Source organism: Somniosus microcephalus, unplaced genomic scaffold (genome assembly GCF_052327205.1).
Source record: "Somniosus microcephalus isolate GS21.2 unplaced genomic scaffold, FLI_Smic_1.0 scaffold33, whole genome shotgun sequence".
Taxonomy (NCBI): Eukaryota; Metazoa; Chordata; class Chondrichthyes; order Squaliformes; family Somniosidae; genus Somniosus; species Somniosus microcephalus.
Window position 1 is genome coordinate 706,333 of NW_028225220.1, and position 67,369 is coordinate 773,701.

General features: G+C 43.7%; 1 protein-coding gene across 1 annotated transcript; it reads left to right on the top strand.

Annotated features, from left to right (window-relative positions):
* The first annotated feature begins 1,703 nt into the window (after positions 1 to 1,703).
* On the top strand, positions 1,704 to 45,132 carry LOC147083873 (scavenger receptor cysteine-rich domain-containing protein DMBT1-like). Its single transcript, XM_085980081.1, has 16 exons — positions 1,704 to 1,749; positions 8,997 to 9,029; positions 9,817 to 10,131; positions 16,744 to 17,058; positions 19,530 to 19,844; positions 21,009 to 21,323; positions 22,914 to 23,228; positions 34,683 to 35,000; positions 35,084 to 35,161; positions 35,250 to 35,567; positions 35,701 to 35,740; positions 35,934 to 36,052; positions 37,022 to 37,129; positions 41,540 to 41,650; positions 44,390 to 44,521; positions 44,972 to 45,132. Exons 1-16 carry the CDS (start codon positions 1,704 to 1,706, stop codon positions 45,130 to 45,132), a joined length of 3,039 nt encoding a protein of 1,012 aa, XP_085836207.1.
* The last annotated feature ends 22,237 nt before the right edge of the window (positions 45,133 to 67,369 follow it).

The window sequence follows — 67,369 nt, forward strand, 5'->3', positions numbered from 1 at the left end:
CGAGCTTGCTAAGGGAAGCTAGGATAGAGATAACAGATGCTCTGACCACAAGCTTGCAATCTCCATGGATATTGGAGTGGTGCCAGAGGGCTGGAGGATTGTAACTGTCACACACCTGTTCAAAAATGCGGAGAGGGAAAAACCAGGAAACTACAGGCCAGTCAGTCTAACGTCAGTGGCGGTTGGATAAAACTACTAGAGGCCATTGTCAAGCACAAAATTAATTCTCACTTGGAGAAGCATAGGTTAATAACGGAGAGCCAGCATGTATTATTTAAAGGTAATTCGTTTCTGACTAAACTGATTGAGTTCTCTGATGAAGTAACAGAGATGACTGATGAAGGTACTGCAGTACATGTTGTATCAATGGACTTTCAAAAGCCATTTAATAAAGTATCTCACAGAAGACTAATCCGAAAATAGACGCTCATTATATTAAAGGGATGATGGTAACTTGTGCAGTACATTGGCTAAGGAATAGGAGGCAGAGAGTAGTGGTGAAGGAATTTTTATCTGACTGGATAGAATTATGAAGTGGGGTCCCCCAGGTGTCGGTATTAGGACCATTGCTTTTCTTGCAATCTATAAATGACCTGGACTTATGTGCATGGAATACAATTTCAAATATTGCAGATGATATACATTGATGCAACGTATTATATAGTGAGTTTTATAAATGTCATAATTCATCAAGAAACTTCTCGTGAAATAATGCTGGATGGCCAGCTGATGGCGCCGTCCAAGGAGTATAAGTACTCGGGCATCGGCCCCAGCCTACCAGGGACATTTTGTAAGACAAGGAACTAGTGAAGTACAACTAGACCTCCATGTTCTGAAACAGGTTGATTAAAGCCTTGCTTTATGCACAAACCAATTGTGTAGTGAGTTTTATTATGTCAGTGAACATTATAGCAGCAGAATTCAGAAAGACATAGACATACCGGTGAAATGGGCAGACGCATAGAACATGCAATTTAACGTGGATAAGTGTGAAATGCTGCACTTTGAGAGGAATAATATGGAGAGACAGTATAATCTAAATGGTACTATTTTGAGGGGTGCAAGAACAGAGGGAACTGACAAATATTTGTAGATGACTGGGGAAGTTGAGAGGGTGGTAAAGAATGCGTATGGGATAGTTGGCTTTGTAAATATGGGTATTGAATATAAAAAACTAGTCAATAATGCTAAAACTTTACAAATCTCTGGTTTTGCCTCAGCTGGAGTATTGGATACAATTCTGCGCACCAGACTTAAGAAAGGAGTTTCGGGTTATAGGCAAACAGCTGGGGATGTGGAACTAAATTGAACAGCTCTTTCTAAGAGCCGGCACAAGCAGAACGGGCCGAATGGCCTCCTTCTGTTCTGTATGATTCTGTGATCCGGATGCGGGGTCGGTGATTCATTTTGTTTATCAGACTCACGCAGATCAACCGCAGTGGATGGAACCTGGGCTCTTTGCATCCATTAATGAGCAGGTTCCTTCTCATTGGTGTATTTTACCAGGCTGCAATTCACGGTTAACACATTTCAAAATCTATTGGTTATTTTGAAAGAAACATTGGTTTCTGTACAAACAGTAATCCACGAATTAAGTTCCAGCTCAGTCGGGGTGTCGGAAGGTGCTGGAGGGCCCGCTCGGTAACTGGGAAGAACATTCGGTTAATGTTCATGTCCTGTCGCTGTAACCGGCTCCGGGGACGATGCTGCGGTCTTTCCTGACCATCTTTTTACTGCAGCTTCTCAACTGTGAGTCATCGCTGATTATTAATATTATAATCTGCGCCTCATTAATACAATTATTGCTCTTTACTACTGAACATATTGAGGTGATGTGGAAAGCAAATGTTGTTTTCTTGAATTGTAATAACGTCATCTAGAGCTTAATGGGATATCGGGGCTGGTTTCTCAATCGCCTTCACATGCTGCTCCTGTACAGACAGAGCAGACTGGAGTTCAAAATCTAATCGGACGATTTAAACTGAACCTGTTCGAAGTAGAGCGCGTTCACTGATATAAAGGAGTGTATCGGGGTCTGGGTCCATTTACAGAAAACTGGTATATTTTATTCAAGTTTGCAATTGATTGGGATCGTATGAGGTGAATATTGAAATGGTTTATTTAATTTGTAGAAGTTTCATTTAATACATATTTTGGGCAGTTTGTTTGATTTTAAGTTCCATCAACTTCAAATAGGGAATCAATTCTCCATTTCTGTCGGTGACAATGAGCGGGTTTAGAATACTCTTCAACTGATTAACACCGATTTTAAATTGCCACTCGAGATTTGTGTCAAACTTAGATTTAAAACAGAAATCGGTCACAAATACCGCGGCAGTTTTGTTTTGTTTTGTCCCCTGCGGCTCTTGTACAGACAGAACAGACTGGAGTTGAAATTCTAATCGAATTATTTAAACCGAGCCTGCTAGAAGCAGAGCGCGGTCACTGTTAGAATAGAGTGTATCGGTGTCTGGGGTGTAAGTGAAGTCACTGAGTGTAGAACACCAGTCAAAGCTGCACCTACTGCCGACTGAACCCACACACATTTCTGTGACTGATATTTCTCAGCAGAAATGCTGTCTGACCCCAGTGTTTTGCCGAGACTGGAACTAACACACAGTTTGTCCAGCGTTAGAGTGTTGTACCAGGTCTATAATATTGTATAATAAAATATTAACTAGCGGTGCAATCAATATTGTTTCAATTAGCATTAATTCTTAGTATTTTTTAGTACTTTATCCCAAAAGAAGATGTCACTGAAACTTCTTGAATCTCTGGGGAGTTTGCTGTGAGTGTTGTTGTTTAGTTTATCTATGTATACGCTTTTTATTACCACGATAATATAATTATTGGTCTTTACTACGGAAGACATTGAGGTGATGTGGAATTTTAAGGTTGTTTCCTTGAATTTTAATAGTGTCCTGTAGAGTTTAATGAGATATCGGACTGATTTCGCATTCGCCTTCCACCTGTGCCTTTTGTACAGACAGAGCGGACTAGAGTGGAAAATATAATCGGATTATTTAAGCTGAGCCTGTTAGATGTAGAGCGCATTCACTGATAGAATAGAGTGTATCGGAGTCTGGGGTGTAAGTGAAATCTCTGAGTGTAGAACACCAGTCAAAGCTGCACCTACTGCCGACTGAACTCACACACACATTTCTGTGACAGATATTTCTCAGTAGAAGTGCTGTCTGACCCCCGTGTGATAGAGTGAACTGAAATATTTTAAAAAGTTTTTCAGTATTAGAATGTTGGATGAGTTTATAAATATTTTCTAATAAAATATTAACTAGTGGTGGAACCAATATTGTAAAAATTTACGTTAATCATTAGTACAATTATAATTAAATACACTCTCCAACTATTGATGTTAATATAATTTCCTAAATGTTTGGAGAATTTTCTGTGTGTGTTGTCGCTTAGTTAGTGATTACCTTCTAAGTTTTGAACTTTTAATATTAAATTATTGTTCCAGATCGAACAATTACCTGTACAGAGTCATGTAATAATTAAGCTTTCTCAGTCTGTGTCCACGTGCCCCATACTTTTCACACAGAGTCATGTAGAATTTAATGAGCTATTGAGATTGTTTCTAAATCTCCTTCCACATTCTCCATACTTTTTATAAAGTGTCATGTAGGGTTTATTCATATTTCGGGACTTGTTCCTCAGTCTCCTTCCACTTGCTCGATATTTTTTGCTGAGGTTTTTGGTCGGTGACTCCATTCAGTTTCTCTCTGTTTCCAGCGTGTGTTTGGTTATATTTATTAACCTCTATCAATAACAAATGCTGGTTTACTGACAGGGAAACGTTATCGTACTGCTATCAGACACTTTGTGAGTTTAAAGAGATAGACTTCTGTGGTTAAATTTATTTTATTTTAAAAAACCTATTGAATACTAAAATCCTGTTTTGTAGATAATTTAAAGAACATTTTCTGCAAATCATAGAACGGAGAAAAAGCATGAAATGTCTATCACTCCCTGAATCATTGTCTCAAGTCGCCTGCTGATCAAATTCAATTTGAAGAAAACGGGCATCTTCTCTTCAAATTTGTCATTCATTGGGATCGCATGAAGTGAATATTGAAATGCTTTACGCCTTTTGAAGAATTCTCTTTTAAAACATATTTTGGGTTGGTTGTTTCATTTTAAATTGCATCAACTACAAATAGGGAAACTTTACCCATTTCTGTCGATGTCATTCTATTCAGATATAAGAATATTTTACATCCGAATAGCAATTATTTTAAATTCCCAGGTGAGCCTTGAGTGAAATTTAGTTTTAAAACCGAAATCTAAGTCACTACCGCAGCAGTTTGTTTTATTTTGTCCCCTGCAGCTCCTGAACAGACAGAGCAGACTGGAGTTGAAATTCTAATCCAATTATTTAAACCGAGCCTGCTAGAAGCAGTGCGCACTCACTGTTAGAATAGAGTGTGTCGGAGTCTGGGGTGTAAGTGAACTCACTGAGTGTGTTAAGATAAATACTACTTAGACGTGGAACCAATATTGTTCAATTTGCATTCATTATCAGTACAATCATTGTTAAGGTTACTCTCCAAACAAATATGTTCCTGAAATTTCCACACTGTCCGGGAGTGTGCGTATTGTTGTTTAGTCAGTGATGACCTTCAAAATTATGAACTTTTTATCTGAAATTAATCCTTCTATTTCATACATTTATATTAACAGTGTCACGTAATAATTAACGTACCTCAGTCTCCTTCCACATACCCATGTTTTTTATACAATATCAGGTAGTGTTTAATAAGATATCCCGACTGGTTTCTCAATCTCCTTCCAACTGCTCGATAATCTTTGCTGAGTTTGTCGGTCGATGACTTCATTCAGTTTCTCTCAGTTTCCAGTGTGTGTTTGGTTATATTCATTAATCTCGATCATTAACAAAGCCTGGTTTACTGACAGGGTAACATTATCGCACTGTTATCAGATGCATTGTACATTTAACGAAATATGTTACCGTGATTTATTTGATGTTATAAAACTGATTGGAAACTAAAATCCTGTTTTATAGATAGCTTAAAGAACATTTTCTGCAAATTATAGAACGGAGAAAAATCATGAAATGTATCCCACTCCCTGAATCATTTTCACAAATCGCGTGTTGATGAAAATCAATTTACAGATAATGGGCATATTTCATTCAAATATGTCATTCATTGGGATCGTATGAAATGAAGTGAAGTGAAGTGAATATTGAAATGTTTTTGTTAATTTGTAGAATTTTAATTTAATACATATTTGGGTTGTTTGTTTGATTTTAAAATTCCATCAACTTCAAATTGGAAACAATTGTTCAATTCTGTCGGTGACAGTAAATATGTGTATTATATATTGCATCTGATCAAAACTTACTTTAATTTTCAGAGGATCTTTGTGTCAAATTTAGATTTTAAACCGAAATCGAGCACAAACTCCGCACCAGTTATTGTTATTTTGTTCCCTGCGGCTCTCGTACAGACAGAGCAGACTGGAGATGATATTCCAGTCGGTGTTTCAAACAGAGCCTGTTGGAAGTAGAGCGCGGTCACTGTTAGAATAGAGTGTATCGGAGTCTGGGGTGTAAGTGAACTCACTGAGTGTAGAACCAGTCAAAGCTGCACCTACTGCCGAATGAACCCACATAGAGATTTCGGTCCCAGATATTTCTCAGTGAAGCGCTGTCTGACACCATGTGATGCAGAGAATTGACCTATTTTTAAAAATGTGTTCAGCGTTGGAGCATTTGACAAGGACTATAAATATTGTAAAAGTTAAATATTAACTAGAGGTGGAACCAATATTGCCTCAATTAGTAATCATTATTTATGGAGTTGTTATCAAGTACACTCATCATAACTGATGGTATTGAAAGATCCTAAATCACACCGGGTTTTGCTGTATGCTATTTTTGTTTAATTTGTGAGGATCGTCAAAACTATGAGCTTTTTATGTTAAATTAAGCTTTCTATTTCATACATTTATACGAACAGTGTCATGTAACAATTAATGTTTCTCAGTCTCTTTCCACATGGCCCATACTTTTTCTACAGAATCATGTAGTGTTTAATGAGATAACGGGACATGTTTCTCAATCTCTTGCCACATGTCCCATACTTTATATACATTGTCATGTCGTGTTTCTTAATATCCTACCAATTACTCCATAGTTTTAGATAGCATTTAGTGAGATAGCGGGACATGTTTCTCAATCTCCTTCCACATGTCCCATGCTCTGGTAGTTTTGTGTAACAAATCCTGATTTTGTTTGTATATTTAACTTCGGCAGATAGCGATCAGAGCACTTTTTCCTGTTCTTGTCAATATTCGATGCGTGTTTGCTGATTTTCTAACCATTGTAACGTTTATCCAAGCACTAGTTAAGGGCTATGGAGATATTTTGTTTGAAATTACTCTTTGCGCTGTTAACGCGCAGAGTCTGGATTGTTTGGTGTGAGCTCCCTCTGGTGTTTTACTGGAGGTTTTAACCTACAATTAAAGATTTTCTATTCATTTGCTTCTTAAACATAACAGGAACTCATTTAATTGTGAAAGCTGTTCAAGTCGGACTTGAAATCATTTAATATAAAATAATTATTTGGATTCTTGACAGACCTGATAGTCTGACATGAGAACAATTTTCTTATAAACACTCTCTAGTGACTCTATTTTGTAATCTCAAAATGACCAATTCTAACAGAAGCGTTGAGTTTTTAACGTTTTTGAGTAAATACTGAAAGAATTTTCCCACTAGTCTGTCAATGGTTAACAATAAAGATGAATTTGCAGGACAGCAGAGTGTTGGGAAGGACTGCAGAGGCTCTCCTGGAGTGGAAGTTTGTAACGCTCTGTCAACATTACAGAGCCCGGGCCAAAACGAGACCAGAGAGATTCTGTTTGGAAACTGCTCTCATTCAAGTATTCTTGACAAACGCAGCTGATGACAGGAATGGTGTCACGTTGTCTGTAATATATAGCCGGGAGAATAGAAAGAGACCTGGAGATCTGTGGGACACAATACCATCAGGGGGGTTGGAAGCAGGTCAACAAACTGGCTGCATTTCAAAAAGCAGCAAAGCTTAAGCAGTGAATGAGAGGACCATCAACCGAACATCATTAACAGGTAAAATGATGGACCAATCGGCGAGGACAGTTTACAAGAGAATTCGCTCAGCAGGAACTTAATGAGGAACACCCAGCACGGATATAGGAGGTGGGAACCCGCCTGACAAACGGCTCATTTTGTTTTGTTTGGTGAACTTAGAAATAAAATGAGTAGCAGAAACTTCCAGTTACAACTTTATTGAAACTTTGAAATTTCCACGTGGAAAACATTGGTTTAAAATAAAAGAGATGAAATGCATCACACAATAAGATTATCTGTAACATAATTTCAATCATATTTATGTTCCATCATGAACTTTGCATGGGAATCCTTTACCTCGCTACCTAATATCACTGTGAGAGAGCCCTCAAATTCGGCTGCCCTCAAAAGTTGTCACCATCCTCTGGCTGCTTCACGACAATATGCCATCCGTGTTCCAGACCAATGGATCCACCACAAACCCAATTCACGTATGGACCGTGGTCAAGCAAGGTTGTGTTATCGCAGCAACGCTCTTCTCAATCTTCCTTGCTGCAATGCTCCATCTCATCCTCAGTAAGCTCCTCGCTGGAGTGGAGCTAATCTACAGAACAAACAAGAACTGTTCAACCTCCATCACCTCAAGTCCAGGTCCAAGGTCGTCCCATCCTCTCTCATCAAATTACATTAAGCAGACAATGCTTGCTTCTGCACACACTCTGAGGTCGAACTCCAAACCATCGTCAACACCTTCACTGAAGCGTACGTGAGCATGGGCCTTACCCTAAACATCCGTAAGGCAAAGGTCCTCTATCAACCTGCACCCGCCACACAATACTGCTCCCCGATTATCAAAATCCATGACGACACCTTGGACAACACGGGCCACTTTCCGTACCTCGGGAGCCTACTGTCAACAAGGGCAGACATCGATGACAAAGTCCAACACCGCCAGTGCAGCCTTCGGTCGCCTGAGGAAGTGAGTGTTTGAAGACCAGGACCTCAAACCCAGCACCAATCTCACAGTCAAAAGAGCAGTAGTGATACCCGCCCTCCTGTATGCTTCAGAGGCATGGGCCTTCACACAAACGCACACTGACCCCTGGGCGCACTCTCTCCTTGTGGTGACGGTGCTCGGGCCCCATTTATTACCAGTGTGTCGGTGCCCAGAGATGGCGGTGGTGATGGACCTGCTTCTCCCACCTAAAAGCACTGGAGAATTACCACGAATGCTGCCTCCGCAACATCCTGCAAATCCATTGGCAGGATAAAGGCACCAACGTCAGTATTCTCGCTCAGGCCATCATGTCCAGCATCGAAACTTTGTCCACGCTCTATCAGATCCGATCGACGAGCCAGGACATCCGCATGCCCAATACGAGACTCCCAAAGCAAGCGCTCTACTCGGAGCTCCAACACGGCAAGAGAACCCCAGGTGGGCAGAGGAAACACTTCAAGGACACCCGCAAAGTCTCCTTGAATAAGTGCAACAACCCCACCGACACCTGGGAATCCCTGGCCCAAGACCGCACAACGTTGAGGAGAAGCATTCGGGAGGAGCAGGTCCATCACCACCGCCATCTCTGGGCACCGACACACTGGTAATAAATGGGGCCCGAGCACCGTCACCACAAGGAGAGAGTGCGCCCAGGGATCAGTGTGTGTTTGTGTGAAAATCATTCTCGATAAACTGTAGGCACTTTACAAATGTCAGGTTGCTGCATAGATTGTATTTGCGGTTTTATAAGGAATGAAGAACAGATGAAATCACAGACCCCGGTATCAGTTCTTTCGCAAATTGATGGGAAATTTTACCGCACAGTTCTTTGTATTTGTGACTTTTTTTTCTGACAGTTTTATCCATTTCTTGCCCAAGCGAACTCTAATTCTCAATGTCTCATTTCAGGCAGACCCGGGAACAGTCAAGCTCACCCGTCAGGTAATCGCCTTTTATTTTCACGTTATCTGGTATCTCTCTGCTCTGATCCATCCCATTGAATATTAAGGCTGGGTGACAATCTCAGGGCCTTTTTGATCACCGATTAACCCGCTCCTCGTGTGTTCCTCGGACAACAAGAGTGTTTCCCGGGGACTGTTACTAAAGATCTTTAATTCCAGCTGAGAGGCGGCTGCTGCCTTCATGCAGAGGGACAATAAACGGGGTCCCTGAAGGGCAGAGTGTGAAGGACCGGCTCCACTGACACTGCTGCCGGTCCCACAGCAGCTCTCACTTTCCACCTCACCAATCAGTGCTGACATTAGGATCACATGACCATCCAGCCCCGCCTCTTCCTCTATTGTCTCCGGGGATTGGGGGGAATTTCTTCCAATCCTGACTGGGGCTGTGCTCTCACTACGTTCGGCCAATCGGTGCTGACCATGATGGACAGCTGACCATTGTAGCCACGCCCATCCTCCGACCTCTGGAGGCTGGAATATATTCTGAGCCAATCGCCACCCGGCCCCGTGGGAGCCGCTCTGGCGCTGGGAACTTCCCGCTGACTCCCGGTTCCCTGCTCGTTCACACCGTTTATTAATATTTCCCTCTCCCTTTTGCCATGTTTAATATTTACTCCGGGTTTTATTCGGGGTCTGGGCACAGTCTGATGTTCCCATTGATTCCTCACATGGTCCTTCTGGCCTGGGGAATGGGGGCGGTCCGTGCGCTGGTAGACTGCGGGTTTAATGCACTCTAACCGCTTGATGTTATTTCTGATATTTTACAGAGACGGTGAAGCTGAGACTGGTGAATGGGGGCAGTCCGTGCGCTGGGAGACTGGAGATTCACTACAGGGGACAGTGGGGGACTGTGGACCATGATCTCTGGGACCTGCCGGACGCCGCTGTTGTGTGCCGGGAGCTGGGCTGCGGGGCCGCGCTGTCAGCACCGGGCGGGGCTCACTTTGGGGAAGGGTCCGGACCCATTGTGACGTATGATGTTCAGTGCGGCGGGACCGAGGCCGCTCTGCGGGAGTGTGATTCAGATCAATGGGGTCACTCTTCACTGTCACACTCCTATGATGCCGGCGTCATCTGTGCAGGTAAACATCTTTCTTCTGTCTCTCATCTCCCGCCGCCTCTGATTGTTTCCGGAATAAAGCGGAAGTAAAATTATCAGCGGGTGTCCGTCCCCGGAAAGCGAGAGATTATAATTCCAGTATTCCCCGGTTATTTTTAATGTTATATTATTAATATTAGGATTAATGTTTGTGTTATTATAATATTACTGTTATTTTATACGATAAACACCCCCCCCCCCCCACCGGGAGCAGTAAATAGCTGACACTGGGCCCATTTACAATGCAGACAGAACAAGTTTCCATTGAGATTTGCCCCAAAGCCGCAGTGAATGAGCTGACCCGCTGGAAATGTCACAATCTCAATCCAACTCTCCATTCTCAACCCAACAGCCGCTACCGGGCATGCGCCGTGAGCCCGGCTCTGCGCCTGCGCTCATCGCTTGTTGTGAGATCTGATATTTTCCACAGACTGTGAATCTGAGACTGGGGAGGGAGGTTTCTCAGCCTCGGGGAGCCTGGGCAATGGGTCCGCGGTTACTGTGGGCAGCACGGGAGGAAATACACAGTAAGATCCCACAGCTGCCTGTATATTCCCATTTATTTCGAGTTTTGAACGAGACGAAAAATAGGATATAATCTCAGAGAAATGACTCCAATAGGGAATTCAGGAGCAACAAATTTACCCAGAGAGTGGTTCATTTGTGACCCGCTTATATTTATGGCTCCAAGTTTTGCTCACCCCACAAGTGGAAACCTTCTCTATTCTACCCTATCAAATGCTGTCATATTCTTAAATATCACTACTAATTCAGCCCCTCAGCCGTCTTTTTTCTAGCTTGTTCAGTCTTTCCTGATAGGTATTGCCTCTCAGTTCCAGAATCACCGTTGTAAATCTTTATTTTCTCAGTGCCTCTTTATCCGTTTTATAAATTGGAAATCCGAACTGTGCACAGGATCGGACAAAGTCAACATACATTTCCAAAGGGTAAATCATGCTTGACTAATCTACTGGAATTTTTGGAGGATGTAACTGATAAAATAGATAAGGGAGAACCAGTGGATGTGGTGTATTTGGACTTTCAGAAGGCTTTCGATAAGGTCCCGCATAAGAGATTAGTGTGTAAAGTTAAGGTACATGGGATTGGGGGCAAGGTACTGACTTGGATAGAGAACTGGTTGGCAGACAGAAAGCAAAGAGTTGGAATAAACAGGTCTTTTTCAAAGTGGCAGGCAGTGACTAGTGGGGTACCACAGGGATCGGTCCTTGGACCCCAGCTATTCACAATATATATTAATGATCGAGACAAGGGAACTAGATGTAATATCTCCAAATTTGCAGACGACACAAAGCTGGGTGGGCGTGTGTGCTGTGAGGAGGATGCCGAGAAACTCCAGGATGATTTGGACAGGTTGGGTGATTGGGTAGAAGCATGGAAGATGCAATATAACGTGGATTAATGTGAGGTTATCCATTTTGGTAGCAAAAACAGGAAGGCAGATTATTATCTGAATGGCAATAGATTGGGAGAAGGGGAAGTGCAAAGAGACCTGGGTGTCCTTGTGCACCAGTCGCTGAAGGTGCGCATGCAGGTGCAGCAGGCGGTTAAGAAGGCTAATGCTATGTTGGCCTTCATAGCGAAAGGGTTTGAGTACAGCAATAAGGATGTCTTGCTGCATTTGTACAGGGCCTTGGTGAGAGCACATCTTGAGTATTGGGTGCAGTTTTGGTCGCCTTATCTGAGGAAGGATGTTCTTGCCATGGAAGGAGTTCAGCGAAAATTCACCAGACTGATACTTGGGATGGCAGGAATGACGTATGAGGAGAGATTGGATCGATTGGGCTTGTACTCGCTGGAGTTTAGAAGAATGAGAGGGGATCTCCTCGAAACTTATAAAATTCTAACAGGACTAGACAGACTAGATGCTGGAAGGATGTTCCCGATGGCCGGGGAGTCCAGGACCAGGGGTCACAGTCTAAGGATAAGGGGTAAGCCATTTAGGACAGAAATTAGGAGGAATTTCTTCACCCAGAGAGTGGTGAACCTGTGGAATTTTCTACCACAGAAGGCAGTAGAGGCCAATTCATTAAATATATTCAAGAAGGATTTGGATATATTTCTCAAGGCGAAAGGGATCAAGGGGTATGGGGAGAAAGCAGGGACCGGGTACAGAATTTGGATGATCAGCCATGATCGCATTGAATGGCGGAGCAGGCTCGAGGGGCTCCTATCTTCTATGTTTCTATGTTAATCTAAGTATGGTTCAACCAAGGTTCTATACAAGTCAAACATAACTATTCTCCTTTTCAATTCTGTCCCTCTAGAAACAAACCCCAGGGCTTTGTGTGCTTTTTCTATGGCTTTATTAACTTGCGTCACTACTTTTAATGATTTGTGTATCTGTACCTCTAGATCCCATTGCTACTCTACCCAATTTAGGCACTTACTTTCCAAGAAAAATGACTTATTGTGTTGTTTACTATCCATTCTGCTACTACCCGAACTCATACATCAAATTCCCGGAATTTCACTCTAAAACAAAAGCAAAATACTCCAGCTGCTGGAAATCTGAACTAAAATCCGATAATGCTGGAAGCACTCCGCTGGCCAGGGAGCATCTGTGGAAAGATAGAGTTAACGTTTCAGGTCGATGACATTTCATCATTACGAAAGCAAGAGGGAATATTCGGGGGCAGCTGCTGTTATTGGGGGAACAATCCCTGTACAGAGATGGTAGCCATTATCAAATGGAGTGGTCTGGGTCCCGCTTATCAAAGGGAACGGTCTGTGACCCGGTTATCAAAGGGAGCGTGTAGAGGTTCTGGGTCGTTGCCAATTAACCCTTTCACTCTCAAGTTCCAAAAGATTCGACTTGACCCGTATTGGTGACAGTTATTATATTTTGTTCAGTTTAAGTGAGATTTGATACATTACAGCATCTGAGCGGTAGTGAAACAAGGTGCAATCAAGATTTATATTTCCCGTTATGCCCTGGGTAGAAGACGCGATATCCGGGGTTCAACTCCAATCGGCCCTGGCCTCGAGGCTCGCCCGGCCGCCTGGTGTGACGCGTGTGGGTCCTCCAACAACCCGAATCCCTCCTCGGCTGGTCTGGAGGATGTTCCCAAGCTCTTTGCTGACTGTCTCTACAATCTATGTGTTTGAGAAACTCCCTTCTTATACTTCATCCCAGCAAAGCCTCTGGTGAGCAGTTAACCCAATCACTGACTTACACCTGAAAGCCCCTGTGCAATTACAGTGATGCCCCGAACCTAATGATCCCGCCTGCCCCCGTCAGGCCCTCATCCCGTAACACCCTGACATCATCTGTTTTTGACCATCAAGACTCCTATCTGGGGTAGTTCTGGCAACACAAACGGAACATGTCTCCATAGGCTGAGATGTGGTGTCCTTGCTGTTTGACTATGTTTTTAATTCACTGCAGATATCAGAACATTCCACAAAGTGGCAGCCACACAGGACCTTGCTAGTTCTGTTCCCACAGATACGCTGTCTGTTCTTATTATTCTGTTTGCTGAGAGGCACTTTTAAAAAGTTAATCAAGGGAGGCCCAGCGCCTCGGTTTATTCCATTTTAAAATCTAAACAGGTCTACCCATGGCATATTACATCAGGGTTTCCAAGTATGGTTATAATCAGGGTTTACAAGTATGGTTATAAATGAAGCAATACACAATGAAATCTTTAAACTAGAATGCATAATATAATCATTGATTTAGTTCATTTCAGTAAGAGAAAATAAAAATGCGGATTTCCCAGGATTATCACAATCTGTCTGGGACCCGGTTATCAAAGGGAGCGGTCTGGGTCCCGGTTATGAAAGGGAGCGGTCTGGGTCCGGTTATCAAAGGGAGTGGTCTGGGTCCGGTTATGAAAGGGAGTGGTCTGGGTCCGGTTATCAAAGGGAGCGGTCTGGGTCCCGGTTATCACAGGGAGTGGTCTGGGTCCGGTTATCAAATGGAGCGGTCTGGGTCCAGGTTCTCAAAGGGAGCGGTCTGGGTCCGGTTATCAAAGGGAGTGGCCTGGGTCCGGTTATGAAAGGGAGCGGTCTGGGTCCGGTTATGAAAGGGAGCGGTCTGGGTCTGGTTATCAAAGGGAGTGGTCTGGGTCCAGTTATGAAAGGGAGTGGTCTGGGTCCGGTTATGAATGGGAGCGATCTGGGTCCGGTTATGAAAGGGAGTGGTCTGGGTCCGGTTATGAAAGGGAGCGGGCTGGATCTGGTTATCAAAGGGAGCGGTCTGGGTCCGGTTATGAAAGGGAGTGGCCTGGGTCCCGGTTATCAAAGGGAGCGGTCTGGATTCGGTTATGAAAGGGAGCGGTCTGGGTCCGGTTATGAAAGGGAGCGGTCTGGGTCCGGTTATGAAAGGGAGTGGTCTGGGTCCGGTTATCAAAGGGATCGGTCTGGGTCCCGGTTATCAAAGGGAACGTCCTGGATCCGGTCGTATAAGTGTTGGTCGGAGTTAAGAGATCCTGTTTACTGAGAGTTGTGGTGACTATTGATTTGCGTTCCCCGAAATTAATCCGGGTAATTCGGGGTATGTGCTGAACGGTTACTCGCTGTTAGTGGCGGAGGTCGATGAGGGAGGATTGGGATCACTGCGGCTCCCTTCACATCGACACTCTCTGTCTCAGTTAAACAGGAGCGAGTGGGGAAGAGAGAGAACATGGCTGGAAATCTGCACTCCGGCCCGTGTTTCTCATCAATCATGGTCACTATAGTCGTCGTCTTCTGAGGAGATTTGCTGAACTGTTTGATTAAATGAATAAGTGGTTATGGGAATTTCACTGTAAAACTTTGAATCTGATGTTAGAGATCGGCCCCTATATGGCGATTTAATGTTATTAATTGAGCTTGCATCTACTGCTTTTTGTGGGAAGGAGTTCCACACTTTTACCAACCTTAATGTGAAGAATTGTTCCTGAACTCTATTGAATGGCCTGGCTCTGATTTAAAGGTTCTGTCCCCTGGTCCCAGACTCCCCGCCAGTGGAAGAAGTTTCTCTCTATCAGTCCTACCAGTTCCTTTCAAAATTCTATAAACACAATTTAAATTTCCCCTTAACCTTCTAAACTTCAGTTAATACAAGCCTCGTTCATGTCATCCATCCTCATAATTTAACGCTTGGAGCACTGGCAGTGTTCTGGTGAATTTGCGCTGCACTCCTTCCAAGGCCAATATCTTCGTTCTGTGGTGCGGTGCCCAGAACTGTACCCAGCTCTCCAGATGTGGTCTAACCAGGGCGCTGTATAGCTGTAGGAAAACCTCCTCCCGTTTAAATTTTAGCCCTCTAGATATAAAGGCTAACATTCCATTAGCATGTTATATTATGTTTTTGTAACTGACCACTGCAGTTTATTGATCTGTGTACATGTACCCCTCAATTTCTTTGGGCCTTCAATGTTTCTACCTTTTCACCATTTAGAAATTCACGGCTCTATCTGTTTTTGATCGAGCGTAGCTCTTGGCCTTGATCCTCTGATGTCCAATCAGCGAACAACAGCAATCAGCAAACAAACCGAATGCTCAACTATGTAAGCAAAAGAGTGCAGGGCAAATCAGGGTGTCTGGATTTCACCGAACAGAGCTCCATCCAGTCACGCCTTGTGCTGTGTGTATACATCCGGTCACGAGGCACAAGAGCTCAGAGTTAAACTAGACAGTGCTCTGACCAGGCCTCGCCTTGTGCACCGTGTATAGTTCCGGTAACCAGGTACACAGGGACAATTAAACCCTGGAAGTGGTGTAGAGCCAAAACTGGAGTCAGATCTCTACAAACCGCTGTGCTGAATAATGGGCCTTGTAGCAGGAAGTGAGCTACTGGAGGCAGTAAATGGGGCGAAATGGTGAATCTGAGAAAAAAAAACTTTAATTTCAACATGTCAATACAACAAGGTGTGAAATACTGAAGGGAGAGAAAGACAGACTTAGGACTGGTGTCCGGATACTCTTCTCACAGAGAGCGATGGAGGACTGGTCTGGAATCTGGTGCAGATTGATTGAGGAAAATCGAATCATGGAAAAGGCATTTGCGAAAAGCCGTCTTTCGGGTCATTCTGGGTTAATGAGCTGTACCGGCTCCAACCGTCATCATCAAACGGATGCATCGTGTGTTGTGTAAAGGCAGGGTGTTCCTGGAGGGAGACGGGGTGGTCGGGAAATTCTCCCCTCGGCGTCCTGCAGTTACAGGGGGAAAGCGAGGGCGCCCTCTGCCGGCCCATCTCGGCCTCTGCTTTCTGGAGGAGAACATGGATGCGGCCGGCAGCGGAGCGAACCCGAAGTGGGTGCAGGGAGGACAGAGATTGCTTGACTTCGATTTACTCTTCTCTCTCTATCGATACTTTGCTGCGTTCTCTCTGCTGATACAGTGCGTGTTTGTAACATCAGAGTGACGGCCACTGGGTAAGGTACCAACAAATAAAGCGATATTATAAAAAGCCAGACAGTCACATTATAACGACTAGCGTTAGAGGAAAAAAAGCATCATCGGTATTGGACCAGAATGGAACCAATCTGAGAACCAATAGTGTCAGATCTGTCATTAATCAGATGTGTATTCATTTGTAAATATTTTATTGTGAATATCGTGAGTGTTGTGATTATTATGATTATTCAGATCACAGATTTCCTAGACTAGTATCCGGAGACTCCCCATGCTCGGGCAGACTGGAGGTCCAGCACGGTGAAACCTGGGGAACAGTGTGCGACCTTCGCTGGGATTTGAATGACGCCAATGTGGCCTGTGCTCAGCTTCAGTGTGGAGTCGCGGTGTCCGTGCCAAGAGGGGCTTATTTTGGAGAGGGCACAGGACTTCTACGGAGTGATGTCTTTGAATGTACAGGCAGCGAGACAAGTCTGGTTGGCTGCCCTCTTTCTCCAGTAAATCACCACCAGTGCACCCACAGGAACGATGCCAGTGTGATCTGTTCCGGTGAGTACAGACTTACTGTACAACAGACAACTTCCTCCTTAATGATGGGAAAACTGAGGAAGGTGACATTCCTGTGTTTCTCTCTCTAACAATATCACATATAAACTAGTCCTTACAGTTTCCTATTATTGTTATAGGTCTGGCCGAACACGTCAAAATACCCGCAATAATTTGTCAATAGAAAGTTTCTAAACTTAAAGATTTGTTCTGAAGTAAGCAGATTTGTTGCTAGTTTATTTACCGCCTGCTCTGAACGTATTTTTCTCTTAGACAGTTGATGTCACAATCGGTGTCTAACAACTCGCTAGTCGCGCACTGTCTCATTAACTTGTGCACACCTCATAGACCATCACGGTAGGTTCATTAATAGGACACCGCCTCATTCACTACGGGTTATCATCATTAATCACACGCTGACATCATTGACGGAGAACATCGTTCAATGTACTTTGACCCATTAACAAATTACAGACTTTATTAACCACAGTTTCACGAAAGTAACAACTCAGAAACCTTGCTAAAAATAAGCTGACTTGATGAACTGTGCATTGACGTCATTGGTTTGGTTCCTTTTTGTTAACCATCCCATGATTCTGACTTGATTTGTCGTGCACTGATGTTACGGGCGGTCGATTGGCCTCGTTGCCCAAACACGGACTTTCTGGTCCCTTCACTGCGCTCCTTACCCATCCGCTGACGTCATTAAACCGGCACTGTCCTAAACCCCGGGCACCATTTCCATTGCTGATGCTCCTGTGTGATGGTGCCTGCACTGCGGTCATTAGCCCGACATTCACTTGATTAACAGCGCAATGATGTCACCAGCCGTGCACCGTCAACTTTACCGGTACACTGACTTAGGGGACCCGCACTGAACTTCTCAGTGGTGCAGTCACTTTAATTAACATCAATCGTATTAACAAGACACTGATCACTTATCTCATTAACTGTTGACTGACCTAGATAATTGACCATTGTCCCCAAAAGTCGGACATTGACTTCATAAACGCGCATTGACCTAATTAGATACTTTGATGTGAACACCAGGCCCCATTAATTGTACCACATGGCAATAGCATTTCGACCCACCCTGTCCAGAGTCACACTTACTGAACAGCAGGGTATCAGGGGGCGGCTGTACTCCCGCACTGGTCAGTACAATCAGGCCAGAGGGAGAAGATTGGGCAGTTATATTATGGAATCAATTCTCTTTACTCCCCACAGCTGATATGATGGGAAACAAATCCATATGATCATAAATAGGTGATTCCCTACCTCTAGCCTGTTCGGTCATTCTATTAGATCATGACTGATATGTATCTCAACTCTATTTATCTTCCTTTGAGCCACACTCCTTGCTACCCTTAACAAACAAGAATCTATCACAGTGTTGAACATTTCGATTGAACACAGCATGCAAAGGCTTTCCTTTAGGGAGCAGGTGGAGAAATTCCAGATTTCCACTACTCTTTAGGTGAAAAGTTTCTTCCCAATTTCAGTCTTTGACCCAACTGTCGTCAGCTGCTTCATAAGTTGCCTTCCCTCCAACATAACGTCAGAAGTGGTGCTGTTTGCTGATGATTGCAGAGTGTTCAGCTCCATTCGCAATTCCTTAGATAATGAAGCAAGCCATGGCCACTTGCACCAAGACGTGGACATCATCCAGACTTGGGCTGATAGTTCACGAGTAACATTCCTGCCACACAAGGGTCAGGCAATGACCATCTCCAACATGGCAAACTCTGACCACCTCCTCTTGATATTAATTGGCTTTACCATCGCCGATCCCCCACCATCAATATCCTCTGTGTGGCCTTTCACTAGAAACCCTACATGACCAGCCACATAAATGCCGTGTCTAATACAGCAGGTCAGATGCTGGGTATTCTGCAGCGAGTGGCCCACCTTCTGACTCCCCAAAGCCTCTCCACCACCGGCAAGGCTCAGGTCAGGAGTTGATAGAATCCTCTCTAGTTGGGTGCAGCTGCAACAATACTCAAGAATTCCGACACTATCCAGATGAAAGCCGTCCACTTGATTGCCTGCCCATCCACCACCTTAAACATCCAGTCCCTCCATCACTTTAAGCACTGTTGTCATTCTGCTGAATCTGCGCTGCAACACCTCCAAGGCCAATATATCTTTTCTGAAATGCGGTGCCCAAAACTGAGAGCAGTGCCCCAGTTTGTGTCTGACCAAGACTCGGTACAACTGAAACATCACTTCCTCACTTTTATATTCCAAGCCCGTTGAGATAACGGCTAACATTCCATTCGTTTTTCAGGGAGAGCTGTCAACTTTGAGTTATCACACAACTTCTTGGGGTCTTGCATGCGACAAAGAAATAACTATTTGATAAATTACGGAAGTGCGATAGTGGTGGATAAGCTTCCCCCATTTTCTATTTTGCCCCTTATGTATACTAAAGGTGATTTACATTCTATTTGAATCTGTATTTGTTTCCAAAACAGGGAACCATGGACCACGATTGGTCGGTGGGGAGAACAGGTGCTCCGGCCGGGTGGAAGTGCTACACGGAGACCAGTGGGGGACTCTGTGTGATGTTTATTTCGGTTTCGAAGATGCCAGCGTGGTCTGTGAGCACCTTCAGTGCGGGGCAGTCACCGCAACCCCGGGAGCAGCTCACTTTGGGGAGGGAACCGGCCCAGTGTGGAAGGAGAACTACAGGTGCCGGGGGAACGAGTCCCGATTGTGGGATTGTCCGGTTTCATCCTGGGATCAGTTTAGCTGCTCACATGGAAATGACACCAGTGTCATCTGCTCGGGTGAGTCCACTCAGTTTATTGAACTGAAATACACCAACTGTTCTCCTGTCGAGCAGAGTCTCACACCAGTGGCACTATTTCTGTAAGTCACTGATTCACTCGTTTTACTGATCAAGATCACCTTCTTCCTCTGACACTAAGCGAGTCTGAGGTGTGTGTGTCGGTCGATTGGACTGAAGTGTATAAGCAATGAATCAAAGGCTTTCAATCCAGTGCACGTTTAATAAATACATATCTCGTGTTACGGTGTAAATCTTTGTAAATACAGAGCAACACCCAGCGTTCGCCACCAACAGCTATTGAAACGGCAAAAAGCCCCCGTGACCACTGCTATAGCACGGAAACACTGCACCAGTGTTGGGACCGTTATCAATGTTAGCGGTTCAAATATGAATCAACATAGAATTCTCCGCATAGATCAGCTGCATTTTCACAGAACATTCTGTTAATTTCTTGCCAGATAAATAGTGCGAGATGAGTTTTAATATCCATAAACTGCTCTGTCTCTCTGATTATTCACGAACTTTACGCACATCACAGTTATCCCGGTGTCCTGGAACACATTTATCCATCAACCAGCCCCACCTTATAACAGATTATCTGGTCCGTTATCTCATTGCTGTTTGTGGGGACTGACTGAGCGCAAATCAGCTCTCGCGTTTCACACTTAAAACATCGCAACATGTGGACAGGAGGAGGCCCTTCAGCCCCTCCGGCCTGTCCCGCCGCTGTCGCAGTGACAACAAATCAGAAGTACTTCAGTGGCTGTGAAGAGCTTTGGGCCGTCCTGGGAAGCGCTCTATCAATTACACTTCTGTTTGTTTCTCTCCACATTAGCTGAACTGTGAGCAGCCAGAAGCTATTTTGTGCCCGTGCTCCTGCCTTTGATCACAGCTCGTATCAATAGCCGGCCTGGGCCGCCCGCCCCCAGTTAGTTTTTAGCCCCTTTCCCCAGATTAGCCTCCGGAAGCTGCTCGGCATCTCTCTAAAATCAATTCACTGAGAAAAGGAATTGGCGGAGAGGATCTGCCTACAAACCTTGTGGGTAATTATTACAGAAATATAATCATTAAAATTAACAATAACTGTCCGGGTGAGAGTTAGTAAATTATGGAATATTTTGGCTCAGTTTAACCGTTGCTCGCAATGTGTTTCTGTTTGTAGATGAAGGTTGGCCGCCGAGACTGACTAATGGGGGAAGCCGCTGTGACGGCCGAGTGGAGATTTACTACAACGGCAGCTGGGGGAGAGTGCGGGACAACCTCTGGGACCTAAATGATGCCAACGTGGTCTGCAGACAGCTGGGCTGCGGCTCTGCGATAGCCGCTTATAACTCTTCAAAGTACGGAGAGAGTGAAGGGCCCGTGTGGGTGAATGATGTCCAGTGTGAAGGAAACGAGCCTCAGCTCCGGAACTGCAGCTCATTCACATTGAATCCATCTCTCAATGACAGCATCGGCGTAGGGGTCCTGTGTTCAGGTGAACAAATGGTTCAATTTTACAGAACCATCAAAGGGAATAGCTAATCTGCTGAGAAAAGTGGTAAATTGGTCACTTGTTCCTCGGTGTCTCTACACCAGTTATTTAACTCAGGGGATGAGCGAAAAGCGAGAGGACACGGACAGAACTGGAAAAAAACGAGAACTTGCATTTATATAGCGCCTTAAACGAAAGACAACCGTCGTAAGGTGCTTCACAGGAAGAGAGATGAAGGTATTAGAACAGGCGACTAAAAGCCTGGCCATTTGGGTAAGATCAAGAGCTGGTCTTAAACCAGGAGAGGCGGAAGGTTTAGGGAGGGAATTCCTGATCTTGGGACCAAGACGGAGAAATTCACGGCCGCCAATTGTGGAGGGAGGAAGTGAATGATGCACAAGAGGCCACATTTGCAGAAAAGTAGAGTTCCCGAAATGATTAGGGCTGGAGGCGGTTATAGTGATATTTGAACCTGAGGATGGTAATTTAAAACTGGAGTCTTTGCCGGACAGGAAGCCAATGCAGAGCAGTGAGCACAGGGATGATGGTGAGTGTGACTTGGTGCGGGTCAGGATATCAGAAGTTTTCGGGTGAGCTGAAGGTTATGGAGGGTGCAGGATGGGAGGACGGCGTTTCAGCAGCAGATGGGCCGAGGCAGGGACGGAGATGAGTGATGATACAGAGGTGGAAGTCGGCGGTCTTTGTGACGGAGAGCACGTGGGATTGGAAGCTCAGCTCGGCGGTCAAATGCGGCCGAGTTTGCAAATCAGTTCCATTGTGCAGCATAAAAGTGCAGACAGATGTGCTGGAGATTCACTGGTCTAAGTTCCATTATGTTGTGTATAAGTATGGAAGGATGTTTTGGCATGGACTGGTCTTAGTGTTATTACACAGCATGTGAATGTAGACAGACATTCTGGGCCTGAAATGGTGTAAGTTCCATTATGCTGTACGTACGTTGCATTCTGCAGTATGCAGTGTGCAGCGGAAGTGATAAATAAAGCTGTGGATAAGTCTATAAGCTAGTATTACGGGGGGAGGAATCTGGTGAAATTAACATAAGCCTGAAGATAAAAGAAAGAGGAGGTGTGAGTGAATGTCAGACCAAGGTAACCAATACGGGTAAGATTAACGGTTAGGGAACAGATACACTTATAGAACAGAATTATAAATTGATTGTTAAAAATAAAGTGAGTAGCACAATTAATAAAAACAAATTATATTGGCTGTACATCTATGTGCACAGCATTCCAAACCAAACGGGAGAACTGGAGGCAATAAATCGAACGATGGAGAAATGAATAGAATGTTATCCTGAAAGGATTAGGGGAAGTGGGGTGGGAGGAGGTTAGTGTGGAGCATGAATACCGGGTTGGACCCTTTGGGCCGAATGGCCTGACTCTGTGCTGTACATTCTGTATAATTCTATGTAATATGTAAGTGCAGACAGATGTTGCGGGATATAATATCATGTACCTGTCACAGACACATATAAAGCACCATTTTTTTAGCTGGAGGAGCAGCAATGTTTGGATTGAGTGATGAGATAAATGTATATTTGAAGTATAATCCTCCTGTATTGTTCTCTAACAGAACACGTGCAGTTAAGGCTGTCCGGCGGTGCAAGCCCATGTGCTGGGCGAGTGGAGGTTTATTACAATGGGACCTGGGGCTCAGTTTGTGATGATTCCTGGGACCTGGCCGACGCTAACGTGGTTTGCAAACAGCTGCGTTGCGGAAATGCGGTGGATGTGGAACTTCCTGCTGCTTGTGGACAAAGTTCAGGCCCAGTTTGGTTGGATGAACTGCACTGTTCGGGAAACGAATCGTTTCTGTGGGAATGTCCCTCAGCGCCGTGGGGTAAACACGACTGGAGTCATAAAGAAGATGTGAGGGTGGTGTGTTCAGGTAAGGGAGCTTTCTATCTGCTCATTTCTGCAGGGTTATATGCGAGGCTTTACTCGGGAGGTTTTACACAGAATCTACAGCACAGAAACCGGCCATTTGACCCAAATGGTCTGTGCGATATCTTTGCTCCGCACGTGCCTCCTCACTCCGTACTTCATCTAACTCTATCTCCATATCCTTTTGTTCATTCTCCCTCATGTACATATCTAGCTTCAACTAAAAGCATCTACGCTATTCGCCTCAACTACTCTATGTGGTAGCAAGTTCCACATTCTAACCACTCTCTGGGTAAAGAGGTTTCTCCTGAATTCCCTGTTGGACAAGCGGCTATTTTATATACAGGTAACCTTGTTCTGGACTCCCCACAATTGAAAACATCTTCTCTATGTCCACCTACCTATTCCCTTCATAATTTTAAAGACCTCTTTGAGGACACCCTTCAGCCTTCTCTTTTCTAGAGAAAAGAGCCGCAGCCTATTCAGTCTTATTTGATAGTTCTAAACTTTGTGTTCTGGTATCATTTTTGCAACTCGTTTTTTGCTCTTTCTGCAGTGCTTGTGTATCCTTTTTTAGACCAGTATACTATACATTACTCTAAGTGGGTTCTAAACCAAGTTTCCATACAAGTTTTAAAGTAATTTCAAAAATAACAACAGAAAATGCTGGAAAAACTCAGCAGGCCAGGCAACATCCATGGAGAGAGAAATAGAGTCAACGTGTCAGGCCGAAACCCTTTGTCAAGACTGAAAAAGCCCAGGAAATGAAACACATTAAAAGGCCAGGCTGGGAGAGAGCAAAAGAGAAGTGAAGAGACATTAAGAGGTATTGAAAACGAGACGAGATGGTGATAGGACTACTGGAGACAAAAGACGGCTCTAGATTAGGTGTGAAATGCGCTGGCAGAATGGGAGGCAGCTGCCATGTGGGAGAGAGAAAAAGGGGGGAGGGCCAAAACAAAGATGTGGATAAAATATAAGTTAAAATGTAATGGGGGCCGAGGTTATGATCTGAAATTGTTGAACTCGATATTGAGTCTGGAAGGCTGTAAAGTGCCTAATCAGATGATGAGGTGCTGTTCCTCGAGCTTATGCTGAGCTTCCGTGGAACAATACAAGTGCCCGAGTACAGTGAGGTCTGAGTGGGAATGGAGCGGTGAATTAAAATGACAGGCGACAGGAAGCTCGGGGTCACCTTTATGGACAGAACGGAGGTGTTCCACAAAGCGGTCACTGAATGTGCGTTTGGTCTCCCCAATGTAGAAGAGACCACATCGTGAGCAGCAAATACAGTATACTAGATTGCAAGAAGTACAAGCAAATCATTGTTTCAGCTGGAAGGGCTGTTTGGGGCCCTGGACAGTGGGAAGGGGGGAGCTATAAGGGCAGGTGTTGCATCTCCTGCGCATGCACAGGATGGTGTCGAGCGAAGGGGAATGGGTGCGGGCGGTTATAGAGGAGTGGACTAGAGTGTCTCGGAGGGAGCTGTCCCTATGGAATGCTGAAAGGGGAGGGGAGGGGAAGATGCATTTGGTGGTGGGATCACGTTGGAGGTGGCAGAAATGGCGGAGGTTGATTCATTGAATGTGGAGGCTGGTGGGGTAAAAGGAGAGGACAAGGGAAGCCTATCGTGGTTCCGGGAGGGAGGGGCAGGGGTGAGGGCAGAAGTGCGGGAGATAGAATGGACACGGTCGAGGGCCGTGTCAACCAAGGTAGAGGGGAATCCTCGGTTGAGGAAAAAGGTTCTGCTGCCATGACATTGGCTGTCTCCATTTCACTGCTCCCCTCACTAACTCCAACCTACATCCCACTGAAATTGCAGCACTCCATTCTCTAAACCAACTCTGACATGCCATTAAACCTACTGACAAGGGTGGTGCTGTTGTTGTTTGGCCAACTGACCTCTACCTAGCGGAAGCTGAATGCCAACTATCCGACACCTCATCCCACCTCCACCTGGACCATGACCCCACTACCGAACACCAATCCATCTTTTCCAAGACCGTCACTGACCTCATCTACTCTCGAGATCTTCCCCCAGCGGCCACCAACCTCATAGTTCCCCATCCCTGCACAGCCCGCTTCTACCTCCTTCCCAAGATCCACAAACAGGACTGCCCTGCTAGACCCATTGTTTCAGCCTGTTCTTGCCCCACGGAACTTATCTCTTCCTATCTCGACTCTATCTTTTCTCCACTTGTCCAGTCTCTTCCCACCTACATCCGCGACACTTCTGATGCTCTCCGCCACTTTAACATTTTGCAGTTTCCTGGCCCCAACCACTTCCTTTTCACCATGGACGTACAATCCCTCTACATTTCCATCCCCCACCAAGATGGCCTGATGGCACTCCGCTTCTTCCTTGAACAGAGTCCCGACCATTCCCCATCCACCACCACCCTACTCTGACAGGCTGAACTTGTTCTCACATTGAACAACTTCTCTTTTGACTCCACTCATTTCCTCCAAATCAAAGGTGTTGCTATGGGTACCCTCATGGGTCCTAGCTATGCCTGCATTTTTGTGGGATATGTGGAACACGCTTTGTTCCAGTCCCACTCGGGTTCCCTTCCTCACCTCTTTTTCCGGTACATTGATGAATGTATCGGTGCCGTTTCCTGCTCTCGCCCTGAGCTACACAATTCCATTCACTTTGCCTCCAATTTCCACGCTTCTCTCACCTTCACATGGTCCATCTCTGACTCTTCCCTTCCCATTTTGGAAGGGGAAGGTGAACAGCCAGTTGTAATGGTGCATATAGGTACCAACGATATAGCTAAAAAACGGGATGAGGTCCTAAAAGCTGAATATAGGGAGTTAGGAGGTAAATTTCAAAAATAGGGCCTCAAAGGTAGTAATCTCAGGATTGCTACCGGTGCCACGTGCTAGTCAGTGTAGAAATAGATAAATACATGGCTAGAGGAATGGCGCAAGGGGGAGGGATTCAAATTCCTGGGACATTGCAACCGGCTCTGGGGGAGGTGGGACTAGTACAAACTGGATGGTTTGCACCTGGGCAGGACCGGGACTGATGTCCTAGGGGGATTGTTTGCTAGTGCTCTAGGGGAAGGTTTAAACTAAAATGGCAGGGGGTTGGGAACGTGAGCAGGGAGGCAGATGAAAGGGGAACAATGATAGAAGCAAAAGACAGGAAGGAGACAAGCAAAGGTGGCAGTCAGAGAAATCAAGGGTTTAAACCAAACATGGCCACAGTAAATAATAATTCTAAAAGGTCTAAGAGTGTTTAAAAAACAAGCCTGAAGGCTTTGTCTCTTAATGCGAGGAGCATTCGTAATAATGTGGATGAATTAGCTGCGCAAATAGAGGTAAATGGATATGATATGATAGGGATTACGAAAACATGGCTCCAGGGTGTCCAAGACAGGGAATGCAACATCCAGGCATATTCAATATTCAGGAAAGACAGGCAAAAATGAAAAGGAGGTGGGGTAGCATTGCTGGTAAGAGGGCATTAACACAATTGTAAGGAAGGATATTAGCTCTGATGATGTGGAATCTGTATGGGTAGAACTGAGAAATACCAAGGAGCAGAAAACGTTAGTGGGAGTGGTAGACAGTCCCCCAAACAGTAATGCGAACGTTGGGGATGGCATAAAATGGGAAATTAGAGAAGCGTGCAATAAGGGCACAGCAGTTATCATGGGAGACTTTAATCTACATATAGATTGGGCTAACGAAATAAGTAACAATACTGTGGAGGAGAAATTCCTGGAGCGTATACGGGATGCTTTCCTGGACCAATATGCCGAGGAACCAACTAGAGACAAGGGCATCTTAGACTGCGTACTATGTCATGAGAAAGGATTAATTAGCAATCTTGTTGCGCTAGGCCCCTTGGGGAGGAGCGATCAAAATGTGATAGAATTCTTCATTAAGATGGAGAGTGAAGTAGTTGACTCAGAGACTAGTGTCCTGAATTTAAATAAATGAAACTACAATGATATGAGTTGCGAGCTGGGTAGGATTGATTGGGTGGATAGGCAATGGCAAACATTCAAAGATCGCACGGATGAACTACAGAATTTGTTCATCCCTGTTTGGCATAAAAATAAAACAAAAAAGGTGACTCAACAGTGGGTAACAAGGGAAATTAGGGATAGCATAAGATCCAAGGAGAGGACATACAAATTGGCCAGAAAAAGCAGTAAACCTGAGGATTGGGAGCAGTTTAGGGTTCAGCAAAGGAGGAAAAAGGGATTAATCAAGAGGGGGAAATAGAGTATGAGAGTAAGCTTCAGTGAACATAAAAACTGACTGTAAAAGCTTTTATAGATATGTGAAGAGAAAAAGATTGGTGAAGTCAAACATAGGTCCCTTGCCATCAGAATCAGGGGATTTTTTAATGGGGAACACAGAAATGGCAGATCAATTAAATACATACATTGGTTCTGTTTTCAGAAAGGAGGACAAAAATAACCTCCAAGAGATGTCGGCGAACATAGGTTCTAATGAGAAGGAGGAACTGAATGAAATCGGTATTTGTAGGGAAATGGTGTTAGGGAAATTGATGCGATTGAAGGCCAATAAATGCCCAGGGCCTGATCATCTACATCCTAGGGTACTTAAGGAAGTGGCCCTAGAAATAGTAGATACAATGCTGGTCATCATCCAAAATTCTATAGACTCTGGAACAGTTCCCATGGATTGGAGGGTAGCTAATGTTCCCCCACTGTTCAAAAAAGGTGGTAGAGAGAAAACGGGGAATTATAGACCGGTAAGCCTGACATCAGTAGTAGGGAAAATGCTAGAGTCCATTATAAAAAATGTAATAGTAGAGCACTTGGAAAACAGTGACAAGATCGGGCAAAGTCAACATGGATTTACAAAAGGTAAATCGTGCCTGACGAATCTACTGGAATTTTATGAGGATGTAACTGGTAGAATAGATAAGGGAGAACCAGTGGATGTGGTGTATTTGGACTTTCAGAAGGCTTTTGATAAGGCCCCGCATAAGAGATTAGCATATAATGTTAAGGCACATGGGATTGGGGGCAAGGTACTGACGTGGACAGATGACTGGTTGGCAGACAGGAAGCAAAGAGTTGGATAAACGGGTTTTTTTCTGAGTGGCAGGTTGTGACAACTGGGGTACTGCAGGGATCGGTCCTAGGACCCCAGCCATTCACAATATATATTAATGATCTAGACGAGGAAACTAGATGTAATATCTCCAAGTTTGCAGACGGCACAAAGCTGGGTGGGTGTGTGTGCTGTGAGGAGGGTGCCGAGAAACTCCAGCATGTTTTGGACAGATTTGGTGATTGGGCAGATGCATGGCAGATGCAGTATAATGTGGATAAATGCGAGGTTATCCACTTCGGTGGCAAAAACAGCAAGGCAGATTAATGTCTGAACGGCAATAGTTTGGGAGAAGTGGAAGTGCAACGAGAGCTGGGCGTCCTTGTGCACCAGTCGCTGAAGGTAAGCATGCAGGTGCAGGAGGTGGTTGAGAAGTCAAATGGTATGTTGGCCTTCGTAGCGAGAGGGTTTGAGTACAGGAACAAGGATGTATTGCTGCAGTTGTACAGGGCATTGGTGAGTCCACACCTTGACTATTGTGTGCAGTTTTGGTCGCCTTATCTGAGGAAGGATGTTCTTGCCATGGAGGGAGTGCAGCGAAGATTCACCAGACTGACACCTGGGATGGCAGGAATGACGTATGAGGAGAGATTGGGTCGATTGGGCTTATACTTGCTGGAGTTTAGAAGAATGACAGTGGATCTCATTGAAACTTATAAAATTCTAACAGGACTAGACAGACTAGATGCAGGAAGGATGTTCCCGATGGCGGGGGAATGCAGAACCAATTGTCACAGTCTAAGGATAAGGGGGAAGCCATTTAGGACAGAGCTGAGGAGGAATTTCTTCACCCACAGAGTGGTGAACCTGTGGAATTCTCTACCACAGAAGGCAGTAGAGGCCAATTCATTAAATATATTGAAGAAGGTGTTAGATATATTTCTTAAGGCTAAAGGGATCAAGGGATATTGGGAGAAGGCAGGGACAGGGTACTGAGTTTGGATGATCAGCCATGATCTCATTGAATGGCGGAGCAGGCTCGAGGGGCCGAATGGCCTACTTCTGCTCCTATCTTCTATGTTTCTATGTTTCTTCCTCGACTTCTCCGTTTCCATCTCTGGGGATAGGTTATTGACCAACATTCACTACAAGCCCACTGACTCCCACAGCTACGTGGACTACACTTCCTCTCACTCCGACTCCTGTCAGGACTCTATACATTCTCCCAGTTTCTCCATCTCCCCTGCATCTGCTTCGTCGATGCCACCTTCCACACCAGTGATTCCGACATGCCTTCCTATTTCCTCAACCGAGGATTCCCCTCTACCATGGTTGACACAGCCCTCGATCATGTCCATTCTATCACCGCACATCTGCCCTCATCCCTGCCCCTCCCTCCCGGACCCACGATAGGTTTCCCCTTGTCCTCACCTTTCACCCCACCAGCCTCCACATTCAACGGATCATCTTCCGCCACCTCCAACATGATCCCACCACCAAATGCATCTTCCCCTCCCCTCCCCTTTCAGCATTGAGTAGTGACCACTCCCTCCAAGACACCCTAGTCCACTCCTCTATCACCCCCAGCACCCCTTCCCCTTTGCCCGGAACCTACCCGTGCAAGCACAGGAGATGCAACACCTGCCCTTATACCTCCCCCCTTCCCACTGGCCAGGGCCCCAAACACCCCTTCCAGGTGAAACAGCGATTTATTTGTACTTCTTGCAAACTAGTATAATGTATTCGCTGCTCACGATGTGGTCTCCTCTACATTGGGGAGACCAAACGCGGATTGGGTGACCGCTTTGCAGAATACCTCCGTTCAGTCCATAAGGATGACCCCGAGCTTCCGGTCGCCTGTCCTTTTAATTCACCGCCCCATTCCCACTCAGACCTCGGCCCCCATTACATTTTTACTTATATTTTTTATCCATATCTTTGTTTTGGCCCTCCCCCTTTTTTTCTCTCCCACATGGCAGCTGTCTCCCATTCTGCCAGCACATTTCACACCTAATCTAGAGCTGTTTATTTTCTCCACTATTCCTATCACCATCTCGTCTCCTTTTGAATAATGCTTAATGTTTCATCACTTCTCTTTTGTTCTCTCCCAGCCTGGCCTTTTAATGTGTTTCATTCCCTGTGTTTTTTCAGACTTGACAAAGGGTTTTGACCTGAAACGTTGACTCTATTTCTCTCTCCATGGATGTTGCCTGGCCTGCTGAGTTTTTCCAGCATTTTCTGTTGTTATTTCGGATTTCCAGCATCTATAGTATTTTGCTATCGTTTAAAGTAATGTCCTTGCTTTTCAATTAAATTCCACTTGAATTGAACCTCCTTGCTTTGTTTGCGTTCTTATGCCCTTGTTAACTTCCATTGCTAGTTTTAATTATTAGTTTAAGTGTATCTTTTGTTCCTCTATCCCAATTGAGCGTTTATTTTCCAAAGATTTTGTGGCCTCCTTATGCTGCTTATGCAAATGCACGACCTAACACTTACTGATATAAAAATTAATTTACCATTTACACGCCCATTCTGCAAGTTTATTAATATCTTCTAATATTTTGTTGCAATCTTCCTCGGTATTAACTATAGCCCCCAGATTGGTGTACTCCATTTATTTAAAATTGTACTTCCAAATCCCAAGTCCAAATCGTTTATGTAAATGATGAACAGCAGCAGTCCCTGCACCGATCCTTGGGGAACACCAGTTCTGAGCTTCCACCAGTCTGATAAATACCTTTAACCCCAACTATCTGTTTCCTGTTTTGTAGCCAGGTAGCTATCTATTCTGCTACTTGTCCTCTGACTCCACATCGCCTGACCTCAGTCCTGTTTCTATGACGCGCTAACGTATCGAAGACCTTTTTCAAATCCACGTATATTGCACCCACTACATTACCCTTGTCTATATTTTCTGTAACTTCTTCATTAATTCAATAACGTTGGTAAAGCATGACTTTCTCTTTGAAATCCATGTTGGTTATTCTTTATTACATATAAAAGCAAAACACTGTAGTTGCTGGATATCTGAAATAAAAACAGAAAATGCTGGAAATATTATGCAGGTCAGGCAGCATCTTTGGTGACACTGACAGAGTTAACGTTTGAGATCGATGGTTTTTCATCAGAACTGGAAAAATATGTAACAGGTTTTTAAGCAAGTACAGTAGTGGGAAAGCTGGGAGTGGAGCAAAGAACATACGCAAAGTCAGGGGAGAATAAATGACAAAACTGGTGATGGTGCCAAGCAAAAGCAGATGGTAATGGGACAAGTAAAGAAACTAAAGTTGGGTCTAGTGGAGGTGTAAATGGGAACCGCAGAATCATCAGCAATGGCTGCCATCTGAAAAAATTACAGCAAAGTTATGTTCTGAAATTGTTTAACTCAATTTTGAATCTGGAAGGCTGTAATGTGTCTAATCAATTGATGAGGAGCTGTTCCTTGAGCTGACATCGAACTTTCAATTTCAGCCCTTGCTGTGTTTTCACTATCCGGTCTGACCCCATATGATCAGCATCCCATATGCCCCTAACTCAGTGAATTTCGAGATCGGCACAATGCTGCACTAATCTTCCATCACCATCACCTCCGTGCCCACTTATCTGGCCAGAATCTGCCCCCGCACAGTGGATGCTTCCTACCATCTTCAGAATTCTCGTTCCCCCTATACCCGTTGCTCTGGCCTCCTACCGTCTCTAGTTCCTTTCATTGGGAACTGCCAACGTGACATCGGCTGTCTCAGTTTCTCTGCTCCACTCACTCACTCTAATCTACCTCCCTCTGACATTGCAGCGATCCATTCTCTTGTATCTAATCCTAATATTGTCATTAAACCAGCTGGCAAGGGTGGCGCTGCTGTTGATTGGCGAACCGACCTCTAACTTGTAGAGTCTGAACGCCCAGTCTCTGAAGCCACCTCGTACCTCCCCGTGGACCAAGACCCCACCACCGAACATCAAGCCATTGTTTGAAAGACGGTCGCCGACCGCATCTTCCCTCAATGGCCTCCAACTTCATAGACCCCCAACCCCACACAGCCCGATTCTACCTCCACCCCAAGATCTACAAACAGGACTGCCCTGGTAGACCCAATGTTTCAGCCTGTTCTCGCCCCATGGAAATGATTCCTTCCTATCTCGACTTTTTTTCTCAACTTATCCAGCCTCTTCACACCTGCATCCATGAATCTTCTGACACCTTCCACTACTTGAACAGCTTCCAGTTTCCTGGCACTACCGATCTGCTTTTCGCCATGGACTCTACACATCCATCCCCCACCAGGACAGCCTGAATATTCTCAGCTTCTTCATTGAATGGTGGGTCAACCAGTCACCATCCACCACCATTCTCCCCTGCCTGGCTGAAAATGTTCTCACATTGAACAACGTCTCATTTGACTCCACTCACTTCTTCCAAATAAATGGCTTTGCTATGGGAAGCCGTATGTATCCTAGCTGTGCTTGTCTTTTCGTGGGATATGTGGAACATTCTTTGTTCCATTCTTACTCAGGCCCCATCCCTCACATCTGATTCTGGAACGTTGATGACTGTATCGATGCCATTTCCTCCTTTTGTGCCGAACTGGCAAATGTCATCAACTTTGTGAGCAATTTCCAGCGCTACCTGGCCTTCACATGGTCAATCTGAGACTCTTCCCTTCCTCGACATCTCTCTCTCCATTTCTGGGGATAGGCTAACAACCAATATCTGCTATAAGCCTACTGACTCCCACAGCTAACTTAACTACATTTCCTCCCAGGCTGCTTCCTGGAAGGATTCTATTCCATTCTCCCAGTTTCTCCATCTCCATCGCATCTGTTCTGATGATGCCACCTTCCATCCTAGTGTTTCCGATATGTCTTCCTTTTTCCTCAACCGAGGAGTCCCCTCCACCATGGTTGAAAGGGCACTCGAACTGTCCTTTCCATTGCCCGTACCTCTGCTCTCACCCCATTCCTCCCTCGCAGAACCACGATATGGTTCCCCTTGTCTTTACCTTCGACCCCACCAGCCTTCGCATTCAACAGATCAACCTCCAACATTTCTGCCACTTCCAGCATGTTCCCACCACCAAACACATGTCCCCTCCCCTTTCAGCATTCTGAATGGACCGTTGCGTCTGCGACACCCTGGTCCACTCCTCAATCACCCCCAACACCCCATCGCCTTCCCACAGCACCTTCCCATGCAAGCGCAGGAGAATCAATAGCTGCCATTTTACCACTTCCCTTCCCACCATCCAGGGCTCCAAACACTCCTTCCAGGTGGAACAGCGATTTACTTGTACTTCTTTAAATTTAGTATTGAGCATTCGCTGCTCACGATGCGGTCCCCTCTACATTGGGGAGGCCAAACGCAGATTGGTGTTCGCTTTGTGGAACACCTCCATTCAGTCTGCAAGCTGACACCAAGCTTCCAGTGACCTGTCATTTTTATTCTTTGCCCCCCTCCCACTCTGACCTCGCTGTCTTCAAACTCCTACACCAGTCCATGAAGCTCAATGTAAACTCGAAGAAGAAGCACTTCATCTTTCGGTAAGGAAATTTACAGAGTTCAGGACTCAACATTAAGTTCAGCAATATCAGATCATAACCTCTGCCCAAATGTTTTCGTGCAGTAGCGATTGCTGATGATTCTGTTATTCCTATTAATACCTCCTCTGGACACATCTTTTGTTTCTTTTGCCCCATTACCATCTCCTTTTGCCTTGCACCATCATCCCTTTTGGCTCTCAAACTCTCCTGCCTTCCACTCTATCACAGACCTTCCCTTTTGTTCTTTCTCTCCTCCCCAATTTCCCGCTCCTGTACTTGCTTAAAAACCTGTTCCAACTCCAGCATTTTCCAGATCTGACGAAAGGGTCATCGTCCTGAAACATTAACTCTGTTTCTCTCTCCACAGATGCTGCCTGACCTGCTGAGTATTTCCAGCACTTTTTGTTTTTATTTCAGATTTTCAGCATCCACAGTGTTTTGCGTTTGTATTTTGTTTCTGTCCTTGTCCCATTATCATCTCCTTTTGCCTCGCACCATCATCCCTTTTGTCTCTCAATCTCTCCTGCCTTCCACCCTATCACTGACTTTCCCTTTTGTTCCTTCCTCCCCTCCCCAATTTCCCGCTCCTGTACTTGCTTAAAACCTGTTACATCTCTAACTTTATTCAAGTTCTGACGAATGGTCATCGTCCTGGAAATCGAATTCGGTTTCTCTCTCCGCAGATGCTGCCTGACCTGCTGAGTATTTCCAGAATGCTCTGTTTTTATTGTTTGTTTTATTTTCGATTTCTAGCTGTATTTCTATTAAATTTCTGAAATAATTATCGACACCAGTGACCACAGCCGGTACAACATGTGTTGTGCAGTATGAACACAGAGAGTGATCAATCGAAACACCTGGATATTTCTTGTTTCATTGACAGAGCACAAAGAGATACGACTGGTGAATGGAAAGCATCGCTGTGAGGGAAGAGTGGAAGTGTTCTACAATGGGACCTGGGGAACAGTGTGCTCAGATAAACTGGATCGGCATGATGCAGAAGTGATCTGTAAACAGTTACAGTGCGGCCCCCTCACATCTATTGATTATGATACTCGGATATTCGGAGCGGGATCTGGACCCATTTGGCTCGATGCGATGGAGTGTGATTCGGACGAATCCTTCCTTTGGCAGTGTCAGACAGACCCGTGGGGGGAACACAACTGTGATCACAGGGAGGATGCAGGTGTTGCTTGTTCAGGTAACACAAGGAACCTCTCAATGTGCGGGTGTCATTTCAAACATTGCTGTCCAATACAGTCAGCATATTTCTCTTCTCAACAGAAGTCAAACTGCCGAAGAGATCCCACAGTTCAAGGGTCTGCATTCGAGAATCTGGTTCTAAACATAAACATTCATCAGGTGCTTCCTCCCCTTCATTATACCAACTATCTGACTTGTATTCCAGGCTTGTACTAAATAAATAACAATCAATGATTCTCTTTGATAGACTCGGGACAACCGTTGCGCCTGGTTGGAGGCAACACCAATTGCTCCGGCAGAGTGGAGATATTGTCCAATAACAGCTGGGGCACGGTGTGTGATGACTCCTGGGATATGGCCGATGCCAATGTTGTCTGCAGACAGCTGGGTTGCGGCTCCGCTCTATTGGCCGCAGGAGGGGCCGCCATGGCCCAGGGTGCTGGTCTTATCTGGCTGGATGAGGTGAAGTGCACCGGAAGTGAATCCTTTCTGTCCGACTGTCGTTCCTCACCGCCAGGTCAGCATGACTGTGATCCCAAGGAACATGCCAGTGTGATTTGTTCCGGTAAGGGTCGCAGGGGTTTCCTCGTTCTGTGATCATTACTCATGGATTTCGCAAATTAATAACAACGTTTATATTTTTAATATAAAACCTAATGTTTGAAGTTCATGAAATGTTTGTACAATATATTCCACAGAACTCGATTTGCCTCCTGCTGCTTCTCCTTCCACACCTGCAGCTACTTATCATTATTAGTACTATTATTAGTATTGATGTTAGCGATCGTATTAGTGGTATTGGTGTTATTGAGATTTTCTTGATTTTGTTAATTTCTGAAGATCACGTGATCGGTTCCAAATTGACTGGAACATTTTTAAAATACAAGGCGGACTGTGTCTGTGTTTTAATCTTTCTGTAATCTTGTGATTAAGGAAAGGGAGGAAAAACCACCTCCTTCCTTGTTGCCATCTGCATAACGCTCGGAGTCCTTCTAATCTGTGAGCTGATCGCACTGATGGCGGTAATACAGAGAAAGGCAACAAGAAGAGGTGAGGCTCATATCTTGCCGCTGAATTAACACTTGATCTCAGATCGCTTCATATCCGGGCGAGTCTCCAGTTCACTACATTTTCCATAGAGTGTCATGTTGTCTTGTTAGCAATAAATCTGAATTAGCTTTTGGCGAAATGTTCCATTCAATGTGCTGCCCGATTTAGTAAAATAGGACATTTAAAATGGAGAGTTATTTAAAGTGTTCACATTCACTGTCCCAGTTCATCAGCCGGTACATGAGATTCCTGAAGAATTTACTTGCTGCAACAATGGGACAGAAAGTTTATTGAACTGTTTAGGCTGTGCGCTCAGTTATTTATTGGTCTGTTGTTCTTCATTTATTCCATTGGGTATCCGTTCCACCCCTTTAGTTTCTGGGTCCGGATGCCCAATCTCGAACTCTCTGACCGGGTTCTGCCCACCATGTTGAGAGGTGACAGTTTTATAGGACTTTCTGCATTCTCTGGTGATTACTCTACATCCCAACACAACTATTCCACTCCTATCTCACCCACCCAACACACTCCTGCTCTGTGTACACAGCAAGGCTCCTCTCACAATGACGGGACATGCCAGAGAACCATCAGCTCGTCACTCGCGCTTCCAAACTGATGCTGTCCGCAGAGATCAGTCAACTTCACCCAGCTTCTCTTCAGCTGAACTCCCCGTGTGGCCCCGTAACCGACCGATCAACTGGAGCTCATTTCTCCTGATACCCCCTCATTCCCTCTTCCCCAGGTCAATACAACTGGCCGCAGTCTGCTGGAGGTGAACATGTGTCTGCACAGAGACACAGACACACACACGGAATCACAAACACAACTAAACTCCTCCACTTTCACGCTAACTGATTCTGTCCCTTGAATATCACTATATCTGTTATTTGGATTTATTCGCAGATGAATTCCCGTGAAACGCGCGTGAAGTGAATCAACATGTTAATCTCCCCGCCCTCCCTCCAACAGGTGCTGTCACTCGCGGTAGGGAGTCACCTGCTGGTTTGTACCAAGCAATTTATGAAGAGATTGAGAATATTCCCCCTGGCGAGGATTCCGCTCAGACCCAGGGTTCAGGTCTGTATTTTCCGTTGATATCGAATCTTCACTGGACAAATGTTGCCTCCCCTTAAATACCCCTTTTAGTGGTGAATGTACTGACTGGACACGATCAGCAGTCCGCTCACTGTCCCCATGTGAAGGAGTCCTATGACAGTGAGAGTGTCTCTGTGTCCATGTGTATAGTGAGAACAGCAATGGTTTGGGAAGATTTCCACTGGTCGGTATTGCTCAAAGAGCGGGTTTATGGTTTGGTTGTAAATAGCGAGCAGAGACGCTGTTTCTATTTCCCACCCGGCTCCACACGGACTCCCTCAGATATCTGTGCCCAGGAATAATAAACCCAGCGGCTGATTGTATTCTTTTACTTTATATTCACTCAAACATGACATGAAGTCACAGATCGATTCACAGAAATCACAGAAATCACAGAAACCTCACAGTACAGATAGAGGCCATTTCGGCCCATCAAGCCTGCACCGACACATATCCCACCCGATCCCCGTAACCCCTACACATATCCCACCCTATCCCCATAACCCCACGTATTTAATCCCCCTAACACTAAGGGTCAATTTTTATCATAGCCAATCAACCTAACCCCGCACATCTTTGGACTGTGGGAGGAAACCGGAGCACCCGGAGAAAACCCACGCAAACACGGGGAGAATGTGCAAACTCCACACAGACAGTCACCCGAGGCCGGATTCGAACCCGGGTCCCTGGCGCTGTGAGGCAACAGTGCTAACCACTATGCCACCGTGCTGCCCATCTTCATTCCTGCACTTATCGCCTTTCCTTTGGCCAGATATTCTGATCCTTACGGGTGTTTACGCGCTGTGTACGCACCCGCAGGGACATCGGAAATGCCGGTTTCACGCATGCACAGCGGATGTGCTGAAAACCAGCTTTTCCGATCAGTCAAGAATGGCCTAGACAGATCCTCCGCCTGCCCTGGAGAAGGGCCTCCGCGGGCAGAGAGTTCCGCTTTCTGGAGACCCTCCGCCCGCAGTAAACCCAAACAATTCTTACACCAGGTAAAAGCAGGCCTGCTTTAACCAGGATAAGAGTATTAAAAAGTAAAACAAAACAATGTTTTCACTCAGTTATCATGTAAAAATACTTTCAAAAAAGGTCAGTTTATTTCTAGCCCCGTAAAAAACTTTAATTATTTTGTTCAAAAAATTTCATTTTTTTAAAAATATTTAACTTTTTGTAATTTCAACTAATTTTCAAAAGGTGATGGCTTATTTTAAAATGTATTTAAAGTTTTACTGTTTCCGGACTGTCTGTCAAGTGTATGAAGGGAGATTTCCTTCTTTGATTGGCTCCCCAGTGCCCACATGGTCCCAGGGACGCTTGCGAACCGCATGTGCCTCTGGGATACGTGGGCCCGGCGCCTTTAGACTTGGAGAGGCCCAGGAGCAGAACTATATTCACCTCGGGAGCCCTCAGGTTAGCCCGTGGATTTTTTCCAGATCGGCGGCCTCCGCACGCGGGAAGTCTCTGATCAGAAAATATGGCCCAAAATTGGCCTCGAAATTGCAGTTGGAGTCCTGCCACGGGCGAACGACTCTGAACTACAAGAAAAGTAGCCATGATGTGGAGATGCCGGTGTTGGACTGGGGTGGACAAATGTAGGAAGTCACACAACACCAGGTTATAGTCCAACAGCTTTATTTGAAATCACAAACTTTCGGAGCGCTGCTCCTTCGTCAGGTGGATGAAGGAGCAGCGCTCCGGAAGCTTGTGATTTCAAATAAAGCTGTTGGACTATAACCTGGTGTTGTGTGACTTCCTACAAGAAAAGTATGCAGCTACCTGCTGCCTCCAGACCTTTGCTCTGTTCCGCTCCTGGGCCTGCAGGCATCCACATGCGTAAATGCCCCATATCCCAGGGGCGCAAGCGGTTCGCAAGCAGTGTGCCAGTCCAATCAATCTCAATGGGGAATTCCTATTTTGCGTATGGGGATTCCATTTTAGTATGGAGTCTCGGTAACCAGAATGGTCCAGATTTTCTTGGGCCGATGACCGAGTACGCGGTGTGTACGCAGCCGCTAGTGCCCCGCAACCACTGGGTTTCCACGATGAACATGCGCGAAAACTCAGAACATACGATTTGTCAAGTTTCAGCTCGACAGATCCACCGCATCCCCGGAAATGAACATTCGCTGGGGAGAGCTGGGCTATTTACCCAACTACTGCCCAGCGAATGCCCGTGAAATTTACACCTGGTAAAAGCAGCGATAAGGACTTTGTTTTAACAGCGTAAGACTTTAAGTAACTATTAAAATACTTTTAAAATTAGATAAAAATAACAAACCTTTAAAATTAGTTTAGGTTCTTTTAAGCCCCTGTAAAACATTTAAATTTATATTTCGCAAAATTAAACTTTAGCTTTATAAGTTTCATTAAATTGTATTTTAATTCATTTTGAATGTGTAATGATTTGTTTTTATTTAACTGGTGTGTAATTGTCTTTTTTAGGGGATTCCTATCATGATTATGGGGATTCCCCTTTATGATTGGTTGGGCCGGCCCACGTGATCCCAAGGTATTTGCGAAGTGCGTGCGCCCCGGGATACGTGGGCCTTTACACAGGTGTGCGCGGAGAGGCCCAGGAGCGCAAGTGTCCGAATATCCGTGACCATCAGGTCGGTTCGCACTATTCTTGCGGCTCGGAGGCAACCGCCCGCGGGAAGCCTGCGACCGCAAATTGAAAGCGCAGTTTCACACCACTTAAATCAAAATAAATAATCAGAGGTTCCAAATCAGTTAAAATACAATTTAAAACCATTTTTCTTGTAGACTAAATATAAACATTTTTAAAGGGGCAAAAATAACCTAAACTAATTTTAAATATTTACATCACTTTAAAAAATTTATTTCAAGAATTATTTAAACCCTTACGCTGGTAAAAAAATGCCATACCACTGTTTTTAGCAGGCATAAGGGTTTCGTGGGCATTCGCTGGGCAGCAGTTGGGCAAATAGTCCAACTCTGCACCAGTGAATGTCAATATCCTGCGGATTCCAACGATGTGTAAAACAGAATCTGGACAGATTGCAAGTTCTGGATTGTCGGGCATCACGCGCGGAACCCCGGAACTTGCGGGAAACTTACGATGGTGTGTGTACGCCGTCTTAGGCCACGGAAAATCCGGGATAGGGCTGGAAATTGCAGTTGGAGGCTTCCCGCGGGTGAATGCCTCTGAACCACAAGTAAACTCAGCACCTACCTGCTGCCCCTGGACCTTCGGACATTTGCGCTCCTGGGCCTCCAGGCATATGCCTGTGTAAAGGCCCACGTATCCCAGGAGCACTTGCAAGCGCCCCTGGGATCAGGTGGGCCAGCCCAATAAATCACAAAGGGGGTTCTCATTATTCTTATGGGGATTCAATTTAAAGAAAGACTTGCATTTATATAGCGCCTTTTATGACAACTGGACGCCTCAAAGCGCTTTACAATTAATGAAGTACTTTTAGAGTGCAGTCACTGTTGCAATGTGGAAAATGCGGCAGGCAAGTTACGCACAGCAAGCTCCCACAAACAGCAATGTGATAATGACCGGATAATCTGTTCTTGTTATGTTGATTGAAGGACAAATATTTACATACGGAATCCACGTAAGCATAATAGGAATCCCCTAAAAAATACATTTTAACAAAACTGAAATAAAAGTAAATCATCACATGGTCAAAATTAATTAAAATAAAATGTAATTAAACATTTAAAAGAAAATTAAATATTTTGAAAAATAAATTTAAACTTTTTTCAAGGGGCATAAAATATCGGAAACTAATTTTAAACGTTTATGTATGTTTAAATCATTTAAATAAATGTATTTTACTGTGTATTTAAATGCTTACACTGGTACAAGAAGGCCTTTTACTTCTCTTTTACTTCTTTTGGTTCTTTTATTCTTTTGTCCGATCGCAGCCCTGCCTTCGATCTAGTTCCTTTTCTCTCCAGTTTTGAAGAAGGGTCAAACCCGAAACGTCAACTCAAATTTCTCTCCACGGATGTTGCCTGACTTGCTGAGTTTTTCCAGCATTTTCTGTTGTTATTTCGGATTTCCAACATCTGCAGTATTTTGCTATCGTACAAGAAGGCCTTACTCTTGCTTTTACCAGGTGTAAGTGTTGTGTTCATTCGCTGGGCGGTAGTTGGGCAAAGAGCTGAATCCTGCGCCTGCGAATGTCCATTTCCTGCGGGTGAGCACCATCTGTCAAACAGAATCTTGACAGATTGCAAGCTCTGCGTTTTTGTTCAAGTGCATCACATGTGGAAACACGGAACTTGTGGGACACTTATGATCATGTACGTTGTGTGTATGCGATCATAGGCCCCGGAAAATCCGGTTTATGTTTTCTGCTCCGATATCCTGAACAACCTCTCCAATAACCATCCATTATTTGTGTTTGACAGTTTATGGTTCCACTGACTCCCTCAATCAGATTGAATATTACACCAGTGACGTTTTGGGTGACACTGACCCGGGATCAGAAAATCCTGAAGGGAAGTCCTCCAGTATTCAGGGTGGGTACATTTTTACTTCCTACAATCTCTTTTTTGCACTTCACGCTTTCTACTACCTAAAACCAACAACTAAAGATAAAAAGCTTACTTGCCGATTAATGACACTGACAAGGACCCACAATACCGGACAGTGGATTTGGTTAAAAAATATTGTAGAAATAATTTGGATTTGAAACAAGGTCATGTTAATTTCCCACAATGGATTTTTTTTCCGTTCCTGGATTGGCTGGCAAGGCCAACATTTATTGCCCATCCCTAATTGCCCTTGAGAAGGTGGAGGTGAGATGCCTTCTTGAACCGCTTGAGTCCCTGTGGTGAGGGTATTCCCACAGTGCAGTTACAGAGGGAGTTACAGGATTTTGACCCAACGACGATGAAGGAATGTCGATATATTTCCATGTCAGAATGGTGTGCAACTTGGAGGGAACTTGCAGTAGATGGTGGTCCCAGGTGCCTGCTGGCCTTGTCCTTCTAGGTGGTAGAGGTCGCGGGTTTGGGAGGTACTGCTGAAGACGCCTTGGTGAGTTGCTGCAGTGTATCTTGTAGATGGTACACACTGGAGCCACGGGGCACTGGTGGTGGAGGGAGTGAATCTATAAGGAGCTGGATGGGGTGCCAATCAAGCGGGCTGAATTGTCCTCAATGGTGTTGAGCTTCTTGAGTGTTGCAGGAGCTGCACTCATCCAGGCAAGTGGAGAGTATTCCAGCACACTCCTGACTTGTGCCTTGTAGATGCTGGAAAGGCTTTGGGCAGTCAGGAAATGAGACAGTCGCCGTAGAATACCCAGCCTCTGATCTGCTCTTGTAGTCATAGTATTTATGTGTCTGGTCAATGGTGACACCTTCCATTTCTTTGCTGATGGAGCGATAATGGGCCGGATAGGATTTGTCCTGCATTTTGTGAACAAGTCATACCTGGGCAGTTTTCCACATTGTTGGGTACATGCCAGTGCTGTAGCTGTACTGGGACAGCTTGGCTAGAGGCGTCGCTGGTTCTGGAGCACAGGTCTTCAGCCGGCATGTTGTTAGAGCCCATAGCCTTTGCTGTATCCAGTGCATTCAGCCATTTCTTGATACCACGTGGAGTGAATTGAGTTGGCTGCAGACTGGCTTCTGTGATATTGGGGACCTGAGGAGGAGGCCGATATGGATCATCCACTCGGCACTTCCGGCTGAAGATGGTTGCAAACATTGCAGCCTTGTATTTTTCACTCACGTGCTAAGCTCCACCATCATTGGGGATGGGGATATTGATGAAGCCTCTTCCTCCCATTAGATATTTCATTATCCGCCACCATTCACTACTGGATGTGACAGGACTGCAGAGCTTTGATCTGAACCATTGATTCTGTAAATTCTGTAATCTTGCTGCCCTCAGTGCTTCTTCCAAGTGGTGTCCAACATGGAGGAGTACTGATTCAGCAGCTGAGGGAGGGTGGTAGGTGGTAATCAGCAGCTGGTTTCCTTGCCCAGCTCGACCTGAAGCCATAAGACTTCATGGTGCTGGAGTCAATGTTCAGCACTCCCATTACCACTCCCTCCCGAATGTATAGCACTGTACCGCCACCTCTGGTGGGTCTATCCTGCCGGTGGGACAAGACATACCAAGGGTTGGTGTTGGAGAGGTTACCTAATGGCTTTAATGTATGATTCTGTGAGCATCATATGTCAGGCTGTTGCTTGCTAGTCTGTGGACAGCTCGCACAATTTTGGAACAAGTCCCCAGATGTTCGTGAGCAGGACTTTGCAGTGTTGACTGGGCTGGGTGTGCTGCTGTCATGTCCAAGGGGGATCATGAGCAGGAAACCCCGCTCACTCTCTCTGTACTAACCGACTGTGTTATACACTATTTTCTCTGCTCTGATACCTGAGGTATTACCTGTACTAATGAACTGTACATTATTGTGTCTGACTGCAGGGAGGGCCGACATTTATGTTCCATCTCTAGTTGCCCTGATAAGGTAGTGGTGGGCCTTCCTCTGAACCACTACAGTCCTTGTAGTGAATGATCCCCCACAATGGTGTCAGTTACCAAATTCCAGGATTTTGTCAATGGGTCGATGAAGGGATTATGTTGTCTGCTCCAATGTGCTATCAATCTCCATTTTTTGTGTTTGACAGTTTCTGGTTCCTTTGACTCCCTCAATCAGATCGAATATTACACCAGTGACATTTTGGGTGAAATTGATCCGGGATCAGAAAATCCTGAAGGGAACACCGCCACTATTCAGGGTGGGTAAAAATCCCAATTACTACAAGCATTTGTTGGACTTCACACAGTTTATTACCTAAAACCAACAACTAAAGACATCAGAGCTTACTCGCCGAAAAATGACAGCGCCAAGGATCCGTAGTACTGGACAGTGATTTTAGTTACAAAATGTTGTGGAAATACTTTGGATTTGAAACAAAATCATATCGATTTCCCCCAATGGTATAATGGAAGGAAACATTCAGTTCATTGTGTTTCCTCACACGGCTCTATGGGCCGTGAAATGTGAATTGTGTGTGCAGGTTGGGTGGGTGATTCAATGCGATATTTGTGACTTTAACACGGAGACTAAACTACCTCGACACGACACGGTCCAATCATTGCCCCAGATAACCCCACTTCACCCGAAGACCACATTGGTCCACTCTCCCGCCCTGCAAGGCCCGGGTAGATTGATTTATAATAATATCATTCTGAGTACTCAGTGCTGGCATTTGGTTTCAGTGGAAATCTCTGTTTCCTCCCAGGTCCGGTTCCGGGCGATTATGACGATGTCGAGACTGGAGTCACTGACACTCAGGGTGGTCACTTTCTGCTGGACGGTGCTCCTGATGTTCTCCTCACACTCAGAAGTGCCGGCGGTGATCTCTCCACTCTCGGTGAGTTACATCTCTGACATTCCCGCAGTCACCAGCCCTCTGTGTAGGAATGGGCTGGCGCTGTTTTAAATTCCCTTTCAATCGGCGGTGACACAGGGCGATGGTTGATTTAAGTCATGTTGTGATTACAGGAAATGAAGTGTTCTAGAAAAGAGATATTCTAGAAAAGAGACCCTGATGCTGTTCAGTGTGGATTATCTTCCTTGTTAATATTCGCACCAGGAATCATTCCAGTGCTCAAACTGAACCGCCCGACTCTCGGATATTAGACGCACCTCGTCTGCTGTCACCCAGCGGTAAAACCCAGCACGGGGGTGTGGGTAGAAAACAATTCTCTTCCACTCACAGACCAGCAAAGTCCAGCCCCTTCACCAAATTGACAGATATATGTGACCCACACTGATGCGGGTTTTACCGCCATCATTAACCCATAATCTGTCTCTCCCACAGTGTACAGCTCTCAGACCCGCACTGATCCCGGTTTACCGGTTCCTTCCACTCCTGGTAACAATGACCATGTTCACTGTGACACGTTCACAACCCCGGACATTCCGCCACCGATGGGCAGTGACTGTGTGGCTGAAAATGTTACATCTACGTCAAGCCGGTAAGAGCAATGTTTTATTACCTGTTGCATTGTTTGTGCCCCAGTGCTGGGGGAGTGTTCAGTCCCGGGTGGATTCTACTGTGTGACAATGGGCAGTGTGTTCAACCGGTAGTGATACTGAAACTAGCAGAGAGAACATGCTGTGTATTTACTGTGGAAATAAATACCCCATTATACTGGCTGTAATTAATTCAATTCTGTGATTGTGGGGAGTGTGTTTAACGGCAAATGATACTGAAACTGTCAGAGAGATGTTGTTTATTTATTATTTAAATAAAAGGCTAATTGAAGTGAAGTATCAGAGAGAACATTCTGAGTAGTGAAAAAGACTCCATTTGATTGTATGGTGTGTTGTTGAATTGTTTAATCCTCTCTCTCTCTCAAGGTGTTTTTTTTTCCTTTCAGAGAGAATTAAGTGGAAAATCCTGGTTGCGATGTCCCGGTGTAGCGGGAAATAACCTGTGTTAAATCTGAGAGAATATCCATTAACTTAACGAACAGTGTGAACATGCTGAATGTGCCTTTCTTCACGATATAAACATCATTTTATTTGATCAATCGCCATGTTAATTTGTTTTGAAATACATAGATTTAGCTTTTCTCTATATTCTGGCTGCGTTCTGCTTAATTAAACATTATAAAACAGGAAGAATGTATTCGGATCATTGCTCTGTCTACAGTAATACTGTAATACACTGCTCTGCGTGGATTAAGCAATTGTGTAAAAGAGATTAAGAACATCTGTTTATTGCTGAAGGTTTTATATGAACTTCATTTTGTAACCGCTTCACTTTTACATCCTCCATTTAAGATTGTTCAGAACCCGCAGGGGGTCAAAGGAATAGTCTGTCTGTTTTATCTCCCTTTATTGTAACTGGTCCCTGCACCGTCATATACTCAATGTACAGAGACTGCTGCAGTCTCCTACTGGAAATGGTGATGTACATTGCGTTGAAAAATAAAAATGCATTTATTAAATATTATTTGAAATCTGTGCCTTTGTCCATGTTCATGTTTTTATTATGTCCCATCAGTAAACACACACCAATCCCTAGATACAGCACAATGTTGTTTTGCTGCACGACACCTGTCCCTGGGAATTCGGCGTATGGCAGGAGACCAGGAGAATCTAATCAGAGTTCCACGGCCACTGTTTTTGGACTTTAATTCTAAAAGCTAAATATTTCAGTTATTCAGCCGCAGGGAGCAATGGTCACTCAATCAGCAAAACGACTGTACCGTGCAGTGTCCGCCAGCAGGTGGCGATGCTTATTCCATCAGTGTGACCACTGCAATGGCAAGTGTCCACCAGCAGAGGGCGAACATTATTATAAATAAAACAGGAAATGCTGGAACCACTCAGCAGGTCAGGCAGCATCTGTGGAAAGAGAAAAAGTTAACGTTTCATGTCAGTGATATCTTCAGAAATTTAAAATGTCAGATTAACCGCTTTTAGTAAATAAAGAGCCAGGGAAAAGGGGGCATGAAAAGATCAAAAGGCTGAAGGTCTGTGATAGGATGGAGGGCAGGAGTGATTCAGTGAATCCTCGCTTCCCTCACTCTGATCCATGTCCCTGTGAATTGCAGCATTCCATTCTCTCAGGTACAAACCTGACATTATCATTAATTCTGCTGATAAGGGAGTCGCTGTTGTTGTGTGATGAAAATAGCGCCACCTTGTGGGGTCTAAACACAAAGGCCCACAATTTGCGATCGGAGGCTTCCACCCTCCGCATTTCCCTGGTGGCCCGGGAGGGTTGGAGGCTCGCGATCCTGGGCTTCTCCGGGTGCGCGCGGGCAGAGGCCCAGGGATCTCAGGTGCGCATGCGGCTCACAAGCGCCCCTGGGATCACATGGGCCAGCTCAACCAATAAAAGAAGGGAATCCCCATTCATACTTCTGGGAGTTTCGTGCGTCCGGAGCTCCCATAAATATGAATGGGATCACTTTAAAAATACACAAACACATAAAATAAATAAATAAATTACATTTGTAAAATTAATTAAAATGCCATTTAATTAATTATTTTAAACGAAAGTTTAAGTTTTTTTTTTAAATTAAATGTATTAACGGGGCTAAAAATCAACTTACATTATTGCACAGTTTTTTTTATGTATAAATGAGTGATCACATTTTAGTTTGCTATTTTTTAAAACTCTTATTCTGGTAACAGCAGGCGTTACACCTGCATTTATCAGGCATAAGAACTTCACAGGCATTCAGCGGGCGCAAGTTGGGCAAATAGCGGAAATCTCCACCCGCAGAGGCCCATCTCCCGGGGATACGGAGGATCTGTCAAGAAAATTTCGATCAGAAAATGCTGGAAATACTCAGCAGGCCAGGCAGCATCCGTGGAGAAAGAGACAGAGTTAATGTTTCAGGTCTGGGACCCTTCATCAGAACTGGAAAACCTGGAGATGTAACAGATATTAAGCAGGATCAGAGACAGGGGGGTTGGTTAGGAGGGGAGGAAGGAATTGAAAGAACATCCTGTACTTTTGTAAGAGGCAGGAAAGATAAAATGTTGCAAATGGGAATGGCAAAAATCATACTGCATGAAAAATGGGGGCAGGGATAATTATCTGAAATTGTTGAACTGAATGTTGAGTCCGGAAGGCTGTAAAGTGCCTAATCAAAAGATGAGGTGCTGTTCCTAGAGCTTACCTTGAGCTTCATTGGAACAGTGTAATGGGCCGAGGACAGTGAGATCACAGCGGGAGTGAAGCGGTGAATTAAAGTGACAGGCGACCGGATGCTCAGGGTCACCCTTACGGACTGAACGGAGGTGTTCCGCAAAGCGGTCGCCCAATCTGCGTTTGGTCTCCCCAATGTAGAGGAGACCGCATTGTGAGCAGCAAATACAGTATATTAAATTGCAAGAAGTACAAGTAAATCGCTGTTTCACCTGGAAGGGGTGCTTGGGGCCCTGGACAGTGGGAAGGGAGGAGGTGAAAGGGCAGATGCTTGCACGGGAAGGTGCCGGGCGAAGGAGAAGGGCTGTTGGGGGTGATTGAGGAATGGACCAGGGTGTCGTGGAGGGAGCGGTCCCTTTGGAATGCTGAAAGGGGAGGTGAGGGGAAGATGTGTTTGGTGGTGGGATCACGTTGGAGGTGGCGGAAATGGCGGAGGATGATCCATTGAATGTGGAGGCTGGTGAGGTGAAAGGTGAGGACAAGTGGAACGCTATCGTGGTTCTATTAAAGAGGGGAAGGGGTGAGAGCAGCAGTGCGGGAAATAGAACGGACACGGTCGAGGGCCGTGTCAACCACGGTAGAGGGGAATCCTCGGTTGAGGAAAAAGGAAGACATGTTGGAAGCACTGGTATGGAAGGTGGCATCGTCAGAACAGACGTGACGGAGACGGAGAAACTGGGAGAATGGAATAGAGTCCTTACAGGAAGCGGGGTGGGAGGAAGTGTAGTCCAGGTAGCTGTGGGAGTTGGTGGGCTTGTAGTGGATGTTGGTCGAAAGCCGATCACCAGAAATGGCGACGGAGAAGTCAACGAAGGGAAGGGAAGAGTCGGAGATGGACCATGTGAAGGTGAGGGATGGGTGGAAATTGGAAGTAAAGTGAATGAACTTATCTAGTTCAGGGCGAGAGCAGGAAATGGCACCAGTACAGTCATCGATGTACCAGAAAAAGAGGTGAGGGAGGGGACCTGAGTAGGACTGGAACAAAGAATGTTCCACATATCCCATGAACAGGCTGGCACAGCTAGGGCCCATGCGGGTTCCCATAGCAACACCCTTAATTTGGTGGAAGTGAGTGGAGTCAAAGGAAAAGTTGTTCAACGTGAGAACAAGTTCAGCCAGGCAGAGGAGGGTGGTGGTTGACGGGGACTGGTTGGGCCTCTGTTCAAGGAAGAAACGGAGCGCCCAAAGTCCGCCCTGGTGGGGGATGGAAGTGTAGAGGGATTGGACGTCCATAGTGAAAAGGAGATGGTTGGGGCCAATAAACTGGAAACTGTTGAAGTGACGGAGGGCGTCGGAAGAGTCGCGAATGTAGGTGGGAAGAGACTGGAGAAGGGGAGAAAAAATAGAGTGGAGATAGGAAGAAATAAGATCCGTGGGGCAAGAACAGGCTGAAACGATGGGTCTACCAGGGCAGTCCTGTTTGTGGATCTCGGGAAGTAGTTAGAAGCAGGGTGTGCAGCGTTGGGGGACTATGAGGTTGGCGGCCATGGAGGGTAGATCTCCAGTGGAGATGAGGACAGTGACACACTTGGAAACAATGCCTTGATGTTTGCTAATGGGGTCATGGTCCAGGCAGAGGTTGGAGGAGGTGTTGGAGAGTTGGCGTTCAGCTTCCACACGGTAGAGGTTGGTTCGCCAAACAACAACAGCACCACCCTTATCAGCAGGTTTAATGATAATGTTAGGGTTGGGTCGGAGAGAATGGAGTGCTGCAAGTTCAGAGGGAGGTAGGTTGGAGTGAGAGAGGGGAGCACAGAAATTGAGATGGCCGATGTCACGTCGGCAGTTAGCAACGAAAAGATCTAGAGAGGGTAAAGGCCAGAGGGAGGGGTCCAAGTAGAAGGAGCATTTAGAAAGCGGGAGAAAGGATTGGCCATGTTTTCACTATCCCCTCTGACCTTCCCCTCTCTGACCCCGAACGATCAGTCCTCAGCAAAGGCCTGAGCTTCATCCCCTTATGCCCCTAACTGAATGAATTTCGAGCTCGGCACGATGCTGAGCTCTTCTTCCGTTGCCTTCATCTGCATGCCCACTTCTCTGGCCAGGAGTTTTCCCCCGCATGGCTGATGCTTTCTCCCGTTTTCTAAATTCTCCTTCTACTTGGAACCCTCCCTCTGGCCTTTACCCTCTCTAGATCTTTTCATTGCTAACTGCCGACTTGACATCAGCTGTCTCCATTTCTCTGCTCCCCTCTCTCACTCCAACCTACCTCTCTCTGAACTTGCAGCACTCCGTTCTGTCCAATCCAAACCTAACATTATCATTAAACCTGCTGATAAGGGTGGTGCTGTTGTTGTTTGGCGAACCGACCTCTACCGTGCGGAAGCTGAACGCAAACTCTCCAACACCTCCTCCTACCTTCGCCTTGACCATGACCCCACTAGCAAACATCAAGCCATTGTTCCCAAGTATGTCACTGACCTCATCTCCTCTGGGGATCTTCCCTCCATGGCCGCCAACCTCATAGTCCCCCAACCCCACACAGCCCGCTTCTACCTCCTTCCCAAGATCCACAAACAGGACTGCCCTGGAAGACCCATCGGTTCAGCTTGTTCTTGCCCCACGGAACTTAGCTCTTCCTATCTCAACTCTATTTTTTCTCCCCTTGTCCAGTCTCTTCCCACCTATATTCGCGACTCTTCTGATGCCCTCCTTCACTTTAACAGTTTCCAGTTTCCTGGCCCCAACCGTCTCCTTTTCACTATGGACGTCCAATCCCTCTACTCCTCCATCCCCCAGCAGGACGGCCTTTGGGCGCTCCATTTCTTCGTTGAACAGTGGCCAAACCAGTCCCCATCCACCACCACCCTCCTCCGCCTGGCTGAACTTGTTCTCACATTGAACAAGTTCTCCTTTGACTCCACTCACGTCCTCCAAATTAAAGGTATTGCTATGGGAACCCGCATGGGGCCTAGCTATGCCAGCCTGTTCATGGGATATGTGTAACATTCTTTGTTCCAGTCCTACACAGGTCCCATCCCTCACCACTTTTTCTGCTACATTGATGACTGTATTGGTGCCGTTTCCTGCCCTCGCCCTGAACTAGATAAGTTCATTCACTTTACTTCCAATTTCCACCCTTCCCTCACCTTCACATGGTCCATCTCTGACACTTCCTTTCCCTTCCTTGATTTCTCCGTCTCCATTTCTGGCGATCAGCTTTCAACAAACATCCAGTACAAGCCCACCGACTCCCGCAGCTACCTGGACTACACTTCCTCCTACCCCGCTTCCTGTAAGGACTCTATTCCATTTTTCTAGTTTCTCTGTCTCCGCCGCATCTGTGCGGGTTAGGTTGATTGGCTATGATAAATTGACCCTTAGTGTTAGGGGGATTAAATACGGGGATAGAGTGGGATATGTGTTGGTGTAGGGGTTGCGGGGATCGGGTGGGATATGTGTCGGTGCAGGCTCGATGGGCCGAAATGGCCTCTATCTGCACTGTGGGGTTTCTGTGATTCTGTGATCTTCTGAGGCAGTGCATGGAACCGTGGATGACTTGCTTCCACATTAGAAATGAGTTCTCAGGTGACTGATGAGTCCAATGCGGGACCTACAGTCTCTGTTACAGGTGGGGCAGACAGTGGTTGAAGGGGAGGTTGGGTGGTGTGCTTGGGTTGACGTGCGCTCCTTGCGCTGCCTGCGCTTGGCTTCTGCGTGCTCCTGGTGAAGAGACTTGAGGTGTGCGGCGCTTTCCCGGATGCTTCTCCTCAACTTTGTACGGTCTTCGGCCAGGAATTCCCAGGTCTCGGTGGGAATGTTACACTTTTTCAAGGAGGCTTTGAGGGTGACCTTGAAGTGTTTCCTCTACCCACCTGGGGCTCTCTTGCTGTGTCGGAGCTCCGAGTAGATCACTTGTTTTGGGAGTCCCGTATTGGGCATGCGGACAATGTGACCCATCCATCGGAGCTGATCAAGCATGGTCAAAGCTTCGATGCGGCGAATGTTGGCCTGAGCAAGAACACTGACACTGGTGCGCCTATTCTGCCAATGGATTTGCAGGATCTTGTGAATTGCAATGGAATATCAATTTAAAATAGAACAATAATTTGCAATGCAATAGCACATTGCAATGGAATATCACACTGAAATATAATCGTCACTTGCAATGCAATAATACATTTCAATGGAATATTACTTTGCAATTTAATAGTCATTTGCAATGTAATAGCACCTTGTAATGCAATGCCACTTTGCAATATAACCATCATTTGCAATGCAATAGAACATTGCAATGGAACATCACTGCAATACAATCATCATTTGCAATGCGAAAGAACATTTCAAGCTACTATCAGTTGGCAATATAACAGCCATTTGCAATGCAACAGAACAGTGCAATGGAATATCACTGCAATATAATCGTCATTTGCAATGCGAAAGAACATTTCAAGGTACTATCAGTTTGCAATATAATAGTCATTTGCAATGCAATAGAACACTGCAATGGAATATTACCTTTCAATATAATAATAATTTGCAATGCAACAGAACATTGCAATGGAATATCAATTTGCAATATGATTGTCATTTGCAATGCAAAAGCACATTGCAATGGAATATCACTTTGCAATATAATTGTCATTTGCAATACAATAGCAAATTGCCATGTAATATCGATTTGCAATATAATCACCATTTGCAATGCAATAGCACTTTGCAATGGAATATATATTTGCAATATAATAGTCTTTTGCAAAGCAATATCGCATTGTAATGGAATATCGCTTTAAATAAAATGTGTAATTTGCAATGCAATAACATATTGCAATGGAATATCAATTGGCAATATAATTGTCATTTGCAATGCAATAGCACATTACGATGCAATAGAGCATTGCAATGGAATATAAATTTAAAATATAACAGTCATTTGCAATGCAATAGTAGATTGCAATGGAATATCACTTTGCAATATAATAGTCATTGGCAATGCAATAGCACATTGCAATTTAATTTCGCTTTGCAATATAATCATCATTTGCAATGCAATAGCACTTTGCAATGGAATATAAATTTGCAATATAATAGTCTTTTGCAAAGCAATATCACATTTTAATGAAATGTCACTTTGCAATATAATAGGCATTTGCAATGCAACAGTACATTGCAATGGAATATCACTTTGAAATATAATAGACACTTGCAATGCCAAAGCAAATTGCAATGGAATATCATTTTCCAAAACACAACTATTTTGAAAACAAGATAACAATGCAATGTAATATCACTTTGAAATATAATTGTCATTTGCAATGCAATAGAACATTGCAATGGAATATAACATTGCAATATAATAGGCATTTGCAATGCAATGGAACATTGCAATGGAAGATAACATTGCAATATAATAAGCATTTGCAATGCAATAGCGCATTGTAATGGAATATCGCTTTATAATATAATCATTATCTGCAATGCAACAGCATATTGCAATGGAACATCACTTTGCAATATTATCATCATTAGCAATGCAACAGCACATTACAATGCAATAGACCATTGCAATGGACTCTCAGTTTGCAACATAATAGTTATTTGAAAGGCATTGGCACATGGCAATGGAAGATTAATTTAAAATATAACAGTCATTTGCAAGAGGGTGGTTGGAATGTGGAACTCAATGCCTAAAAGGGTGGTAGAGGCAGGAACCCTCACAACATTCAAGAAGCATTTGGATGAGCACTTGAAATGCCATTGCATACAGGGCTATGGACCAAATGCTGGAAAATGGGATTAGACTGGACAGGGATGGATGGGCGGCGCAGACACGATGGGCCGAAGGGCCTCTTTCTGTGCTGCAAAACTCTATGACTCTATGACAATAGAATATCACTTTGCCATATAATATGCTTTTGCAATGCAATAGAACATTGCAATGGAACATCACTGCAATATAATCGTCATTTGCAATGCAATAGAACATTTCAATGGACTCTCAGTTTGCAATATAATAGTCATTTGCAATGCAATAGAACATTGCAATGGAATGTTACCTTGCAATATATTAGTCATTTGCAATGCAAAAGAACATTGCAATGGAATATCGCTTTGCAATATTATCGTCATTTGCAATGCAACAACACATTGCAATGTAATTTCAGTTTGTAGAGTAATAGTCATTGGCAATGCATTAGAACATTACAATGAAATATCACTTAACAGCATAGTAGTCATTTGTAATGCAATAGAACATTGCAATGGTATTTCACTTAGCAATGTAATAGTCAGTTGCAATGCAAAAGCTCATTACAATGGAATATCGCTTTGCGATATAATTGTCATTTGCAATGCAATAGCAAATTGCAATGGAATATCGATTTGCAAAATATTCGTTATTTGCAATGCAATATAACATTGCAATTGAATATCACTTTCCAATGTAATAGTCATTTGCAATGCAATAGAAAATTGCAATGGGATATCACTTCACAATACAATAGTCACTTGCAATGCAATATAATATTGCAATGGAATATAAATTTGCAATATAATTGTCATTTGCAATGCAACATCACATTGGAATGCAATGTCGCTTTTCAATATAATTGTCATTTGCAATGCAATATAACAATGCAATTTAATATCACTTTGCAATATAATAATCATTTGCAATGCAATAGCAAATTGCAATGGAATATAAAATTGCAATGTATCAGCATTTGCAATGCAACATCACAATGTAATGGAATATTGTTTTAAAATAAAATCGTAATAGGCAATGTAATAGCATATTGCAATGGAATATCAATTTGAAATATAATCGTCATTTGCAAAGCATTAAGACATTGCAATGGAATATCACTTTGCCATATAATAGTCATTTGCAATGCATTACCTCATTCTAATGGAATATCACTTTGCAATGTAATAATCATGAGCAATGCAATAGCATACTGCAACGGAATATCACATAAGAATATAGTAGTCATTTGTAAGGCAATAGAAGATTGCAATCTAATATCACGTTGTAATATAATAGTCATTTGAAATGCAATGGCACATTGCAATGGAATATCACTTTGCCATATAATATGCTTTTGCAATGCAATAGAACATTGCAATGGAACATCACTGCAATACAATCGTCATTTGCAATGCAATAGAACATTTCAATGGACTATCAGTTTGCAATATAATAGTTATTTGCAATGCAATAGAACATTGCAATGGAATATTACCTTGCAATATATTAGTCATCTGCAATGCAAGAGAACATTGCAATGGAACATCACTCTGAAATATAATCATCACTTGCAATGCAATAAAACATTGCAATGGAATATTACTTTGCAATTTAATAGTCATTTGCAATGCAATAACACCTTGTAATGCAATGCTGCTTTGCAATATAACCATCATTTGCAATACAATAGAACATTGCAATGGAACCTCACTGCAATATAATCATCATTTGCAATGCGAAAGAACATTTCAATCTATCAGTTGGCAATATAATAGTCATTTGCAATGCAATAGAACAATGCAATGGAATATCGATTTGCAGAGTAATCGTTATTTGCAATGAAAATAACATTGCAATCTAATATCACTGTGTAATATAATAGTCATTTGTAATGCAATATCATATTGCAATGGAATATCACTTAAGAATACAGTAGTCATTTGTAATGTAATAGAAGATTGCAATCTAATATCATGTTGTAATATAATACTCAATTGAAATGCAACAGCACATTGCAATGGAATTTCACTTTGCAATATCATAGTCATTTGCAATGCAATAGAACACTGCAATGGAATATTACCTTTCAATATAATAGTCATTTGCAATGCAACAGAACATTGCAATGGAATATGACTTTGCAATATGCTCGTCATTTGCAATGCAAAATCACATTGAAATAGAATATCACTTTGCAATATAATTGTCATTTGCAATACAATAGCAAATTGCCATGTCATATCGATTTGCAATATAATCGTCATTTGCAATGCAATAGCACTTTGCAATGGAATATAAATTTGCAATATAATAGTCATTTGCAAAGCAATATCGCATTGTAATGGAATAACGCTTTAAATCAAATTTGTAATTGGCAATGCAATAACATATTGCAATGGAATATCAATTTGCAATACAATCATCATTTGCAATGCAATAGTACATTACGACACAATAGAACATTGCAATGGAATATCAATTTAAAATATAACAGTCATTTGCAATGCTACAGTAGGTTGCAATGGAATATCACTTTGCACTATAATAGTCATTGGCAGTGCAATGGCACATTGCAATGTAATTTTGCTTTGCAATATAATCATCATTGGCAATGCCAAAGCAAATTGCAATGGAATATCATTTCCCAAAACACAACTATTTTGAAAACTATATAACAATGCAATGTAATATCACTTTGCAATATAATTGTCATTTGCAATGCAATAGAACATTGCAATGGAATAGTACCGTGCCATATATTAGTCATTTGCAAATCAAGAGAACATTGCAAAGGAACATCACTGCAATATAATCGTCATTTGCAATGCAATAGATGATTGCAATGGAATATCGCTTTGCAATATTATCATCATTTGCAATGCAACAACACATTGCAATGTAATTTCAGTTTGCAGAGTAATAGTCATTGGCAATGCATATTAACATTGCAATGATATATCACTTAACAGCATAGTAGTCATTTGTAATGCAATAGAACATTGCAATGGTATATCACTTAACAATGTAATAGTCACTTGCAATGCAAAAGCTCATTACAATGGAATATCGCTTTGCAACATAATATGCTTTTGCAATGCAATAGCAAATTGCAATGGAATATCGATTTGCAAAATATTCGTTATTTGCAATGCAATATAACATTGCAATTAAATATCACTTTGCAACGATGGCTTAGTGGTTAGCACTGTTGCCTCACAGCGCCAGGGACCCGGGTTCGAATCCGGCCTCGGGTGACTGTCTGTGTGGAGTTTGCACATTCTCCCCGTGTTTGCGTGGGTTTTCTCCGGGTGCTCCGGTTTCCTCCCACAGTCCAAAGATGTGCGGGTTAGGTTGATTGGCTATGATAAATTGACCCTTAGTGTTAGGGGGATTAAATACGTGGGGTTACGGGGATAGGGTGGGATATGTGTTGATGTAGGGGTTACGGGGATCGGGTGGGATATGTGTCGGTGCAGGCTCGATGGCCTGAAATGGCCTCTATCTGCACTGTGGGGTTTCTGTGTGATTCTGTGTGAATATAATAGTCATTTGCAATGCAATAGAAAATTGCAATAGGATATCACTTTACAATACATTAGTCATTTGCAATGCAATATAACATTGCAATGGAATATTACTTTACAATATAATAGTCACTTGCAATGCAATAGCAAAGTGCAATGGAATACAAATTTGCAATATGATAGTCATTTGCAATGCAACATCACATTGGAATGCAATGTCACTTTTCTATATAATTGTCATTTGCAGTGCAATATAATAATGCAATTTAATATCACTTTGCAATATAATAGTCATTTGCAATGCAATATCAAATTGCAATGGAATATAAATTTACAATATAATAGTATTTGCAATTCAACATCACGTTGTAATGGAATATTGCTTTAAAATAAAATCGTAATTGGCAATGCAATAGCATATTGCAATGGAATATCAATTTGAAATATAATCGTCATTTGCAAAGCAATAGAACATTGCAATGGAATATCACTTTGCCATATAATAGTCATTTGCAATGCATTACCTCATTCTAATGGGATATCACTTTGCAATGTAATAATCATTGGCAATGCAATAGCATATTGCAATGGAATATCACATAAGAATATAGTAGTCATTTGTAATGCAATAGAAGATTACAATCTAATATCACGTTGTAATATAATAGTCATTGGAAATGCAATGGCACATTGCAACGGAATATCACTTTGCCATATATTATGCTTTTGCAATGCAATAGAACATTGCAATGGAACATCACTGCAGAACAATTGTCATTTGCAATGCGATAAACCATTTCAATGGACTATCATTTTGCAATATTATAGCCATTTGAAATGCAATGGCATATGGCAATGGAATATTACTTTAAAATATAACAGTCTTTTGCAATGCAATAGAAAATTGCAATGGAACATCACTGCAATAATTTCATCATTTGCAATGTGATAGAACATTTCAATAGACTATCAGTTTGCAATATAATAGTAATTTGCATTGCAATAGAACATTGGAATGGAATATTACCTTGCAATATAATAGTCATTTGCAATGCAAAAGAATATTTCAATGGGATATCACTTTGCAATACGATCGTCATTTGCAATGCAATAGAACATTGCAATGGAATATCACTTAACAGCATAGAAGTCATTTTTAATGCAATAGAACATTGCAATGGTATATCACTTAGCAATGTAATAGTTACTTGCAATGCAAATGCACATTGCAAAGGAATATCACTTTGCAATAAATTGTCATTTGCAATGCAATAGAACATTGCAATGGAATAGTACCATGCCATATATTAGTCATTTGCAATGCAAGAGAACATTGCAATGGAACATCACTGCGATATAATCGTCATTTGCAATGCGAAAAAACATTTCAATGGACTATCTGTTTGCATTATAATAGCCATTTGAAATGCAAAGGCATATGGCAATGCATTATTACATTAAAATATAAGAGTCTTTTGTAATGCAATAGAACATGGCAATGGAATATCGCTGCAATAATTCCATCATTTGCAATGCGATAGAACATTTCAATGGACTATCAGTTTGCAATGTAAAAGTCATTTGCATTGCAATAGAACATTGGAATGTAATATTACCTTGCAATATAATAGTCATTTGTAATGCAATAGAACATTGCAATGGTATATCACTTAGCAATGTAACAGTTACTTGCAATGCAAAAGCACATTGCAAAGGAATACCACTTTGCTATATAATTGTCATTTGCAACGCAATAGCAAATTGCAATGGAACATCGATTTGCAAAATAATCGTTACTTGCAATGCAATATAACCTTGCAATTGAATATGCAATGCACTAGCTCATTGGAATGCAAGGTTGCTTTGCAATATCATCGTCATTTGCAATGCAATACAAAATGCAATGGAATATCACTTTGCAATCTAATAGTCATTTGCAATGCAATAGCAAATTGCAATGAAATATAAATTTGCAATATAATAGTAATTGCAATGCAATATCAGATTGTAATGGAACATCCCTTTAAAATAAATTCATAATTGGCAATGAAATAGCATATTGCAATGGAATATCAATTTGAAATATAATTGTCATTTGCAATGCAATAGAACATTGCAATGGAATAACATTTTGCAGTATAATAGTGATCTGCAATGCAATAGAACTTTGCACTGGAATATTACCTTGCAATATAAGTCATTTGCAATGCATTACCTCATTCTAATGGAATATCACTTTGCAATGTAATAATCATTAGCAATGCAATAGCATATTGCAATGGAATATCACATAAGAATATAGTAGTCATTTGTAATGCAATAGAAGATTGCAATCTAATATCATGTTGTAATATAATAGTCATTTGAAATGCAATGGCACATTGCAACGGAATATCACTTTGCCATATATTATGCTTTTGCAATGCAATAGAACATTGCAATGGAACATCACTGTAAGGATTTCGGGGGCTTCGTTTAAACTGGTTTAAGGTAATCTACCTGGCCCGCAGTCTTTTTGCTGCTGCACTCTAAACCAATTTACAAACAGCGGTTTCGAATCGCTACCCCTCCTTTAGTTCTGAGTGGAGGAACTTATAATTAATGATATTAAAACGGAACACGTGGTTTGGATGAGAGAAAAAAATCAAGCTTTATTAACTAAAAGAAACTACAATCACAATATCAAACTATCCCACACGAACGCAGTAAAATTGTAAAACTATACAGCAGGAGGGTTGCAGATGGTGAAAACGAGGGGTACAATGGCTACAATGTTATTTAAACAATCTTAGCAATTCCCTTAAATCACCATCCCCCCTTAACTCCTGCTAGGTTGCCTTGTTGAGAGTCAGAAAATCTCTGCTCACATGGTCCAGCGAAGAGAGAGAGAGAGAGAGAGAGAGCTCACCTATGTCCCAGGAAGTCAAGAGGCAAGAGCCAAGAGTCAAGAGAGCGAGCTGGCTGCTCAGCCCTTTTTTTATACCTGGTGAGCCCCTCACATCCTGCCTTGCAAGGGCTGTGTGCAAAATTAACCCCAAAGCTGTGATAGGCTAACTCAAAGTGGTTAGATTGAGTGAATGTGATTTTCAGAGCTCCCTTTGCTGAAACAAAAGGGAGATACATCTGCTCTATAGTCCAGTACTGGGTGATTGGAAACCCATTCAAGATACAAAGAGTCTCTTCTGCAGTTTAGGTGTATCCACTCGATATACAAACAAATGCTAATAGCATTCAATTGCTTTATAAACAAAGCAATGTCCTTTGTCTTCATTGAACCTTACTTCCAGACACAGGAAGCTGCATTCCAAACCTCTTTTGTCATTCGGCCATGTGGTGCGACTGCCATTTTATCCCTGGAAATTTAAAAAGCACATTGCCCAGGGATACTTTAATCAAAAACATGAATCTTGAGAACTGTAAATTATTGCGAATTCTTACAGTCCGCCCTTGGATACTTCCAGCTTGCTTGTAGTATCCTCTTGAAGAAATGAGCAATGATTTCTGACCCCCCACAAACAACCATCCCCTGTATTTACCTAATAGCTATCTGCCACTGATCCCCGTCCTGTCTATTCCCCTTAAATTCAAGAAAAAACCATGGTACAGTTGGCATCTTACAGATACTTCAGTTTTCAATAAGGGGTCTCATACAACTACACGCTTGTAAAATTATACAGTGTAAACCAAATTTACAATCACTTTTTTTTTACATCATAATTTATTACAAAATGTTGCAATCTTAGTTACACAATGTACTCAAATTATCGCAAGCACGGAGAGGGTCCTACGCCTCTGCTCAACTTGGAGTTGTCACAAACTGGTCCCAAGCACGGAGAGGATCCGACGCCTCTGCTCAACTTGGGGCTGCAACACAAAATACAAAAAATCATTAAACAACATGCTTAAATGAAACCCGATCTTCACGTGCCGATGATGGGTCGCGAAATTCGAGTGGGTATTGCTCCTCCCACTCGGGCAGTAAAAATACCTTCCACCCCCCTTTGATCAGCTTAAACTTTAAAACAGGCAGAATGGATTTAGCGACCAGCCTGCTCCAACAGCCCCGAGCCATTCCCTTGTTCTTTTGTGGAGGCGGGGTACCTCTCACGTTTAAAATATACCTTGGCACAGACCGAGACCGGGGAGTATGGGATCTCATGACTCCCAGTCCCTCCCCATCCCATCTTCCCTCGACTGGCTGCAGAAAATGATGGGTGCCTGTGTGGCGGCACTCCCTGGCCCCACACTGATCCGGCCACCCACTCATCCTTCCCAGCCACAACTTATCTTCTTGGCCCGTGGGCCCCCGGGTGAGTTCCTCCCTCCCCCGACCGCACCCACGTGACTCTTGGGTCTCCCCCTCCTCTATACAATAATTCCCGGGCCATCACCACCCACCCCCGGGGAACGCGTCCCTATGAACAGGCACCCGCGCTTCCCCATCGTGACTCCTCAACAGCGAGGTTTCCCGCACGTGAACTTCGGTCAGGATAGTGCTGGGTTGGGGGCCATGCCCCACCCAGCTGGGGCCATCTCCTCCCCGTAGGAGGAGAAGGCAAGTTCCTCCAGACTCTGTCCAATTTTTCCCGAAGATCGCTGCCGGGTCTCCTGGATTCGTCCAGTGGCGAGGTGATCCCCAACATTCCGTATCTTCATTCGGTGTCCAGCTCGGGCTGGGCGAACATGGCTGCTTCATTTTCCAATCTCCTGCAAAAACTTAAAAGGACATGCAGCCAGGTCTCACTGACCTGCTGCCTTAGGTGGAGACATGGTCGGGTCCCTTGACCTCGGACCAAAATACAAACATTCGGCACACATGTTAAACTTACTTAAAACTAGTTAAATAAAAATCATTAAACACCTTATCAAGCTTTATACACTCACATAGCTATAATACAAATGCCGCCCGTCTCTGGACGGCCAGTCTAATCTCTGGCACTGTCACAGATTGCTGCTGGCTGCAGCGAAGCTGGACTGCCTCCTGTCTCTGGTCCCCCACAGCTTATGGCTGTTGAGTGGGGGCCTCTGTTCTCTGGCTTTTCCCTGGCTCGGGAAACCGCTCTATTCCACTGTAAAGTGGGTGACCATGCTTTCTTAGGCTGGGGCACCCGCTGAGACCTTCTGAGGGGTGTCTCTATGGGGGAAACCTTGGCTGGCAGACCCTGAGCTTGGGTCACAGCCCCAGCTGGCTGGGAACCTTCTCCCCCATGTCCAAATAGCCCGCACTGTATAATGTACCTGGAAGCCTGCTGGTACAAATCTCTCTCTCCTGATCCAAAACCTGGTGTCAGCTCCCTCCCTATGTCTCCTACCACCCCATTGTCCACCCCTCCTCACTGCCAGAGCTCCTCAAAACCCGGAGCTGTGGGCTGCTGCCTTGGGATCTCTAATTCCCTAGCCAGCCTTTCCCTGGGTGATGCCTGTGGGATAGTTTGATTTGGGCTGCCAGTAAAATCCAGCTGACCTGCCTTCGGGCTGATCAGACAAATCATCCCCTTTGATGCATTTAAAGCCATGTTAAGGCTTTCTATCTCTGCACTACAGGGGCCATGATCTGCTTCCTCAAACCTTAGGGCGCAGGCCAGCTTATAAGCTGCCCTTGCTTCCCTAAACCTTTCCTCCTGCTCTCTCTTCTCTCCCTTCCTAACCCAGCCACCTATACCCCGATAGGTCAGCCTACACGCTGCTGCTAACATCCGCAGGGCTACTCACATACTGAAAACAACGAGAGAAACAAGAGCTGATGCTTTCTCCAGATCCAGACCACTTATTAAATCAAAAACTGCCTCCACTCCTACCTGGCTCGCCATTGTAAGGATTTTGGGGGCTTCGTTTAAACTGGTTTAAGGTAATCTACCTGGCCAGCAGTCTTTTTGCTGCTGCACTCTAAATCAATTTACAAACAGCGGTTTTGAATCGCTACCCCTCCTTTAGTTATGAGTGGAGGAACTTATAATTAATGATATTAAAACGGAACATGTGGTTTGGATGAGAGAAAAAAATCAAGCTTTATTAACTAAAAGAAACTACAATCACAATATCAAACTATCCCACACGAACACAGTAAAATTGTAAAACTATACAGCAGGGGGGTTGCAGATGGTGAAAACGAGGGGTACAATGGCTACAATGTTATTTAAACAATCTTAGCAATTCCCTTAAATCACCATCCCCCCTTAACTCCTGCTAGGTTGCCTTGTTGAGAGTCAGAAAATCTCTGCTCACATGGTCCAGCGAAGAGAGAGAGAGAGAGAGAGAGAGCTCACCTATGTCCCAGGAAGTCAAGAGGCAAGAGCCAAGAGTCAAGAGAGCGAGCTGGCTGCTCAGCCCTTTTTTTATACCTGGTGAGCCCCTCACATCCTGCCTTGCAAGGGCTGTGTGCAAAATTAACCCCAAAGCTGTGATAGGCTAACTCAAAGTGGTTAGATTGAGTGAATGTGATTTTCAGAGCTCCCTTTGCTGAAACAAAAGGGAGATACATCTGCTCTATAGTCCAGTACTGGGTGATTGGAAACCCATTCAAGATACAAAGAGTCTCTTCTGCAGTTTAGGTGTATCCACTCGATATACAAACAAATGCTAATAGCATTCAATTGCTTTATAAACAAAGCAATGTCCTTTGTCTTCATTGAACCTTACTTCCAGACACAGAAAGCTGCATTCCAAACCTCTTTTGTCATTCGGCCATGTGGTGTGACAGCCATTTTATCCCTGGAAATTTAAAAAGCAAATTGCCCAGGGATACTTTAATCAAAAAACATGAATCTTCAGAACTGTAAATTATTGCGAATTCTTACATCACTGCAGAACAATCGTCATTTGCAATGCGATAAACCATTTCAATGGACTATCATTTTGCAATATTATAGCCATTTGAAATGCAATGGCATATGGCAATGGAATATTACTTTAAAATATAACAGTCTTTTGCAATGCAATAGAAAATTGCAATGGAACATCACTGCAATAATTTCATCATTTGCAATGTGATAGAACATTTCAATGGACTATCAGTTTGCAATATAATAGTAATTTGCATTGCAATAGAACATTGGAATGGAATATTACCTTGCAATATAATAGTCATTTGCAATGCAATAGAATATTTCAATGGGATATCACTTTGCAATGCGATCGTCATTTGCAATGCAATAGAACATTGCAATGGAATATCACTTAACAGCATAGAAGTCATTTTTAATGCAATAGAACATTGCAATGGTGGCATAGGTGGCATAGTGGTTAGCACTGTTGCCTCACAGCGCCAGGGACCCGGGTTCGAATCCGGCCTCGGGTGACTGTCTGTGTGGAGTTTGCACATTCTCCCCGTGTTTGCGTGGGTTTCCTCCGGGTGCTCCGGTTTCCTCCCACTGTCCAAAGATGTGCGGGTTAGGTTGATTGGCTATGATAAATTGACCCTTAGTGTTAGGGGGATTAAATACGTGGGGTTACGGGGATAGGGTGGGATATGTGTTGGTGTAGGGGTTACAGGGATTGGGTGGGATATGTGTCGGTGCAGGCTCGATGGGCCGAAATGGCCTCTATCTGCACTGTGGGGTTTCTGTGATTCTGTGATTCTGTGATCACTTAGCAATGTAATAGTTACTTGCAATGCAAATGCACATTGCAAAGGAATATCACTTTGCAATAGATTGTCATTTGCAATGCAATAGAACATTGCAATGGAATAGTACCATGCCATATATTAGTCAGTTGCAATGCAAGAGAACATTGCAATGGAACATCACTGCAATATAATCGTCATTTGCAATGCGAAAAAACATTTCAATGGACTATCCGTTTGCAATATAATAGCCATTTGAAATGCAAAGGCATATGGCAATGGATTATTACATTAAAATATAAGAGTCTTTTGTAATGCAATAGAACATGGCAATGGAATATCGCTGCAATAATTCCATCATTTGCAATGCGATAGAACATTTCAATGGACTATCAGCTTGCAATGTAAAAGTCATTTGCATTGCAATAGAACATTGGAATGTAATATTACCTTGCAATATAATAGTCATTTGTAATGCAATAGAACATTGCAATGGTATATCACTTAGCAATGTAACAGTTACTTACAATGCAAAAGCACATTGCAAAGGAATACCACTTTGCTATATAATTGTCATTTGCAACGCAATAGCAAATTGCAATGGAATATCGATTTGCAAAATAATCGTTACTTGCAATGCAATATAACCTTGCAATTGAATATGCAATGCATTAGCTCATTGGAATGCAAGGTTGCTTTGCAATATCATCGTCATTTGCAATGCAATACAAAATGCAATGGAATATCACTTTGCAATCTAATAGTCATTTGCAATGCAATAGCAAATTGCAATGAAATATAAATTTGCAATATAATAGTAATTGCAATGCAATATCACATTGTAATGGAATATCCCTTTAAAGTAAATTCATAATTGGCAATGAAATAGCATATTGCAATGGAATATCAATTTGAAATATAATTGTCATTTGCAATGCAATAGAACATTGCAATGGAATAACATTTTGCAGTATAATAGTGATCTGCAATGCAATAGAACTTTGCACTGGAATATTACCTTGCAATATAATAGTCATTTGCAATGAAGTAGTACATTGCAATGGGACATGGCTTTGCAGTATAATAGTAATTTGCAATGAATTAGAACATTGCAATGGAATATCACTGCAATATAATCGTTATTTGCAACGCAATAGAACATGGCAATGGAATATCGCATTGCGTTATGATCATCATTTGCAATGCAATAGAACATTGCAATGGAATATCACTTTGCAATAGTATCGTCATTTGCAATGCAACAGCACATTGCAAAGTAATTTCAGTTTGCAGAGTAATAGTCATTTGCAATGCATTAGAACATTGCAATGGTATATCACTTAGCAAAGTAATAGTCACTTGCAATGTAAAAGCACATTGCAATGGAATATCACTTTGCAATATAACTGTCATTTGCAATGCAACAGCAAATTGCAATGGAATATCGATTTGCAAAATATTTGTTATTTGCAATGCAATATAACTTTGCAATTGAATATCACTTTGCAATATAATAGTAATTTGCATGCAATAGAAAATTACGATGGGATATCACTTTGCAATATAATAATCATTTGCAATGCAATAGCACATTGGAATACAATGTCGCTTCACAATTTAATCGTCATTTTAAATGCAATGGAATATCACTTTGCAATAAAATAGTCATTTGCAATGCAATAGCAAAATGCAATGGAATATAAATTTGCAATATAATAGTCATTTGCAATGCTATATCACATTCTAATGGAATATCGCTTTAAAATAAAATTGTAATTGGCAATGCAATAGCATATTTCAATGGAATATCAATTTGAAATATAATCGTCATTTGCAATGCAATAGAGCATTGCAATGGAATAATATTTTGCAGTATAAAAGTGACTTCCAATGCAATAGAACTTTGCATTGGAATATTATCTTGCAATATAATAGTCATTTGCAATGACGTAGCACATTGCAATAGAATATGGCTTTGCAGTATAATAGTAATTTGCAATGCATTAGAATATTGCAATGGAATATCACTGCAATATATTCGTTATTTTCTATAGCATTAAAAGACAGGCATAGCTTGGACCCATGTGGGTTAACCAGTGACAAGTTTATTTGGAGGAAGTGAGCAGTGTCAAAGGAAAAGCTGTTTAATGTGAGACGGAGATTGGCCAGGTGGAGGAGGGTGGTTGTGGATTGGGATTGGTTGGGCCGCCATGCATGGATGAAGCGCAGGGCCCGCAGGCCATCCTGCTGGGGTGGAGGTGTAGAGGGACTGGACAACCTGGGGAGAAAACGAGATGTAGAGTCACTGGACATCCTTGTAAGGGATGAATGTGTAGAAGGACTGAACGTCATGATGAGAGAAGGAGATGTAAATGGACTGGACAATCTGGTGAGCGATGGAGGTGTCGGGGCCTGAATGTCCTGGTGGGGGTGAGGTTGTAGAAGGACTGGGCATCTAAGGTGAAAAGGAGACATCTACGACCATGAAACTGGAATGGTTAAAAAGGTGAATGCTGTCGGAAGGGATTAGACAAGGGGAGAACATTTACAATTGAGATAGGAAGAAATCAGTTCCGTGGGGCATTAACAGGTTGATAAGATTGGTCTACCGGCGGGGTCCTGTTTGTGGATGTTTGAAAGGAGGGAGCAGTGGCTGTGCCAGGTGAGTGGACTATCAGTTTGGAGGCCGTGTGATGAAGATGTCCAGAGGAGATGAGGTCATTGCCAGCCTGGGAAAGGATTGCTTGATGTTCGGTGGTGGGGTCACGGTGCGG

Bases quoted from the DNA above. Each gene is read 5' to 3' on its own strand.
- LOC147083873 (XM_085980081.1), top strand. From the start codon at position 1,704: ATGCTGCGGTCTTTCCTGACCATCTTTTTACTGCAGCTTCTCAACT. The intron at 9,030-9,816 runs GTAATCGCCTTT...GATATTTTACAG, and splicing joins CAGTCAAGCTCACCCGTCAG to AGACGGTGAAGCTGAGACTG. The intron at 36,053-37,021 runs GTGAGGCTCATA...TCCCTCCAACAG, and splicing joins GAGAAAGGCAACAAGAAGAG to GTGCTGTCACTCGCGGTAGG.